Genomic DNA, 71,200 nt, shown 5'->3' on the forward strand with positions numbered 1-71,200 from the left:
TTAATTGTATTGGCTACATGAATCTACTAAAAATGTACCTGAAATTGTCAACTTCAGGGATTACTTGGATTACAACACCAGGACACCCAGTTGGATTACTACTCCTGGACACACAGCTATCTTACTCCTCAACATTTCTTTATGGCTTTCAAAAAAATGCAAACAACTATTGCAGTGAAATCTAAGGCTGTCCTCAAGACCCTGGGCTTATGGGAATGTATTGTTTTATTGTTCTATTTTGTAAATTTGTTATTGCTATTTTGTTAATATTTTGCTATTTTGTAATTTTTTTCTCAATATTTGCTATTGTTTTTTTATGTCCCATGCACCAACCTCACCAAGTCAATTTCCTGTATGTGCAAATATACTTGGCCAAATAAAAGAATTCTGATTCTGATTCTGATTACTATGGTGGAGAAAACGTACAAGAGGAATCAGAGCGGGACACCGCCAAGCCATAAAGTCTGAATCCTCCAGATATGCCATCCCTCTCCATGCTGAGGTGAGACACCCTGGGCGTACCCAGACTGTGTCCTGTCACTGCTGCTTCCTCTCAGCAGCATCATACCAATCAACATGTGCATCCTGCCTGTCTGAGATCCTTGGCCAAGTCTTAACCCATCAGAACGCAATCACATCTGAAGTTTGCACTGTTCAACACCCAATCCCTAAATAACAAGAGTCCCATCCACTGTCCTTCAATGAGGCAGAGACTCTCAGCCATGCATTTCTAACATCCAGACTGGATTACTGCAACAGTTTTCTCTTTGGCGCCTCCAAAACCTCCAAAGGTTCCCTGTCAGATTCAGAATCCAGTTCAAGATTCTCCTCAGCACCTACAAGGCCCTCAACAACATGGCACCCTCTTACCTCTCTAACCTCCTCCATCAACACCTGCAGCCTACAATCAGCTGATGCCAACCTCCTTGTCCCCATCACCAGGACTAAGCACAGAACCTGGGGGGACCGGGCCTTCTCTACTGCAGCCCCCATCCTTTGGAACACTCTCCCAAAATACAATTCAACAAACTCCCCTTCAAACATTCCCTCAAAACCCATCTTTTTAAACTTCCTCCCACTCAAATTTCCTACTAGTCGAATCTTGCAAATAAGGCCTTAAAAGGGCAATCCCCACCACTTTTTTTTGCCACTACATTGAAAATGATAAACAATATAACTTTTACATACCTAATACCGGTAGTGTGGTACTAACAAAGCCACAGTAGGTCTACCACCTCAGCGCCCAATTTATTTAAGCTCTGGGGATCGCTCTAGTGTCTGTCTTCTGATTAGAAGAACCTCAGCCTAAGCTAAGTGATTACACTCACAAAGGATCATTGATTTAGAGCCGACTTTGTTCCTGCTGTTAAGAATCATGCCTACCTATTAACGCGCTAAATGAATTCCCCCACTATCAAAAGGCTTGGGAGATTCAGCCATTAAAATGGAAAGGAAAGAAAACGAAAATCAGGTCAGCTTAATGTCTTTCTCAGCTTAATAAAAAGTAAGATGTGGAAATAAGATACTAATGATGTTCTCTTCAGATTATAAAATAGTTTGAAAAGGGAGTGAACCTTCCAACTGAATGGAATAATTCCCTCATTATTTTTTTTACCAAGCCGAAAGCATTAGGCTTTCATTGCACAGGGATTGTCCATTCTTAATGGACAATGCAGGTAATTGCCAAAAAATGTCTAAATACTGATATGTTTAACTTTAGGAGGATAGTAAATGATGTGGGTGACTGTAAAGTTCCTTTATCAGATCATTTTAGGGAGAATTTTCTAGCCATATGAAAATGTGATATATTTTGAGGTGCATGCTTAGAACTTCGATCTCAATTAAATAGAATATGCATTTGCATTTACTAGGATACATTTTATTGAAGAGGCTCTGGTCCTCAGAATCAGAGGGCTCCTGCAGCCTCCAGTAGTTGCCTGTGACCCTGTACAGTAGGCAACTGCAGCATACTGCGATTGTACCAAAAGTTCAGCTTGACTTGCTTCGACCCTTATTTAAATACACCGGCCTTACCGGCCTCAAGAATGACCCCCGACTTACATACTCGCCAAAGAACTGTTGAATTTATCGAGCATCAGTTGTGTCCTCTAGTTTAATGGAGTGGTGTAAGAAAAACTGTACGGATTGTTGTACTTTCCACCACCAACTTAGTTGGAAGGACTCTAGCACCCCCCTCTGGTAACATATTGCAGTCATAAAGATAACTACAAATAAATTAGACGTACAATAAAAAGTCAGTTTAATTGCAGAATATATTGATAGTACATTACAGCAATAAAAACACTGCCATATTGCTCCTATTTTACAAGACTTACATTTCTCAGAGGTGACTTACACAGTTGTGGTGTTCAGCGTATGATACAAATGATTATAATAATACACAATAATACACAACATACAGACAGGCTCACAGAGCAGTTGACCCCATCACTTTCAACAGACAGGAGGCTGTGTAGATAAACACAGACTAATTAGACACAGAGCATTCAACCCCTACATGAGTGACCTCCTGATCACTGAGCATAAGAGGGAGAGTCTGAGCTGAAGCAGGAGACAGAGGGAACAGATGATCATCACAGCCACAAAGCCCACACACACAGACAAAAGGAAGAATACAACAACAAAAATAAGTGTTTGTACGCAATACATACATGACATTGTCCATGGTCAATCATTTACTTCTTTACACATTAACACTCATTTTCCCTTTCATTTTCATACAGTCTTCACATGTTGTCAAGATGTATGTGTGTGACGGAGCATGGGTTCGAACACAGTCCGACACCTGTGTTTATTTCACTACAGAGTTTGAGAGCTTGTTAGTAAGGGCACCACTGTTGAGTTCCTTCTCCCAGCGGTTACTACCGCAGCCTGGGGGCCGATCTGTCATTGGAGGCAGCCGCCTTGCGGAGCCTCACTCCCCTCCGTATGGACACCAGCATGTCCACGCCCTCCTGGGCAACGGGGGCAGGGTGCTGCTGCTGCAAACAGTTGATCCTGGCTGGGTCCCCGGGCAGAGAGGGGAAGGGGAACTGGCCCTCACCCAGGGCCTGGGCATTGGCGGCCAGCTCTCCGATCTGCTGCACCAGGCTGTGCCGGTTGGCAGCCAGCTGAGGGTCCTCCTCTGCACTGTGGCCCATGTCGGGGGGTAGCTGGGCATACACACTCCTGTCCAGACCTCCTCCGGACCCCCAAGCTGTGTCAGGCAGGCTCAGGCGCTTGGGAGAGGCCCTCATGTACTCCAGTGCACTGGCAGAGGGGTCATCCCCATACAGGAACTCCTCACTACCTGTGCGCTGGGTGGGGCTGGGGTAACCTTGTTTGGGGCTGGGGTAACCTTGGGTGGGGCTGGGGTAAGCTTGGGTGGGGCTGGGATAGCCTTGGCTGGGGCTGGGGTAAACTTGACTGGGGCTGGGGTAACCTTGGCTGGGGCTAGGGTAACCTTGGGTGGGGCTGGGGTAGCCTTGGCCGGGGCTGGTGTAGCCTTGGTTGGGGCTGGGGTAGCCTGGAGAGTCTGGCACTGTGGGTGTCTTTACGGGTACGATGGGAGGGCGGATGGGGATGGGGCCAGCATTGGATGGGGTGCGTCTCACCCCAGCCTTGGAGGAAGGAGTCCGGCGGATGGTGGCTGTCCCAGAGGTAATAGCTCCACTACCTGCTCCACCCGGACCATGCGTGCCCCTCGGAGGGCTCACTCCAGCGGGCAGACCCGCAGTGCTGGCCGGCCTCTTGGTTTGGATCATGCGCCGGTAGTTCTGGGCGATGTTGCTGTGGCGTGGGATGGTGGATGATTTGTCAAAGTCTGCCTGCCCATCATTGTCAGCGTCCCCATTCAGAGAGTAGCACTCATAGTCAGACCCTAGAGATGAGGAGAGATGTGTCAAATTGGCTGTGAGATTATGTGCCATACCATAGTAAAAGTGAGTAAAAGTGACTGGCTCAATGTTAGCTAATGAGGGAATAATGTGTGTGTGTTCGAAGGATGATGATATGGGTGCTTTGGTTGAATTTATATACTTTGAGTCAATATACTGTCTCTCAGACTGTGTGTTACCCTGCGAGGGGATGGTGTCCTCTGAGCAGGAGGGTGTGTTGGTCTGGGTGCTGTAACCACTGGAGTACTGGAGAGAGTCTCTGCTGCTCTTCTGCTGCTGCTCCATACTGAGCCCACGGGTCAGAACCATGGCCAGGGTACTGGCTGCTGGGGATAATGGCTCTCCATGCTGACACACACAGAGACACAGACACACACACACACACACACACACACACATACACACACACACATACACACACACACAGACACAGATACAGACACACACACACACACACACACACACACACACACACACACACACACACAGAGACACACACACAGACTCCCATTACTATGTGGTAGTGGCATACTTTAACACCCACATTTTGCAATTTGATAAAGGGGGGTAAAGTACTGATTTTTTTTTTTATATTCACAGGAGTGCTCATTACCTTGGCTGCAATCCTGGCCCTGTGGGGGTCGTCCGGATGCACCCCAGCATACCCCTGAGGACTGGATGGGACTTCCTGTTCCCTCATCCTATCAAGAGACTCTCTCCGCCGCTGCAGAGTGGTGGCCAATGACGGCTCATAGGAACTGGCTTTGGCCCAATCCTGTAGTGGTCGGCATATTTATGGAGACAATGTAAAAGATGTACCAAACAATGCATCTAGGGTGTGGACTTGTCTACCATCCAGCAGTTCATCCAGGCTCATGAACAGGTTAAATGCTTTGACAATGTCATTTCTATGAGTTAATCAAAGCCAGCTCAGTTTGGCAAATCTTGTCCCTGAGAGATTTGAACTGAGTTTGAAGCACAACAGAATAGATGGAGATGATAAGGTTAATAAACACATTGTGAGTCACGCAGGAGAGTTTAGAAGCAAAGGATAAATTAAAACAAGAATAAAAAAAAGAGACAAACCAAAAAGAAAAGTGCAAATGAAAACAAACCTTCCAGCTAGTAGGAACCTTTGATGTGGGAGAGGGGGTGTTGGATCCAGGGGAGTGGTTAAATGTGGGGGACGCAGGAAGTATGACAGAGAGAGGCCTGATGGAGCCAGTGTGAGAGAGAGCAGGGCGGAAGGTACCGAAGGATGAGCATGAGCCAAACTGCGGAATGGACAGACAAGTCTGAGTCAGGGTGTTCATCAACCATAGGAAGCTCCCTGAGGCCCACTGAGAGAAAATGGTTGTAGAGACAGCGTGTGTGTCTGTGTGTGTGTGTGTGTGTGTGTGTGTGTGTGTGCGTGCGTGTGTGTCTGTGTGTGTGTGTGTGTGTGTGTGTGTGTGTGTGTGTGTGTGTGTGTGTGTGTGTGTGTGTGTGGGTAGTACTAACCGCTGTGGGAGAGTTGCACTCACTAACAGATTGGCAGGTCTCTGATGCCTCTGAGGAGGCAGAGCTGGTTGACTTCTGTAGGAAAGTGAGAGAGATATAGAGAGGAAAAAAGAGTGGAGTGAGGAATAGAGAGGGATGAGAGTTATTTCAAGAAACTACAAACACGATGAGAAACTTGCACTTTAGATTGCTCTATTGGCATGGGATGTTGCATCAGTTTGTAGCCTTAATGTGTGCTATAGTTACAAAGTAAACCCCACCGGGCAGAGGCCAGAATAATTTATCATCAGTATCAAATGCAGGCTGAATTGCAGTATCAGTAACAAAACAAGTGAATCTCCATGTGTCTGACCCACAGCAGAGACGGTAGGCTTACCTGGCTGGTGATGTCTGAGGGCATGGGCGAGGGGGGCTTGGAGTGGGCATTGGCATCCTGGGAGATGAACCCAGAGTCGTGGGAGGAGACACTGCTGAGACGGTGGGCACCTCCAGAAGGCATCTGGAGAATGCTGGCGGGAGGGATGGAGGGAGAAGAGACGGAGCAGTGAATACACAGAAAGCAGTCAAAATACGCTTGCAATATCCCTGCAATGTTTGAAACAATCTTTTCATGCTTGTCCTCTCCCCCCTTTCATCCCTGTTATATCACCCTCTCTGCCTCTCCCTTCCTCTCTCCTCAACCCTCACTTTCTCACCTTCCTCTCATCTTTTTCTCTCCTGCTCCAACCTTGTCCCCAGGCTATTGCACACAGTGCATATAAGCCTGGAATAACAACGACTCAAACCTGGCCTTAGTGGGAGTGAATTTACTGTAAAGTATTTGTTATTATTTGATTTCAGCAAATCACACGGCTGCAAAGTGTAGCTCCAAATCAGAAGCGTGTGTTGTGCAAGCACTAGGGGGGAAGTGCTGCGGGAGATGATCGATGCGTAAAGCCACTGGCTATGCACAATCCATTTTTGATGTGCTTTCTATTGGCTTAATGAAGGCCAAGTTTGACACGTTGGTCCACCAGACCTTTCGCGCATTTGGGGGAAGGTCTGGGAAGGAGACTACTCTATCTCTGATAGTGTAGTAGTACCTGCACATGCTGCTCTTCCTGGACCCAGCACTGCTGGGGGAGGAGGGTGGAGTCTGGTATGACCAGCTGTAGTCTGAGCCCTTCAGGTCCCTGATCACCTGAGGGAAGGAGAACACAGTACAGCACACAGTTACCAAAATGCAACATACACATCTCCACAGTAGCTATATTGTTGTTTGTATCCTGCAGGTAGCTTGTGTGATTGCAGACTGAAACAGTGTTATGGAGGTTGTTGCTGTTATTGTTGTTATTGTTGTTGTTTAAATATTAAATAATATATGAGGCTACCTGCTCGCTGGCCGGGGGAAGTTTGTGAGGATCTTCAGTTAACACAGTGAGGTCGTCAACAATGGCCTGCAGGTGTGTGACCTCTCCCAGCATGGCGATCTCTCCATTCTGAGGAGCAACAATAATAATACAGAATTATTCAATGCACACACAACACCACAGTTGAGAGGAAACAGCATAAACAATGACACAAACCAAGGCCAACATATCTTATATAAAACAAACTGAAATACTGTGACTGTATGAACATCCCAATGGGCTTTTAAGATATATAGCCTATTAATTATTGAACTTATGAATGCCTCATGAGCTTAGTTTAACTGTCTTACCCCATCAGAATCCAAAATATAAGCTTGTTTACTCCATTGTTTGTAAACAATGTAATATTCAACACTGTATAGCTTCAAAACAGGAACATTTCTCCAGACCCATCCGCAGCTGTTTACGAAAAAACGTGGCAGGGCGACCGTTGTTGTTGTTTGAATTCCAGATTGCCCCTTTAATGTACTATCTACGTAGGTGTGTCTTAAAGGACCTTCTTGACCAGCATCCCACTGACAGCCAGACTAGTTCAAAACCTAAAACTGACCCTAACGTTAACCTTAAGCACATTTTAACCAATCTGGAAATGTAACATTGGTTTGCTGGTCAGATGTGCCCCCTTAGTTTTTCCCCTATCCATGGGTCCTTTCCATTCCAAATTTCTACACCCCCTTCCCTTACTTCCTCCTAACGAGAGAGCCCTTCAGTGACGTTTTGATGACATCTCTGCGAGTGAACCCGAGGGATAGCCCAAACTGCCGTTGGTGATTTCTGGGTCATACCTGTTTGGGTACGTTAAAAGACAGGTATGAAACAGCGACCACTAACCACTGTTCGGGCGTGTTGAATGAATTGCAATGAATTGTGGGATACCCTTCATTCCGAAGGGATGTTTTTTGTTGACTTGGTGAGGGGACAGAATTCCCCCTTCCCATGCTTACAACGGAATGGAATCGCCCTGATGTGCGCCGCCATCTTACATCCAGGCAAAACAGGGAGGGGAATGCACTGAAGTAAACATTTATTTCGGAATGGAAAGGAGCCTGTGTTAAGCCTTCCTGTGTATCCCATTATTCCTTCTCTCTCACCACCACAGGCTGCAGTAGGTTGATAAAGGCGCAGTAGCGCCCCCTCTCCTCCAAGAGGGCTCGGCGCACCGCCTGCCTCTCTGTCTCCTCCATCATCAGGTACATGTCACTAACGTCCTGCATGGCATTGTCCAGCTGGGGGCGCAAGTTACCTCTGCCTGGGGAGGGATGGGGGGTCAAGGTGGGAGGAGTGGGCAAGAGGGGGTAGGAGGCAAGAAGATAGGAAGGGAAGGGAAAGAGGGAGTAAGATAAGGATGAGGATGAAGTGAGGTGAGGAGAGGAGAGAAAAAAAAGCCAGCAAAGGAGAGAGGAGGAGAGAGGAGGAGAGAGGAGAGAGAGGAGGAGAGAGGAGAGAACGGAGGTTGAACATTGTGGTAAGTTTGGTCCATAGGCCAAACACAGATAAACAACCATCAATGACACAATGTGTAAACGAGGATGAGGAGAGACCACTAGATCTGCCAGGATGTTGCTAAATAACAATGGAAGTAAACAGGATGTCCAGATTGAGATGCTCAACAAACTCATGACATGAATGTCCTCAAACGAACATAGTTAAGTGCAGTACGGGGCTACACTATAGGGCCGACCCGAACCATACTGTGCCGGCACATATATTTTACTTTCACACTGTCCTTTCCAGCACTAATCAGACCAGCCCAGTACAGCTCAGCTTGGCTCGGCTCGGCTCTGTAGTTTGAATTTGAATTTGGGTGCAGACACAACACATACTGTAGTCAGGTGCCATGCAAGAGACAGCCTGGTGAAACATGACGTCACAGTTAGATCAATAGGCAGATCAGGTGAATGGGATGAAGAGTTATTCATGATGAACAGTCTTTCACACAAACACAAAACTCTGGATTAGATGATGGGATACAGACAAAATGATGCAGAACACACATCTGAGCTATTCAACATGAGAGAGAGAGAGAGAGAGAGAGAGAGAGCACAGCACACATACCTAGAAGCTCTAAAGCGAGGAAATAGGCCAGAGAGGAAGGAGTAGCAGGGGTGAGAGGAGAAGGGGAGGGGTGGAAAGCATAAACAAAGATCCCAATGTTAGAGTTATCACATAAACTGCATCACAGGTAAGCATACAAATAGCTGGAATAGGAGCTGTTTGAATTCAGAGGAGGAAGATAAGATATAAGTCCACGCAACCATGGCAAATCAATGAAAGACCTTTTGAATGCTTGCAGCAAATGATGTTCTCTAAACAACTCACTGATCACCAGTGGAAACCCATGACAGTGCATTTATCATTCTGGCCACTAGATGGCACCATCTGTCACATCCTCCATCTCTATCCAATGTTAGCGGCAAAGCAATTATAGCTTGTCTTTTTCTCTTGTAGATCCATCCACCAGCACCACCAGCACCGTTATCCTTTTTTTTTGTCCTGCTCCTGTAACTACTACTCGGATGTGCGTAAAAACCTTTCTTGTCATCTTACCTTTCCTGGCCTTCTTCTGGAGCTTCACAGTGTCGGAGGATTTCCTTTTGATCTCCTGGCGAGACCGCTTGTATTCTGAGGAGCAGAGAGGGCAGAGTTACAATCACGGTGCTTCTATGACACAGACATGTTCGCTACCTGCGTCATAGCGACCAGAGGTTTCAGTGAGATATGCCGTAGTGTTGAACATTGGTCAACGATGTGTGTGTGCTGTCCCTCACCTTTGGCATGGTCTTTGTCCAGCTGGTTAGTAGTCTTCTTCCACTCTTCTATCCTGTCCTGTAGGGGAGTGACTAGGCCTTCCATAAGAGCACTGCAGAGAAGAGGAAGGGAGAGAGGGAGAGTTAGGAGAAGAATAACCTATATAAGAGCACGGTGCACAGGGAAGTACGGAGAAGAATCAGGCAGTGTTGAGGTGAACCACTTACTTGGTGAAGTGGCGTAGTTTCGTTTCGATGCTGCGGTGTCGCATGCACATCCTCGTCAAAGCCGAGCCGATGTCCCTGGTGGCACCTGGAGAGAGAGAGAGAGTCTGAGTTGTATGACAGATCCACTAGGGGGCGACATTGTAGACTATAAAAGGGAGCCCAGGCCAGAACGCTCAGTTCACTTGTTATTCACACCAAGGGTCTTGAAGGGAAATGTAACTCTATATCTATTACATTGCATCTATACCCCTTCATCAACACATGACCTTACTCTACACTGGTTTTCACAGCAACAGATTGAATTGCATTCAGTGATTTAGCTTTTACACAGTGAATAACAGCTTGGCTGAGTTCTTACTGTACTTTTCCTCTCTGGTCAAGTCAAGTGTAATTAAAATGGGGTCTTAAGCCCTAAAGCCCAGGCTGCCCCGCTCCCCCCCTAGACTACATCTGACCCCTGGTTCTCACAGTCCTGTAATATCTGACAGGATTGATCCTGTAGTAATCTGGGACACAGAGAGCTAATCTGGTAAAGGGTCTCACCACACACACACACATACACACACACACAACACACACACACACACACACACACACACACACACACACACACAACACACACACACACACACACACACACACACACACACACACTGAGAATTTAGGAAGGGGGTGGGGCAGTATGTAAATCTGTAAATCACACCACCTGTCTGCCCTCACACACACAAACACACACACGCACACACACCTCAACAACCAGACAGACCATACAGGGATGAGGTGTTTCTTTGTTTTGTGTTTCTCTGTTTTGTGTGTATGTGTGTGTGTGTGTGTGTGTGTGTGTGTGTGTGTGTGTGTGTGTGTGTGTGTGTGTGTGTGTGTGTGTGTGCGTGTGTGTGTGTGAGGGCAGACAGGTGGTGTGATTTAGATACCCCACCACCCCCTTCCTAAATTCTCACCCACTCTATCCTGAAGGAAAAAGGAGGGAACCCTGTAAGGGGATATCCCTCCATTCTTCCCCGCCTGCTCTGCCTTTCCTGTTCGCTCTGTGATTCCTAAACACCATTCATCCAGGGGAACTGGGAGAGACCAGCTCTAACCTGCCCTACTCACAGAAGACTGAGTCTACCAGCCCTGCACAGTAACTCCACAGACAGGGGAAGAGTAGCACACTGCCAATCTAACTGGGTTGAAAAGCACTGTCTGAGGAACGCTGTGGATGTCTGTTTACTGACAAGTGATCTATTCCAGAGAGCATGGGTCACCGAATCGAGTTCATGCTACATCACATCACTGTGTTAGACTTGAGAACCTTTCACTACATGGTATTCCCCGGAGTATTGACTTCAATGCCCCCAGAGGATTAGTTCAAAAGCATTCAAGTGCAGTACCTGGACTACATCTCACAGAGGCATCAGTATTGTCCTGACAGATGCAGAATGGCTTTGGGGGAGGCGGTGGGTGGTGGTGGGGGGAGGGGGGGTGGAGTGGGGGGGTGGAGGATGCTGTCATAGGGCTGCATTGCTTTTCCAGGTGACTGAAAAGGGGAGGGGGAGTTGAAGGTGAGAGGTCAACTAGTTGAATCCCACATACTGGGGCTCTACACAGGAAGGAAGTGACACAGAGAACATGTGGACCCCACCAACCGCCCTCCCTCCTCTCTCCTTCTATGTCTACTGAGCAAAGTGTTCTCTCATGACAGAAGGTGTTTGTATAACAGGCCATACACACAAATGCAACCTATCCCTCTCTCTCTCTCTCTCTCTCTCTCTCTCTCTCTCTCCCTCTCTCTCTCTCTCTCCTTCTCTCTCTCTCTCTCTCTCTCTCTCCTTCTCTCTCTCTCTCTCTCTCTCTCTCTCTCTCTCTCTCTCTCTCTCTCTCTCTCTCTCTCTCTGTGATTTGCAAACATGAGTACAGTATAATGGACTTCACTAACACAATAAGTAGTCCCTCCCACTATCTCTCTCTCTCTCTGTTCTCTAAACAACTCATGATCAATTCTTTAACCCTAGCTGTATAGAGGACATAGACACAATGGGGTAAACGCACGGACGCACAAATGTGCTCATACAATGATGATGCTCTTGAATGGACATGGATGCACACAAACACTACACAAACGCACGCATGCATGCACACTCTCACACACACACGTTATGTTATGTGTTTCCCTGACTCAGTCTTCACAACGTTACAGGAGGCCTCCACAGCTGCAGATCAGCTCTGAGAGGGTGAGTTGGCAGGATGAGGGAGGCAGAGGGGGAGGGACGGAGAGGGGGGGTTGTGGGCCTTTTATCTCTATAACAGACCTTCCCAATGTCACTGTCAGGCAAGCCAGCCTCCCTGCTATCCCCCACCCCACCCCATCCTCTCTTTCTCTTTCTCTCTCTCTCCTACTACACCTGCCAGTTTCCCCTTCCCCTTCCCCTCCCTTCCCAGGATGGATCAGCTGACAGCTACATCCTGGAGGGGTCTTCTTCCTACATCTAGGACAGGAGTCCTGGCTTCTGGCCCTGACCGGACACACCACAGGGCAGGCCAGGCCAGGTCGTGCTCCACTTCCACTAACACAGCCATGGACGGAACAGGCGGTCTAAACGCCCTGAACGCTCCACTCGCTGCCTGGGAGGGATCCAGCACCTGACTGCAGCCTGGAGCTGAGGCTGGGGCTGGGAAAGCCATTCACCAGAACTGGACACCCAGGGGCACAGGGAGTTCAGGGAAAGCCCCCTTAAACACACACACACACACACACACACACACACACACACACACACACAATGTGGCACAAATCAATATCTCAGTGTGTGAAAGCATGGGCACATTGTGATATTTTAGAGGCACATAAACCTATACAACCAGGTCTCCCTCATTTAGAACAGTGTTGGTATGGTAATGGTGAGCAGCACTATAGGACCGGCTCAGTCTGATGAGACTGGTTCCATATTATCTGGTTCTGATTATCCACACTGAGCCTCTGGGGAGGAGCAGTACTTTAATAGGGGGCTCTCCCCCCCCACCCCACCCCTCACACACACATCCCCCGCCAGCCAGGAGCTGCAGTCATACTGCCAGAGGCTTCAGCCTCACTGATGTGTTAAACATGGGAGCAGACCATCCCTCGACAATTGCCCTGTACTCTGAGACTACGAAGTTGGAATCATAACTGTTAAAAATTCCATTGGAATCAGAAGTGTCTTAGGTTCCATTAGAATCAGAACTATTTAAGGTTCCATTGGAATCTGAACTGTTTTAGTTTTCATTGGAATCAGAACTGGTTCTTGAGTGCGCTATGTACTTCCTGTGTCAATATGTTTATGTAGGCTGTTCAGAGAGGGAGGTCCAGAACATCCTCAGTGTTACAAAATTCCAAGAATATCAATCCCTTGATGTAGAACTGTTGTGCAGCTGTTTAAGTTATAAGGAAGTCTCTCAACCCTAAATATAACAGTTATTGCTCACGTTGGCACTTTCACCATTGAGCAACACTTAACCCTCTCTCACCCCTTTTAATAGCTTCAGAAAATGCACTGGCAAGAACACAGCAGAGGCCAATGATAGATGAAATAAGAGGGGGATGGGGAGAAGAGGATGAAAGAGGTTACTCACTGGGCGGGGATGACTGAGGGTTACGAGTGAAGGGACAGCGGAAGTGCTGGACAACCAGCTGTGTCTGCCAGGGTATCCTCTCTGTGTGTGTGTGTGTGTGTGTGTGTGTGTGTGTGTGTGTGTGTGTGTTTTTAAACTGTTTGATGTCTCCTGGCTGGCATAGTGACAGCCTCTGAGTAAGTAAGGGCTACAGTATGAGACTCACCAGAATAACATGTCTTCCAGCCACTTTAAAATGGTGAGGTGTCCCTTTAACACCATCTAGAGTACAACACTGAAGAGACAATGAGAGACTGGGCGAATCACCTAGGGATCTGTTACAGACACAGACAATACAGTGAGTCACTTCACCCATCAGAGGAATTGTCTTTGTGAGTCATAGTGGACTAGCAGTAAACACGTTCTGGAGTACATTAGGGTAGACAGGATATAATTTAGAAAAGGAGGAGGAGGAAGAGGTAGATATTTACTGCTGAAGGAACTTCCTGCCGAAGGACAGGACTGTTGCTAAAAATATACCCCAGAACCCCTGTCCCTCTCCAGATGTGCTTTTCATTAGGGAGAAAAACACAACTTTACAAGAAAGAGAGAGATGGAGAGAGAGAGAGAGAGAGAGAGAGAGAGAGAGAGAGAGAGAGAGAGAGAGGAGAGTTATATTCCCCAGACAGTTGTTATTGTTATGGAGCAGGCTACTTGCGAGGGCTTTTCTCTCTCTGTGTCTGGGAGGGTTGCCATAGCGCTGACAGGGCCATTTTGACCTAAAGGATGGATGCTGTAGGGAACACAGCCACTCAACATGATCCCAACAGTACACACTACCACCACTAACAATAACAGTAGGTTTAGAGTAGACAGCCAGACACACGCATGCGCACACACACACACACACACACACACAGACACACACATATTTTCTGTCTAATGAGGAACAGATGAGATGTCTGTCCTGTGAGACAGCGTCCTACTGTCGTTGAACCATTCTTCATTCTAGAGCCACAGGTTCTCTAACTGTCTGTGCTCCACCTCTAACCCCTGCCTCCTCTAACCTGTGTTTTATTTTACGGCACATTTCTACTCTATAGGGAGATGAGCCAAGCTCTCTTCACTTCCTCTCAATCGACTTCTTCCCATGACACCATCCATGTCTGTATTCGGTCACTCCCTGCATTCATAGCCCTTGCATTACATTCCTTTATCTCAGTCCCCCACTCCTCCCTCTGTTTTCCCCCTCCTCCCATCCTTGGTCCCCTCCACCCTCCACCGTGTTCAGAACATAGGCTGAACACAGTGTTCTACTCCAGTCTCGTGTTTGTCTTCTTAGTTTGGTATTTGCCTGCAGAGTGTACCTTACACACAGCCAAGAGACTTGTTTTTCTCTCCTTCTTCTTTTTATTCTCTTTTCCTACGTTCCTCTCGCTCACTCGCCCGCTCACCGCCTACAGTAATAATAAGTATTGGAAACATTAATTTGCAGGGCGACCACATCGGTCCCTGAGGTGAATGGTTATGAAACCCAGAGAAAGCTTTCAGAGGCCACAGCTCTGACTGACAGGGAGGCAGGGAGGCAGACAGGTAGGCAGACAGACAGACAGACAGGCAGGCAGACAGGCAGGCAGTCAGGAAAGCAGACAGATGGTTAAGGTGACCTTAAAGCTGGAGGTCATTCAAGACTTAAGAACACACAATACAACACCAAACAATCAGTGGTAAAGTCATGCCGTGGTTAAAAGAGCATTGTGCAACCATGAGTTCATCACCAAATACCCTGCACGACCATGTATGCAATACACATAATCCTGCTTCATTTTCTAAATCCATAAAAACACTATCTGTTGCACCATCTACCTTATAATCTTTAACTATAACCCCCATATACAATACATTCTACTGTACTTCAGATAAGACAGGCCCATGTCAAGACACTGCCAGTCACATGGGCACACTCTCATTATTTAATGTGTTCATATACGTAAATAGCTTCACTGCTGTGATTGTGGAGCTGACAGTAATATTCTGCCTGTGTGGTGCCATGGCTGCATCTCACTCATGCCAGGCTGTCCAGATGGCGGCCAGGGATATTCATGCCATCTGCCAACAGTAGAGAAGCACAGCACCCAAGTAGATTACTGCCTCACTGACACACTGATCTAATACAGCACAGGACCATGTGAGTGTGATGTGTGCGTGTGTGTGTGTGTGTGTGTGTGTGTGTGTGTGTGTGTGTGTGTGTGTGTGTGTGTGTGTGTGTGTGTGAGAGAGAGAGAGAGAGAGAGAGAGAGAGAGAGAGAGAGAGAGAGAGAGAGAGACACTGATCCACTAGAACACTGAGAACTGTGAGGGTGCTGTATACAGTATGTGTGTGCTAGATCGAGCACAAACAGTTCTGAAAAAAGTACCAGAGTGAGTGTGCTCAGAATCAGCACATACAGTATCTGTACACTCCTCACACAGTGACGAGCAGGACTTCTGTGTGAATGTGAGCTGAGAACTGCTGATCTGAGGAAACGCGGTCTGTGTGTTAGAGTGAGGCTAAGAGGATTAAACACACGCCTCTGCCTGGATACAGAGAGCTGTGGAAATCCCACTACCTCCCCCACTCTCATTCACCCTCACCCACTACCTCCCCTACCCTCACTCATTCACCCTCACCCACTACCTCCCCTACCCTCACTCATTCACCCTCCCCCTCACCCACCCCTACACTCACTCACCCTCACTCACTACTTCCTCCACCCTCACTCATTCAACCTCCTCAGCTACTTCCCCCAACCCCACACTCATTCACCCTCACCCACCCCAACGCTCACTCACCCTCCCCCACCCTCACTCATTCACCCTCCCCTGCTACCCCCCCCCCCCACCCCCACCCTCACTCACTACCTCCCCCACACTCATTCACCCTTGCCCACTCACTAACTTACACTCCCTCACACAAATATAGATCCCCATTTATCCTACCAAAATATGGGGCACATACTACACTCTTATTCACATTACCTCAACCCCACTCTAACTCACCCTCATCCAAATATAGAGCTAATTTACCCACTCCAAAAGCCTGTGTGCTTTACTTATCCGCATTCACCAAAGCACATCCAGGGAGAGAATTCTATACCCATCAACATATTAGTGTATGGGACTAACTCTCACTCTCAGCCCTGAACATAGAGGCCTAGCCTAGCCAACACCACTGGTAAAGGGCCTCCCGAACACGCGCCACTCACTGACTTAACCTCTTTACTGAACACACACACTGTAGGACCTCAAACATGAGGAACTGAGGTTTAACTATTGTAGGTTTTCAACTGAGGAAAAAGGGCTCAAAGAGTGAGGAAACATGTCTCATTTGCCTTTATAATGGAGAAGCTTTTGAATGTACTCATCCAATAGACTCTGTGGTTTGGGAGGGCCATATTAAACGCAGATGTTCAGCTCAGTCCACACAGACGTGGTGACTTAAAGAACATAGACCCATCAACATTGGGAGAACAGCTTTACACACCCCTGTCAGACACATGCCAAAGCGCTTGGCATGTGACCTCTTCCATCTGCTTCGTAAAACACACAGACGCTGATGCCATGGCCATAAAGTCTAAATGCACACCATGCCACAAGGCCGGGAGCCCAGACTTGAACCTCCACAAAGACCTTCAGAACATTGAGAGAGGGGGGAGGGGAGAGGGAGAGAGAGGGGGGGGGGGAGGGAGAGGAGAGAGAGAGAGAAAGAGGGAGAGAGAACAGATATTTGAACAGAGAGAGAGAGAGAGAGAAAGAGAGAAAGAGAGAAACAGATAGAGGGATCACTTCACTGACATGGTGTTCATGGGAATATATATATATAGAGAGAGAGAGAAAGAGAGAGAGAGAGGGGGAGAGAGAGGGGGGGAGAGGAGAGAGAGGGCAGAGAGAGAGAAAGAGAGAGAGAATGAGGGAAAGAGAACAGAAATGTGGACACAGAGATATAGAGGGGGGAGAGAGGGGGCAGAGAGAGAGAGAAAGAGAGAGAGAACGAGGGAGAGAGAAGAAAAATGTGAGAGAAACAGATAGAAGGATCACTTCCCTGACATGGTGATCATGAGAATATAAATAGACAGTTCTTGTTATGATGATGACAATGCAATATCCAGTTTCCATTGCCAGAGAGATACTTTCTTTACTCTCTATGAACTCCTTCTACCTCTCACGGGAGGGAGGACAGGTGGATGTTTGATTCGCCCCAGAGTAGGGAGGGATGACAGGGCGGATGAGTGTAAGGAGAGAGTGTGTGAGATGGGTGGTGAGTTAATGGGGTGATGGGGTGAGTGTGTCATGGGTAGATTAGAGGAGAAGAACGTGATGAAATATCCAGCTGTGCCAGCAGCTGTGGCCTGTCCCTGATGTGCAGTGGAATCAGGACAGATGATGGGCCAACACTACATACTAGAGACCAGACCCCTGTGGTGTAATAACCACTACATGGACACACACAGAGACACTGACACGCATGCACACACACACACACACACACACAGACACACACACACACACACACACACACACACACACACACACACACACACACACAGAGACAGACAGATACAGACTCTCTCTCAATATCTTGATTTCTCTCTCTCTGTCTCTCTCTCTCTCTCTCTCTCTCTCTCTTAACCACAGTCCATTAAATCCCACTCCTCCTCTATTCTCCTCATTAGAACCTTTTGGTCTCTCTGTGCACTTGTAGAGAACACCCAGCACCACCAGGGAAGCAGTGAAACAAGCCAAACCACTTCTATCCAGCCTGCGGCGAGAGTTCAAAGGTCATCTCGCTCCAGCACCAGTCGGCTCTAATAAATATCGACATTCCTTCTGCCAAATTAATTGCTGCGGTTTGGAGTCCACTGAGGACCGGAGGGCTCCCAGAGGACAAACGGAATGGAATTGGTTGCCTGACAATCGCTAACGATCCGGAACAGAACATTCAGTTTCTCTGCTTCTTCTACCACTGAAACAAGCATCAGCATCAGCGTTTACAGGTTCACCGCCTGGGAATGCTGTCTGTCTCCCATGTTCCACAGAACTCTTTAATCTGTTTTTTTTTAGAACTTCCTTGATAATGGTTTTTTCTGCGTCACTTGTACGTATGTTGCCCTGGATGTGATGTGCTGATGAGGACTTTAATCCTAAAGCGAACGTCACTGGACAAGAAATGGGAGCGCGAGTGGGCGTTCGAGTGACAGGGGCATGACACACTTACTTTGAGTGGTTTTAGGTCCCCATCAGCCATCATCTCTGATTTGAAAAAAAACAATTCTCCTCTTTTTCCTCCCTGCTTCTCTCTGTCGCTGTCTCTCTCTCTCTCTGTCGCTCTCTCTCTCTCTCTCTCTCTCTCTCTCTCTCTCTCTCTCTCCCTTCCCTCCCTTTTTCTTCCATCTCTTCCTCCTCTTCCCTCCTGCTCTCACTCATTTTAAGTGTTGCCTTGGCACACTGGTGAAACAGGTTGCCAGGTGTGGCCAGTGTCCAGCCCCTCTGTACCCTGGCCAGTCTCACAACATCTGAGACCATACCAATGATGCATACTCATCATTTAGACATATTTGGCTGTTCGGTGCTGCATCTCAAAAGAACTACTAAAGAACCACTAAAGAACTACTGCGGTATGGTCTACAGAACATACATGTAGGATGGCCCACAGTTAGACTCAGAAGTGGGAATGTTCATGGACTGGTTGTGTGTACAGTATACCTCAGTTATTCTTGGCTTCAGGCTGCTTCAGACAACGTCGGCATGGGATGTAAGGTCAGGTGGCAGAGCACCAGCTGTCAATAAGTGTGTGTGTGTGTGTGTGTGTGTGTGTGTGTGTGTGTGTGTGTGTGTGTGTGTGTGTGTATATAATAACATGCTGTTTGTTGCTTCTGTAAGACATTAAATATACAGTATAGAATGACATAATATTAGTCTGCACACAATCACACAGATAGATAGGGTTGGACAGACATACTGTACTGTACACATGTAGAGTAGTACTACACGTACAGTGTCATCAACTATACATGTCCTGATTATATTTCTGGATACTGCACTTTAATCAGAAGTATTAAGCCTCACTAGGTCTCCAAGATGAAATTAAAAACACATTTCTCTGTGAGAGTAGTGTAATGGAACAGTTCTGGCTATCTTCTTGCAGTGTACTGTGCTTATAACAGAGTGAATGCTTCAGAATCAGTTTTTTAGAGATATCCTTTAGAGATAGGTCTCACCCCTGATGCGCCTCCCATGGCTACACATGAAACAAACACCTTGATAACTGACATACCCCTTTAAGAAACCCAGTGACCCAGGTCAGTTCAGTGTTTGGGCATCGCTCTCATTCCACACATACTAACTCACCCCAGTGTGTGTGTGTGTGTGTGTGTGTGTGTGTGTGTGTGTGTGTGTGTGTGTGTGTGTGTGTGTGTGTGTGTGTGTGTGTGTGTGTGTGTGTGTGTGTGTGTGTGTGTGTGTGTGTGCCTGTGATGTCCGTGTACATGTGTGCGATTGTGTAGGTTTTTGACCAAAATACTGGTCTCGATGATCAACTCCACCAAAATCTGATTTAATCACAACCCCTAGAGCGGATCTGTCTGGTCCGTCACACAATGACAAAGCAGTTCAGCAGACCTCATCAGGGCCTACATACGAATAATCTCAGCTTCTCAGTATACTGAGCCATCGTCTCCCTTCAGATTCACCCATCTCTCCCAGTCTTAGACGATAAACTCCGTATACTGCAGAGGACATATAGTGTGAGCAAATCAATAGTCTAAAGTGGCTTCCTCTCTCCTTGTCTCCTTTCCTTCATCCTTCACCCTATTTCTGTATCCCTCTCCCTTCTTCCTTCTCCTTACCTCTGGAGTTGGTAGCTATGTCTGCTACCTTCTGAAAGGCATCTAGAAACGCCACTGCTGCCAGAATAGTGGTCCTGTAGGTGTGGAGAGGAAGGGAAATGCCGTCAATACTCAATACCACAAATGACAGATAATTTAGCACAAAGCTGAAACTCGGGATAGGACAATTATAGTAGTGCAAATTAAATTATAGTAGAGTGCCTAAGGGGAGTAGGCTGTATGTCAGTCAGTCTTACCTGAGTTGAGAGTGCAGTTTTGTGGCCTTGGCACTGAAATCTTCCCACACTGGATAGGAACTCTGCGACAGAAAAGAATGATGGGTTAGGTTTAAAGCTATATATCCACAACATACACACTTAAACACAACACACTCTCTCTCATACACACACACACACACACACACACACACACACACATACACACACACACATTTCAGCAAGTAGACCTAACCATGCTGAAGCAACATTAAAAAGTGTTCCTCAGGGTGAAAATCAAATATGTTCTTAAACGGAGTAAATAACTCTCAAAGGTAGCTTCTCCCCCCAGACTAAGTAAGGCTCATACACAGCAGGCCTATGAGCTGCTGCTTTAAAAGGGGTTTTAACACCATGTTGCTTCACCGCTCTCAGAAAAATCCAACCAATGATGCTGCAGGCGTGGGGTGTATGAGGTGTGAGATGTGTGTGTGTGTGTGTGTGTGTGTGTGTGTGTGTGTGTGTGTGACATTGGGGAAGGGGACAGGACAGGTAGCGTGCCTGGTCTTAAAGGAATCGCGAGGCTGGATCCGATTTCCCTGAGGATGATCGCTTGCTGCCTCCAGACGCGAGCAGCAGCCCAAACATGAAACACGTTTAGGATTGGAGCCCAGCTTGAGCCTATTAGTGAGGGAGAACAGCAGACCTAGAGAGAGGAGAGGAAGGACACAACCTTGCTCTGTATGTGCAATCACTATGTCCTACCGAAGAGGAAAGAGACACAGAGGACAAATTCAATTAATCTGCCAATCTGGTATGATAAATCAGTCAAACGCTTTCACCTCATCTCTCTCATGCTTATAAGTGGTCTTGCTATGAAAAAAATCATCAAAACTATCACTGCCAAATTTTCCCTAAACCTCCCTTCTCCCTGTCTTCACTAGACTGCAACAGGTGGCTAATTAGCTTTTCTACCCTGCGTCTCCCAAGGGCAGGAGGACACCGAGCCAAGACAGCTGAAGGAGGAGGGGGGAGAACTCGGATAGGCTGCTACAGACAGCAGAGAGTTAGGCTACACACAGCAAAGATAGGCTACACACAGCAGATAGATAGGCTACTCTGAGCAGAGATAGGCTACATGCCGCTCCCTACAATCACAGCTCTAAGGGAGGAGGGAGTTAACACACACACACACACACACACACACACACACACACACACACACAGCTCCTCAAATCCTGGCAGATCCTCAGCACTTCATTAATTCAACTGAAGGTAGTGAGTTGTTATATATCCTCCCCAGGTGCTGGCTAGTGTCAAGATGTCAGCTCTCAACAGGCTGCAGAAGTGCTTTCCCTTACCATAGTACAGTATAGGCAGGGCGGTGCCCCCCCTACCCACGCCGCCTAGATGTTGGGTTCTATTGGTTTCTATTGAGAATGTTGGCACAGGAAGGCCTGGATGTTGCTTTGGGAGCTTTTGGGCCCCACCTGAACAATAACCTAGGGGCGGTAGCACCGACAGCGTTCACGCAGCAGGGTCTGTTCACGGAGACACAGTGGTGCTGCTAATTCTCTCCCACGTTACACTGGGTTGACTGGCCAGGGCTGGGATGAGGTCAGACGTCTCCAACAGTAGACATGAGCTCTGTGCTGCTGACTATAGGGGTTTCTGGACCCATTCATTCGAGCTGATTATCGATAGGCTACACAGTAACTCTTAGGCTCAGAGCCCACAGACATGCTCTCATAGACATGACGACAACAACAGAGAAATGTATGACATTGCCGATATTTGGGGCCTGATTACATTGAGCTTCTCTTACAGTGCTTGACAAACGAGGGCCATAAATAGAGAGGTTATCGAGTGGCCATGCCCGGTTAGCCACTGTGAGGAGATGATCAATAAAACATCTGTTGGGTAAGGAGTCGGGTCCTGATGTCAGCTTATGATGGATATCATTATAGACTACATCGAATGCTCTGATGAAGGTCTTGCGAACGAAAGCTTTGCATTGATCCTAAGTGTATAAGGAGACTCCCTGGCCCTTTCTCAATGGTTAGAGAATCGATTCCTCGAGTCCTCGCCTCCCTCCTCTACACGCTTCCTTCTCAAAAAGCACTGGAGGAGAATATCTATGGGGAGGAAAACTACATCCTCTCCCCCATTGCGTTTTGAGTAGGAAGTGAGTGGAGGACGGAGGAGAGCAAGGAATCATGTTTCTAACAATTGAGAAAAGGCCCCTCTTTCCAGTGTAGTCTCTCATCCCCTGTTCCTTAGCTTTAGTCGGGTATCCAGATCCTTCAAGACCTATATAACAGAGTCATCCTAGCCATGACAGAACTGTCCTCCAACTCTACTAAGTAGCATCTTGCCAATTTCCATCTGTTGTAGAACTCAGAGATCATCCTGTCTCAACTTGTATGCACATTGTCTTCCTTGACCCCCCAACCCCCCTCACCCTAACATCTAAATATAAAGGGAGACATCATACTGCTCTTTATGGCATTCTCTTTTGGTGGGCTCTGTCTCTGGCCATACCATCTGACACATGATGTCAAAGAGGTGCTTCACTGAACGAGGAGGCAAACTGATCCACCAATACCTTCTCTCTATTCGCCTCATGTTCAGCACATACAGTAACAAAGTGGTGTTGTAAGAGTGTAAGAATGACAATAAAGTGTCATAACAGTGTCATAATGACCGCTCATTTTGCTTCAAGAAAGGAACTTCCATGTTTTTTTAATACAATGAAACATGTCTTTTTGTTTTTATGTGGACATATTATGTAGACATATGTCCATGCGCACACACACACATACATAACAATGGGTTCACTGCTGTAAGGGTTAATGTGATGAAGCAACATGCTTGGTCTGGTGCTGTCCCAGCTGTTGAGGCGATATAAAGGTTGTTAGTCATGTTGGTCTGATTAGGTTATAGGGAGACTCCACACATCCATCAAGTTGAATCTGGACAGCATCAGGCATCTTCAATAACACTGATTGTAACACTGACCATTTGAGGGTCAACTGGAAACCCTGGCTTTATTCCTAAGAGAAATGGTCTAAAATCATGAGTAGTCACCTTTGAATGTTTTCTTTTCATTGATGATAAATGATGTGGTCTTTTATTCTCTGTGCAATAACATATGGGCCAATCAATAAAAATACGAGATTTAAGCCTACACACTATATACCTACACAGGCTACTCTTATAAATCCTTATGTGCTTCCATTTTACAAATATAATAAATGTGAATTTTCCCAGCACAATTGATACATTATATACAAGGATAGACCAATATAAAATGTTTCATTCCCTGTTATTAGACTGGAGCAACTGCGTCCGGTTAAACATGCATGCTCTGTCGGCAAAATAACACAAAAGGAAACATAACATCACAATATATCCTATAGCACGACCCCAGTGGGGGAGGTTTCGGAGAGGAAACAAAGGCAGTAAAATGCGTCTGATCACCCATGCAATAAGATCGGAAAAACCTGTCTACCACAATATCGGTCTGTTTGGTACCTTCATGTCGTTGACGATCGCCTGGAATAATCCACCGAGCGCTCCGCACTCCTTCTCCACCGACTCCATTATCACAACCGTCTTTACCGATGACTAAATGTGAGAAATCAAATGTCCAACAGCTGAAAATATTCAAACATCAAAAATCACGATACTCATTCGCCCTACGTTGTCCTCTTCTCCCCGAGGCAAATAGGCTACGGAGGATGCGAAACCCTGGCTATAGGGCAGACAAAAAGAAATGGGCAATTCAATGGCACCGGGTCCGTCGGTCGGTGGCTCTCGACTCGGACGCGAGTGATGGAGAAGAGGCAAATATTCCCCGCTCCGTTTTCCGTTTTCCGCGGGTTCTAAAAACCTAACCCTAACCCTAACCGAAGTGGATTGATTTACTTTGTTATCTTCGATAATCGGCAAATGTTGGGCAAATCATAAGTCGAGGGACCACGAGAACCGAAGTCGGTCACAGATCTGGAAGCGGGGGTGCGCTCTGTTGTTAGTGGAGGAACAGATGTCTTGAAGCGGAGATTCTGAAATTCGATCCATGGGAATTGAAGGGGGGCGGTCAGTTTTTTTTGTCACATGTAGTGTGGAGGGAGGGACACCCCGACACAAACAAAAGTGAGTCCGTCTCCTCATTCAAGCGTACTCTGAGGAGCAAAACAAAAGGACATCCCCAGCTCCAAATGTGTATTCACGCACGCGCCTGTTCATTGTCATGTGTTTTTGCGCCTGTGGGTGCTTGCCGTCAATTGATATTGTTGTAGGCAACAGTAGGCCTATGTATGCAGTAGGCTGTCCATTCATTTGGAATCAATAACATCAGTTAGACCACACAATACACTAAATGCCTCAGGTCTCTGTTTGGTTTTATGTTATTTCAAGCAAAATGAACCAGATGTGACCTGTCCTGAAATAATAGTCTTCTTTGTGTCAATGACATTTTCACTATGTGATAGTTTGTGACAATGTAGCAGAAATCAGGACATCAAACACGGTTAGAATTTCATTACTCCGTCCTTAAAATTGTGAATGTCAAATGTCAAAAATGTAACAGAATTGAGCTAATATAATTTGAGATTTAAAAAAAACAACAACATTGATTTAGCTATGCAATTCTATTAAGCAAGTGTATCCTATTATTAATAAAATCATTAGACTTGCAGTTTTATAACATTTCCACTTTTCAACCACTTTCTAGATGGCAAGTGCAACAGTCGTTTATGGGTTGATGAATGCACACCCAATGTGCATAAGAGGACACCAGAGCATGAAGTAGATTTAACCACATCATTACAGGGTGTAATTGAGTATCTACGGGGGACCAGGGTCACATTGAATTTATTACCCTGCACATCTGCCACAAACATTCTTGTCCTCTCTTCTCCTCTCCTCTGCCCACAAGAGGACCCCTTATCATCCCCCTCCCATTCTGTCTGTCTGGAGAGAACTTTTACATGAAATCTGGGCTCTGCTGAAAACTGCACCTGAACAGAGATAATATAAACCAAGTAAGACAAATACGTACATTCCAAATCAGGTTTGAAATGGGTTCCATAAATATGTTCCCTTATTGATAGTCTCATTAAAGGGGCAATCTGGGATTCAAACAACAACAAAGTTCTTACCTAGCCACTTTTTTTAGTAAACAGCTGAGGGATGGGGCTGGAGAAATGTAACCACTCTCAAACTCATAGATAGAGCATCCATATTTTGAAGCTAGTATATACCGTTTGTTTACAATTACATTGTTTACAAACAATGGATTAAAACAGCCTTATATTGTGAGTTCTGATGGGGTAAGGCATTTATATTTACATTTACATTTACATTTATGGCATTTAGCAGACGCCTTTATCGAAAGCGACGTACAACAAATACATTTGTTTAAGGAAGTGAATCATCTATCCAACAGTCATCATAAGACAAAATAATCAATGCTCACACCAGGGGCCATTGGCAGTCGTAATGCCAGTAGGCTAGTTTATTTTATTTTATTTTTGTATATATTTTATTAGCAGGAGAGAACTTGTACAGGGGGGTAACAGGGGAGAAGAGGTCTCGGGGTTAGGGTTAGTATATGGGGGGGACAGTATAAGTTATATTCTTAACGAATCAATGGCTATTATATCATTAATTGAAAAGTAAAACAAGTCCAACATTGCCCAAATACACAGCAATGCACAAGGCTACCCTCAAGAGCAATACTTAGTAACTAACCAAAGGATTATAGTGAATCTAACACAGGTGTAGTGTTGTCATACTTTGTCGTTCTTTTTAGTTGTAGTTGTAAATGAAAACAGTGCCTGGTCTAGTCTTATTTCCCAACCATGTGGGCTGCCATGATGAGCAGGCCTGCAGCCAGTCAGTTCTCACCACAGAGCTCCCTGGCATCCCTGAGAAAACAGCCATAAAACAGAAAATATCCCAGACACTGACACCACCATTCCTCCCCACCAGCGCCACCCCCTGAGTTTAGCTCACTGTTCAGTTCAGTTCAGTTCTGCCCTCTACCACTGTGGCATGTGTGTCTGCACGAGTTTCCTTAATTCAGCAAGGACGGGTTTAGTGGAAAAAATGCAAACGTTTCTGTTTCTCCTGATTCTCGGTAACGCTGTACAACTGAAAGCAATCTTCCACTCTAAATGTGTCAAGCTGGAAGGGACTGAAGAGAGGGTCAAGGCTTATATAACTGACTGTAAGGGCTTCACTAAGGGCAACATTTTCATCTGCCGTTTAGTGATAAGACCTGTTTGTTTTTCACCCTCCAACAAGGCTATATGTTTCATTTAATTCATGAGAGGTCAAAAGAACAGTTTATCCTTTTTAAAAACACCATGTAAACCATGTGGTGTTTATTTAAAAAAAAAAAAAAAGATAGCGGTACGCAATCAGGTTAACATTTAAATTGGAGTGAAGGTGTTATGTTTGGAACATTCCATTACGTAAGGTAACCTGGAACAACTTTAAAGTGTTTACGTTTTTATCCACAAACTATCTTGCCGCCAGTTGAAGGTCTCTTTGACCAATAACAGTCCTACTCCCGTCCCAGCAGATTACATTGAAAACATGCAGTTCTCAAAATCTTGAGGAGGATGGGACACCTCTGATACAAAAGGATAAAGATGACCACCATGATATACTGTGACCTTTGATCCCAGAGCCAGCCCCCTACCGATTACTCAGTGGGCCCCTCGTTTCACCAGGGTTATCGTCCCGTAGTGAGGGATAACATGCGGCTGAGGCTGAGGTCTCCTCTGAGGTCACCGGGCCATATGTCCACTTGACCATAAAATCAATCAGGATTTCATCATCAGCCTTCAGAGTCTGCGAGGACTGTTACATAAGTGATCCCTGCCGTCCCAGCTATATAAACATGATGGAGAACACACACACACACACACACACACACACACACACACACACACACACACACACACACACACACACACATATAGTTACAGTGTTATCCAATTTTACACAATCAGATATTTGGACGTAGAGGTTCTTACAAAGGATGGGGAAGCATGTGGTCATCACTTTGCTTGATGGATAGGATATTTCTACTGTTGGGCTGCCGAGACATGCATTATTAGTCAGTGGGCCAACAAGGGCATAACAGCATTACTAATATGAACTACAATATAATAGATGCAATTTAGCAGATGATTTAAGTGAATTACAGTACAGTGAGTGCATACATTGTTAGTATATATATACATAAATATATATATATAATCCCAGCGGTAATCAAACCCTCAACCTTAGCAAGGCAACTGGCAACACATGATCATATCTCAGACGATTAGACTGATCTATGGTAAGAACTGAGTGAACAAAACCTCTGCCAGAAAGAGAAAGAATGCATGACAGAGAAAGGAAAAAGGGACTCCACAATAACCAGCCAAACCCCAAAACAAAAACTGACAGTTATGTTCCATACACTTAGAGAAGACCAGAGGACCAGGATGTTCAGAATCTTCACCTCAAAGCAAAACAAAGAGCAACAAGCACAACCTACAGCCTTCTCCATATTTAGTCAACTGCAATATGAGACATAGTTTAAAACCCTGACTCCAAATAGGAGCCATGGTTTAAACCTTGACACTTTCAGTCTTCAGTCCCACAGAAGACTGCTCTCTTGTGAGTCTTTGGGGTTTGTGTGCACCTCAACAGCAAATACCAGCATACAACCCCATACATCAACATACGGCAGATGCTATGTCGATTGAGACCCATCCTTTAGTAAGTGTTCCATGAATACAATCAGACACAGTGGCATGCACTTTGAGTGTGTTTGACAGAAGCCTTCAAACAGGGGGAGGAGAGCTAATGAATGAGTTGATGTAAATAAAATTCCCCTGTTACAGTGGAGATAGGCCATCCCTGGGGCCCATCTTCTCCCCCTCTTCTCTCTTCTCCCCTCTCACGCCCCTCTCTCCCCCCCCCTCCCCTCATCCCCCCTTTCTTCCCCCCTCTCCCCCTCTTCTCCCTAGCCTCAACACCCCCATTGAGGTCAGAGAGCTGGAGGATCCCCAGAGCCTATCTGGTGGGTTCACCAGCAACATGTGAGCTTGTGGAATTTCCTCCCCTGTTGCCTGGTTAGCCCAGGGATTCCTTCAAAGGAGCCACAGACACGTGCGTTTCCGTGTACATCTCAGAGAGAGAGCAGGAGAGAGATCGAACACAGGCACGTGCTGAGAGAGCGGGGGAGAGAGAGAGAGAGAGAGAGAGAGAGAGAGAGAGAGAGGAATAGAGACAGTGGAGTTTTGCCATGCCAGGCCACATTACAGCAGAGAATGTCATAGCAAGATCAACTTGACAAATAAACACACACACACACACACACACACACACACACACACACACACAATAATAATACTAAAACGGGAAAAAATTAAAAAATAAACACACACTCCCAATAAATACACAAACATTCTCTCTGAAACAAATATACAGAAAACAGCACATAAACACACCAAGCCTGGGAAATGATTAAACATTATTCTTCTTTTTGTGAATCTGGACTCATTGTTTGACGGGTCAAACTGGACTCATTGTAATTCAAAGCATTCAACAATTCCCGGAAAAACATCAGTTTGAGTACATTGCAGTGCTGCTAGTCACTATATTATCTCACGCAAAACCTCTCTTCACGAACCAAACATCAATCACCCTTGCTTTAGCGATGTTCATGACACAAGTGTTCATGTATGAGGAAATACAGACCACTGTTCACTAACCACTGAACAGTCTGTGCTCTCAAGATCTGGATGTATGATTGGCTTCACAACATCTGGAATCAAGCTGATACAGTAGTCACATGGAGGACATCAAGTACACAAATAACATGTTGTTTGTTGCTTCTGTAAGACATTAAATATACAGTATAGAATGACATAATATTAGTCTGCACACAATCACACAGATAGATAGGGTTGGACAGACATACTGTACTGTACACATGTAGAGTAGTACTACACGTTTTCAACCGACGTTTGACCACTCATCTCATTCAAGTCCTTGACTCAAAGATATTCATTAATTTCACATCAATGAGAGGACATACAGCACTATTTTTAAAGGAGCAGTGTCATCAACTATACATGTCCTGATTATATTTCTGGATACTGCACTTTAATCAGAAGTATTAAGCCTCACTAGGTCTCCAAGATGAAATTAAAAACACATTTCTCTGTGAGAGTAGTGTAATGGAACAGTTCTGGCTATCTTCTTGCAGTGTACTGTGCTTATAACAGAGTGAATGCTTCAGAATCAGTTTTTTAGAGATATCCTTTAGAGATAGGTCTCACCCCTGATGCGCCTCCCATGGCTACACATGAAACAAACACCCTGATAACTGACATACCCCTTTAAGAAACCCAGTGACCCAGGTCAGTTCAGTGTTTGGGCATCGCTCTCATTCCACACATACTAACTCACCCCAGTGTGTGTGTGTGTGTGTGTGTGTGTGTGTGTGTGTATGTGTGTGTGTCAGGGAGGCTGGTGGAGGTAGAAATTGGATGGCGGATCCATAGTAATGCATGGAATGGAATGAGGAATGGTATCAAACACGTGTGTGAGCAGCACATTGCTCCTCTATCTATCCTCGTTGGTGGATGCCGAGGTGAGCGCTCTCTCACTCTCTCTCTCTCACACACACACACACACACACACACACACACACACACACACACACACACACACACACACAAACCAGGGGAGACTGGTTTGGAATGCAATAAGAAATGGTATCAAACACCTCGGCATCCTGCAATGAGGGGAGAGAGGGGAGAAATGTGCTGCTCTAATCCAACAGTCTTTGAAAATAAACCAGGGGATCGACATGAGAGGGGAGTCCATGAGCTCCTGTGTGTTGGAGAGGTGGGGTGGCGGGTGAAAAATGTGCTTTCCTTACTGTTTTCCTGTCTGGAGAGGGAACAGAACTCTGTGACTTCTGATTGAACCACCCAGCACCTTGAGGGGAGGAGGACACAACACGCACCCAGGGGTTGAAGCTGGCCCAGGGAGGGAGGAAGCACATTCTCCAGTCAGCGTCGAGGGCCTGGACTGGAGGTCAATGTTGCTGTGCTAGGGGTCATTCAAGACAACCTTGCTACATTCTCCAAGCTTGGTTTGTATGAAATGTATGCAATAACAGGAGAATTTGAGAGAATTTCAAAACAATTCTCAAACAAAATCAAAGATTATGAGAGCCAGTTCATCTGTTGTGAGAAAGGTAAGGGTATAACAGCGTTACAAATACGACATGCACCGTGTACTTTATGTACTTTCAAGATAGTGATTGAGATGAAGAATACCACACGTAAAAACAATGTAAAAGAAATAATTGGTGAACAAGTGGTGAACTACTTGTGGAGTTTTCAAATAACGGGATTCCTGTATTGGAAAACACAACAAGGCCATTGCTTTTGTATGTGCTGCCCTCTAGTGGTATAAGGTATAGGTAAAACACAATGTCCTTTGATCGTATTTACTCTGAATGCAGCAAACAAGGCAATAATGAATTCCATATAGTGTTTCTCACTAGAATAACTGTTCCATAAATTAAGCAACTAGAACTCTATTATCCGGTATCAATGGATGTTAAACAAAAATGCAGACACTGTATTTAAATAAAGGATTTATTTAAAAAAACACATTTCCAGTGTAAGTTAAATCATTACAGTAAGCTAGTAGCAGGGGAAAAATGCAAAAAATATGCAGTGTGCAACTCTCTATTTACTTACAAATTATATGCATTGCTGTCATGATTTCAATCAGTAGAAAAGCAAACTGCTTTTGTGCGTACACTAATAATTGATATAGAGAGTTAAGCTTGGTTTGGCTTTGTGATTTTGTTTTCTCATTAAGGCAATAGGGAGGAATGACAATGTCAGGGGAACACGAGTAGGGGTCATAGAGACACATGTAGACTACACACACACACACACACACACACACACACACACACACACACACACACACACGCACACTTCCTATCAGACACAGGAGGAAAGGCAACAAGAGAGTGCTGTGAAAATGAATGAAAAAGTACACATGTGGAAAACTCACACACACACACACACACACACACACACACACACACACACACACACACACACACACACACACACACACACACACAAACAATCTCAGCACTTTACGGCGGAGGATGATATACAGTACTAGTTCAAATGGTGTTTTGTTTTTTTCATGTGTGCAGCTTCCCTTTATAGTGCGGTTTCCCTGGACTCCACCACGACAGGCTTGAACATCAAGATCTCTGTGAAGGTGTGACCTGGAGGACAAGAGAGGTGAGAGGAGAGGAAAAGAAAGAGAGAAAAGAAAGAAAACATCAGTGACCACATTGGTTATTCATTACAATCAATTGCAGAGAATATTCAGATTCCTGAAAATAGATAACGCAAAATCTCAGTATACAACACATTAATGATAGTGTAACCTTCTTGCATTCACTCTGCCTACTACCAAGCAATGTGAGTGCAAGACTAGAAATTGAGGCTAACAACACAACAACCCCTCTGTCTTATCAGAGTCCCCCACCATCCTCCCTCTTTACGTTTCCACTGCTCCAGGGGCAGGTCTGTGTTGTCCAGCGAGTGGTCGTACTGCTGAGCCTCCGTCTCGTCGTCTGGCTCTCTGAACTCCGAGAAATAGGGCAGGGAGAGGGCCTCTGCAGCAGTCACCCTGCACTCCGGGTCCAGCAGCAGCATTCGCTCCACCACTGTCACCGCTGGAGAGAGGGAACAGGGTGGGAAGGATGGTTAAGGTAGACTGGAAAGGAGTGTAATAATAACTTGGTGATTGGTACCAGCATAGCAAATCAACATGTAATTTGCACAAAAATATTTGGATAACTCAGTGAGATGGTGACTGTCTTACCCTGGGGGTTGAATTTGGAAAACAGCTCCTGAAGGTCTTTCTTATGCACTTTGGGAAGGCCTTTAACATAGTTTTTAGCCTACGAGAGGATAACAAAACAAGCTATTTGATCAATACCAGGTTAGTTTTATTAGTCCGATAAAGTATGAGTTTACTGCGTTCATGTACAGGTAGGTACATATGTGTGTGCATTCATGAGGAAATATGTGTGACTCACGTCCTGAGACTGCAGTTTAGTAATGAACTCCTGAGTGGGCGTTCCTGTGATCTTCATGATCTCAGTAAGCTGATCCAGGTCTGAGCTCCAGAAGTCAAGGATCAAAGGTCATACCGTACTGTATGTCATATCATGTATTTTCTCAAACATATTGTGACCCTGCTCAACAGTAAAACACTTGGATCATATCCTCACAGAGAGTATGAAGCATATTTAATCTGGAGTGAAATGCAACCTTCTGATATGATATGGATAAGGATAATGAAAACCAAGTTGGTGAAATGTAGTCGAGTCAATCATTAAAAAAAAACAGACATGTGGCCATGATTCAAATTGAAACAACATTCACCACAGGCAATTCAAAGGTGCATAACAGGTCGAAACTTCACACAAACTGAGTTCGATAGAACCATGCTGAGTCATTAAGTGTGTGTGACACCGGATGAGAGGGCTCAGTGTCAGAGAAGAGAACGATACGGTCGTTGCCTTTAAACAGTGGTTTCCCCAACAACATCTCGGCCATGATGCAACCCACTGACCAGATATCCACTGCAGGAAGAAAGAACAAACAAACAGCATGTTGTTGGCTGTACAGTAGAGGCCTTTCAAATGAGCTTTACTTAGAGTTCTTAGTTATGACATTGTCTCAGTTTCCAGCGTATATCATTACTAGGCTAACTGAAAGCAGAGCACCACCTAGTGATTATTCTAGCACTCTCCATGTGTCCATATACACAACAGCTGACATTGCTGATCTAGTATAAGCTGTCTGTATTCCAGTGTTACTGTAAACCATTGAGGTAAACATCACAACTATCCCTGGACCAGAGTGATGTCACTCACCAGTCTGAGTGTAGTGCATCCAGTTGAGGATGACCTCTGGGGGTCGGTACCAGCGTGTCACCACATACCCCGTCATCTCACTGTCCGCCTGACGAGCCAGCCCGAAGTCGAGGATCTGACAGGACACGATAGCAATGGTAATGAGCAGCAATGGTAATGAGCAGCAATGGAAATGAGCAGCAATGGTAATGAACAGCAATGGTAATGAACAGCAATGGGATAGTTCATAGGGAAATTACACCTATGCTTCTACTGTACCATGAATGCAATTCCATTACAAACTATCATTTATATCATCATTGCAGCAAATCTGCCCTACAGCTGCAAAACCCAACAGAGCGAATGACTGGCCCAATTAGAACCACAATGGAGCTGAACACCATGTTGGGGGTTATTTAGGTTATCTGGATGTGTGAATGTGGACAGTACCTTGAGCTCACATTCTTGGTTGATAGCCAGATTCCCTGGTTTGAGGTCCTACAGAAAAATATAAAGTAGCTTATTGGAACAACAAATGCATTCTCTCTCTCTCTCTCTCTCTCTCTCTCTCTCTCTCTCTCTCTCTCTCTCTCTCTCTCTCTCTCTCTCTCTCTCTCTCTCTCTCTCTCTCTCTCTCTCTCACACACACACACACACACACGTAACAGACTAAAACGACGTTCACTCACCCTATGAATGATCCCAGCAGAATGAATATACTGTAGCAACAGAAAATGGCAGGTATTTCCATCACCATCATAATGTCTAGTGTGGTAATGTACCATGTACCTGTAGTGTGTACTGTGTATCAGATTTTGTGTGTTTACAGTATGTGAGTCACACACCTTGAGTCCCTTCAACATCTGATAGACCAGGAACTGAACTTTGTCCTCTGAGAGCCTCTGTAGCTTCATCAGCTTCCCCAGATCTGTCCCCATGAAGGGCATCACCAGATAACTGGGAGAGAGAGATGGAGAGAGAACAAATGTGAATTATACACAGTAGCCTACTGTATATTTTAAAAAATCTGAAATTATATAGGTGCAACTTCGACATAATCTGTAAAGAGTTTTATGGAGGGTGGGTTGGGTGACTCAAACTGTGGGTTTTAGATTTTGTGCAGGTTTGTGACATACTGTACAGTATTGTGGCCAAATATGATACAACACAAGTGCACTCACAAGTCGTTGAATCTGTCCAAAGAGAGGTCAGCGGTGAACACATCCAGCAGACCAATGACCTTTGACCCCAGAGAGAAAATGACAGAATATAAACCACTCATATAGACAAACATTAGATATCTGACAATATGTCTCGATTAAATAATTTTGCACTAAATTGAAGATAACAAGAAAAATATTGCTTTGCATTGCTCATATAAACTAAACATATTGTTTAACAAGGGCGTACAACTCCAGTCTTCGAGGACCAGAGTGATTGTTGGCTTTCATCCTTGCCTTTTAATCAGAGATTGATTATGACCGGGGCGACCAGATGTCTGGACTAATCAATAGCATTGATCAGCTAAGTGTCTGTGGGGGGGGGGGCTGAAACAACAGGACTGTTGCCCTGGATGACAGAGAAAGTAAACCCAGCTGGACTGAAGATTGATTTAAATTTAGACTGTAGTGTTCAGGTCTCACATTTTCATGTTTCATGTGTTTGAGCAGCCTCAGCTCACGATAGGCCCTCTTAGCAAAGAGTTCAGACTGGAAGGGCCTGTGGAGCTTCTTGATGGCCACTTTGGTCCCTGTCTTGGTGTCCATTGCAGAGCTGGAGACAGAGGAAGAGATATAGAGATGAAGATACCAATAGAGATGGAGGTGTAGAAAAGGCATGTGTCAAGGTCTTCTTTCTTGTGGCTTCAGCGTTGCATGTAATATTTCCCTACAGTATGATGTATTCAGGGGAGCTGACAGCCTAATACTGTAAATAAAATAAAAAACTAACAAAAAGGAACAAGAGAGGGCTCCATTAATCTGTAACTTTTTGTGCTACAATCTGTTTCTCATTAGGATTAAGAGGGAAATTATACATTATGTAAACATAAATTTAAAGTACTCTTTAAATATCTTTATCTCATCTCAAAATAAACTGTAACCATGTGCCACTAGAAAACCATTTCCAGCTTCACATCTTTCTTCCCTGGCTGTAGGCTAGTCTTGTAGTAGCCTGTGGGCAGCTGAGCGGGACTACAGTACCTTGTATTCAATCACAACAAATACTACTCTGAAACGCGTCTAGTCGATCATGCAGAACAAATTGGCATTCAGCCAGTCAACACAGCTCTGAACACGCCCACAGGGTTAATCATTGATAACAACAATGTACCGACCTCATGCTGCGAGGCACACAAAGGTAATGCTTGCTCGGAGTGCAACGGCGACGCGCAAATGTTTTAAGCGCAGCTGTGCATTCTGAGCGTTAATGTGATTATGTAAACTTTTGGTAGAAGTGTATTGGCAACAATACATTCTATCCACAGTTTGGTTTTGTGCGGATTAATACGGAAACCACTGTTTTTCATGCATTCTTGGAATAAATGAGGAGATGGACACTGTCGAAAATCTTGGGGAAAGTTGAATAACCAAAATATATTGTTTTCATCATTGATTGAGGTGATAGGTAAGGTGAATTCTCTAGTGACATATTGTGCCCTCATACAAGGAAGTAAAACAGTGAACGTGGCTCCGCACAATATTTTTTCTTTTGTTTCACTATTCCACTGAGAACACGAATTTAATTTCATTAAAGACCGACATAATCAACCATTGATGTCTTTTATAACAGTATATGCTATCCTAATTTATTCCATATGTGGAATATGTCAAAGTGCACAAAGCATGTGCTGAAACATTGTGATAATACGAACCTGCCGGCACCAAAACTCACCATACTGTCCCGTACGCTCCCGTCCCCACCTGTTTCAGTTCGCGGTATCGCTCCGGTACTTCCCATGTGGTCTTGTTCACGTCCTGGCGGCAATAGCCAGTCCTGGTCCGGCTCGACATCTTCTTTGATCTGAGTAAGCTTTTCCCAGTGGTGATTTCACTGTTCTGTCTACACACCCATTGTCCCACCTATGCGTTCTTGCGTTCTCTCGACAAATGCGCAGCGCGTCTACAGCGCAGGGCGCACCCTCAGGTCAACCAGAGCCACTCCCGAGCCCCATAAAAGATAGTGTGACAGCAGTCAACAACAAGGTGATACAGCACAGCTCAAGGAAAATTTTGAGAATTATTGGTGTTGTATGTATTAGATAATAATCCAACTTTAGGCTACTGTACTGAAAAGCAGGACTGCTGATTTTACCTCATTAACTAAAGGCACTATGCATAGTTGTTTGTGAAGGCTCCTTTTATATCCTGGAACATCAGAATATCAACTGCAAAACGGATACTACTTCACTTGACCGTGTGTCAGATGAAAGCCTTGTTGGGCTACTGTTGGTTTACTCTGCTATACTATATTTCTTCATCCGGCGTGTTGTTGAGGTGTGTTCAGGGCTTGCTAGGACCTGTGCACTGAGGCCCAGAGGGGTATAGACATTCCACAAAATCCTCTGACTGACGTAAGGGAATAATTAATAAACTGTGTACATTTTACACTTACAATTCTACACTTAACAGCCTGAGGAACAACGTCATCGACTAATACACAAAATCCTTTGCACAAACTCGTCAAACATGTCTGGAGGTAAAATCATTCCTTGAAAGTTTAAACAGTAAGGAGAAGTCTTTATTATAGGCATGGTGAGCTTCAGTATTTACAGCTAATTAGCAACATTAGCAACAACGTTTAAGTAACGTTAAGGAGCCCAGACACGAAGAGACAAGCTGAAACGCAATCTGTCAAGAGAAGTAGATGTATGTGTGTGTGTGTGCATGAAACAGGTAAAAAACACACAATAATAACCAATGTAATTTGAATCATTATTAACTGCAACATTTATTTATAGAGGAAGCACTCAACAGATAATACATCCCATTTACCTGAATTAACCAACAAATAACAACTGTTAATCCCAAATCATTGGAAAACAGTATGTGCTCAAAGTAATGTTGTCACAGTGGTATAATCATCACCGATATGGATCCATAAAGCATTTACTGGTATCCAAGAGAAGCTGCTTGTGGAATCTCTGTGATACATTGTTTTGTTGTCTCTCTTAATCATTGACATCAACATCAATCTGTTAAAATTATGAATAGTCAACCATAGGGCCACAAAAGATTAGTATAAGTATAAAATAATCTCAAGTAAACAAGGAGACAGTGATGACAGTCCATACAAATCAATTCCCTCAGGATAATACAAAATGTCATATGTCTAATGATTATTTTCCAAATTAATTAAAAAATGAAATGCAAAACATGGCTTGGATGTAGTTAATGGTAGTTAAAAGAAGCTTCCTGGAAAATGTATATGATACATTGAATGACCTATATAATGCTGTGGTCTACTATTTCTGTGTTGAAGCTGTGTGGATAGTGGTCAGGCTAATAACTAACTATGATAGTCCTAAAACGTGTGACGTTGACTGACCATAATATTTGTGCGTATAAAATAATTTGCGGCTCAGCCAGTCACGTACAATCATTCACATTCTCTCGCACATAAACACATTATTTGGCATTTGTTGAGGTGATATCTCTAGTCTCTCAGACTCAGACGGGTCACTGTAGGACTGGACGTCTGGGCCTTCATTCATAACCAGTCAAACATACTGCAGAGAGGAAAGAAAGTACACTATGTATTACTGGAATCAGATACCATTTCCTAAATGGTCAAAATAAAGTCACTCCACCGCAAAGTGGTGATTTCAGATCAATGATAGTGTTTTTGTATTGTGAAATTTGTCATACCATTTATCACATTTCCTCTCCGCATTTCTAGTCTAGACTGATTGACACCAGAGTATCTTGCCTCATTTGACCTTCTTTGACACTGCCCACCCAAGTAAAAGAGAGAATACACTGATGATAGTGGGAAGGAGAGGGGAAGTAAAGAAAAAGGAAAAAGAAGTGATGAAAACAGGGTAAGACTCTCTTTTATCTATGGATGGGTAAGCTGTCAGGAAGGCATTACGAAGATCAGGTGACACAGATTTCATTGGCCCAAACTGGGGGCTTGCTGTCATAGGGAACATGTTTTTGGGAGGCTGCTGCTCCTGCCTCCTGCTGTTCCTCTTCTCCTCCCTCTCTCCCCTCGTCCCTCTCCCCCTGTTCCTTTCCCCCTCCTTGGCCCACCCAGTTGGGCTGTTCCAGACCTGGCTGGGCTGTGAAAGGCTTCTCCAGAACCTTCAGCACCCGCTGGACCTACAGCACAGAGAAAGAGAGATGGGAAAGAGTTCAAACCATTTGAAGGAATCCAAAAAAAAAAAATCTGAAGGGGAAGCATGTAATATTGGGGTGTGAAAATGCTAGTAGAGATATCATCACCTAAAACTAAGAAAACAACAGTTCAGACAACATGGAATGACAGAACATTTGAAAATGAAGAATTGGACCCTGACCTCTGAGAAGTCTCCATTCTCTGCAGCCTCTATGGCATTCTGGGCAATGTAGTTCCTGAGCACCACCCGTGGGTTAGTGCTGTCCATCACACGCACCCTCTCCTCCAGCACCGCCGTGACGTCATTCTGGCCCTCACACTCCCGAGCCAGACGCTTCCTGCACCATGCCAAACAAAGAGAAGTTTAGTCAACAAACAGCCAGTGCCAACACACCACCCAACAGAACCAAAGTTTCCATCTACCACTCCTCTCCCTCCATCCACCTCTCTACCTGTAGGAGGTGATCCAGCGGGCCCAGTCGTCAGCCTGCTTGGTCTTCAGCTCCTCCTTGCTGCTCTCCAGCAGATCCTTCAGCCTGTCCAGCTTCTCCAGCTGCCTGGCCACAGTCTTCCTGTCTGAGATCATCTGGAACAGGGCTGGGTTGCTCTGGGCCATGGACAGCAGCATTGCCAGCTCACTGGGAAGAGGGTGGGGGGGCAAGAGACAATGGGAAATAGAAATGAAGGACAATCAAACACTGGGGTCCATTCATAAGCGTATACAAGGACCCCAGAGACCGGGTTTCAATTCCCACATCCGCCCTCTCCCTCTGTGTCTCCTCCTCATCTGTACCCCCCCTCTCTTACTCCACTGTCTAAATAGCACATGAAAACTGTAAAAAAGGAGAGTTCACTCTCCTTTAAAAACAAACAGCGTGCAAACTCAAATGCATTCCCTCACCGTGGGGCCATGCTGGGCTTGTTGGCAGCCTTCAGTTCCTCCAGAGAGGCACATTGCTCCAGCAGGAGCTCTGTGGCCTGCTTAACCACCTCCATCTCTCCCTCCCCCTCAGTGGGGCAGGCGATCTGGCTCAGACAGCGGAAGGTGTTGGTGAAGTCTGCACCTACAGTGTGCGAAAGGGGAGAGAGCGAACAAAATACACTAGTATTTAATCTCACAGCCACACTTATGCAATACCTGCTTGGTCTTGTTGATCCGGTCTTCTGTCGGGCTACTGTACATGTGTTTGATCTGGATCGATTCCAAGCTCATTTTCCCTCTTTCATCTGAATAAGGTAAATGTATTGTGTATTGCATCATCTCCTCCCTCTCTCACTAGAACTAACCCTAACTCCATAAAATGTAATATAGTTCACTATGATAAACAGTGCACGGCAATATAATAAAGCAGTTTCAATAAAACTGATTAGAGTGCAACACCCTTCAATGTACAGTAGCTCCACGACGCAGGGATTAGAGGTGTTAATGGAGTTGGTCTGGTTCCAGGATTGCAGCCCACGTCTCTCTCTCTCTCCCTCTCTCCCCCTCTCCCTCTCCCTCTCTCCCCCTCTCTCCCTCCTTCACACACACACACACACCTATATTGTGCATGGTCTGCAGCAGCTCAGTGATCAGCATCTCATCCTCTGGCTCTTCCTTCTTCAGCAAGCCCAGCTTCCTCCTCATGTTGCCCAGGTAGAAGGTGTTGTAGAGGGGGAGGTACTCATCCAGGACAGCCTCTGCCCGGTCTGGGGGCAGCTCAGGGCCCAGGGCCTCAGCCAGACGAGCCAGGTTCCAGCGACAGACAGACGGCTGCGCCTGGTACGAGTAGCGGCCTGAGTTGTCAGAGGCATTGCAGATAAAGTCAGGATCAAACCTGCATCAGACAAATTAGGAGGATAGAGGATACAACAAATGTAAAGCCAGCTGAGTGCAACATTTGAGATCATAGCTAATTCAGAATTAAAATCCATCCCTGGAATTTATGTCATTGGTAGTGGATGAGGTAAGACCTCCTCCACACAATGTCAAGGGCGTTGGATGTCTGAGTGCTATATAAATCCAATCAATTAATTAATTATAAAAGTGGGTCAGTGGAGGAGGCAGAGTATGTACTAGGTACTATAGTTTAACTCACCTGTCCATGAAGCCGTAGGGGCCGTAGTCTAGAGTGAGCCCCAGAATGCTCATGTTGTCGGTGTTCAGGACCCCGTGACAGAAACCCACACACTGCCACTGGGCCACTAGCCGGGCTGTACGCAGCATCACCTACAACACAGAGGAGAGAACACACACACACACACACACACACACACACACACACACACACACACACACACACACACACACACACACACACACACACACACACACACACACACACACACACACACACACACACACACACACACACACACACACACACACACACACACACAATCTCTAACTAAAACACCTCTGCACAACTATGTTTAACAATTACATTTGAACATGCTACCATTTCTTCATTGTTGACAAGACACCGATTTTTTTAAAGGATGAGTAGCCTACATAAGACATACACGCCGGTAGCGTAGCCTGTCTCTCACTGTATTAGGCCTTGAATTCCTGTCACTGCTGATTAAGAGGATAAGAGGATCCTTGGCTCCAAACAAAAAGGTCAAGGTTGGAAACCACAGTCGCAGTCTGCTTTGACACAAAATGAACTTCATAATAAAATAAAAATCTGAAATCTTACAATTGTGTTCATATCATACAGTAAAAATAATAATATGTTCTGAGGCTTCACAAAATGTCTAGAGTAGTGTCTCATTGAACCATGTCCATAGTATACCTCTCTGAAGAATGCCACGTTCCTCTCCATCCGGTCTGTGTGGTTCTGCTGGATCTCAGGGTAGAACGTCTGGATGACGTAGTCCAGCATCTGAACTCTCATCTCATCGTGGCCATAGCTTGGGCCCTGGCGGCCTGTGTTCTCGTCAGCCCGCTTGAAGATCTCAAAGGAGCCAAACCTGTATACACATGTATAGACATGCAAACAAGCAGAGTGAGAATACATTGTTAATCTAATGATACAAAACAAGTATTCAAATATAACCCACAAAATGAAGGCCAAATCACATGCATTCAAACGTGAATGCGAATCGCTGAAAAACTGATAATAGATGGTTATATACATTTACCAGCCTGACACTAAATCACTGTAACAATGCAGGAATGACCAGATGATCAGAATGACTGGCGCCAGAATGACTGGGCATACTATGGACATTGTCCAGAATGACTGGGCATACTATGGACATTGTTCATGAAGGTCAGTTGTCATTCAAAACTGTGTATAGGCTACTAAAGCCACATTGCTATTCAGATACAACCATGACCGTGTCTATAGGGATAGAGTGCGGGTGACTAACTAACCTGATAAAGCTGGGGGCGATGCGGAGGACCAGAGAGCACCTCTCCTTGCATGGGTTCCCACTGTAGTACACATCCCGTATGACACGGCTGTCTGAGGTCACCAGTGACCCCGCCCTTGTGGTGGGCACCCCCAGAGCAAAGATGGCCTCACTGCACAGAAACTCCCTGATGCTGGAACGCAAGACCTTACGCCCATCTGCTTGCCTGAGCAAAGGAGAGCAATTATTCAAAATCATGAGCATATTTTCATAGTGCATAGCTGTGAGTGATATCATCACAGGACACACACATCAGTCTCTAAAAAGTTGATCAACCCAAAAGACTATAGGTATTCTTGTTCATGGGGTCATGTTATAACCGGTCCCACCTGGAGTAGGGTGTCAGTCCAGCTCCCTTGACCTGGATCTCCCACCGGCCACATGGGTTCTCTCGTAGCAACTCGGGGTTCTGGTCAGCTGGAGCTACAACCTCACCCAGGTAACAGGCCGCTCCGTCACCCAGCTGTCCTGCGAACTGTCCGAACTGGTGGCCGCAGTAGCAATGCGCGGCTGGCTCGGAACCTGGCATCACTTTGGAGCCGCTCAGATACTCCGGGCCGAGCGGGTCGTTCAGAACCTCCTCGGCATTGAGCCCGAGCAATGCCAGGGCATCACTGGAGACAACAACGAACCTAGGTTTGACTACTGGCTGGGGTTTAACTCTAGAGAAACACGCTCCTTTCACTGTTCGCACGCCTGCCTCATCCGATGGATCCAATGGAAGTTTCTTGAGAGCGACATTGTCGAACTCGAGGCTCTCCAGGGGTGAACGACTGGTCGCCAGCCCCATACCGGCCATCCTGGTACTAATATAACTGACTACGAAAACAGCAGGACGAAAAATACGACACCGTGTCAGACGAGAACCTAAAGCAGCCATTCAAACACGGCCATCTGGAGTACTGTTTAGTAAGTACGCAGCAGCAGAGACTTACTTACTCACGCTTTCATAACTATTACACTGCAAACCGGATGTTAGTAATATGGATGGTGGTGCATTATTATTGGTCCTGCCGGAAATCGAGCATGAGGCGGAACTGAATATAGTTGAGGTGCGTATCCAATAATGTGGCCTCGTATGATTCTCAGATAGGATGTCATGACGTAGCACCATTACCAAACATTATCTATCTACAACACGATTCTGTGTTGAGCTTTTAGAATTTCAAAATCTTATTATTCCTAGCTGTCAATGGAGTCTACATCACAGTTGCTTTTTCGTCTGAACTAAAGTGTGAACAAAAATGACAAGAGGAAGTTTGAGACATGTATATAGCATCTGTATTTAAAAAGTTGTATAGTTCAATACAGAACTCAGGCTTCAATATTTGGCTTGTTAACAATGACAATACTAGAGTGAGGGTCATTATAGTACAGAGACCATAGACAACAAATTAGGCATTCACACACCATTTTGATTTCAACATTCACACAGCACAAATACCAACAGGTTGGTGTGATACAGACATATCTGACTTCTGCATAATTAACACAATAAGAGAGAAGAGAAAAGACAGTATGCCCACATAGGACATCTTTCAACATTATTTGTTTGGGATGTGAGAGTTCAGTATTATCTTACACGTTCAGTATTCTTACATGTTCATTTACATTAGATAACAGTGGATACAGCAGGTTGTAATCACCACAGGTCAAATTATTGTGATGGTGATCCAGAAACTAATTGGCTGATAGTGGTTTCCTTGCAGGCTGAAAATAAGATCAAACTCGTGTGATAAATATCATTTTTGATATCTCAGCTCTGTGGCTCAGTCAACCAAGTTTATTCCCAATACAATTTTAATACCAATTTTCAATGAAAAGTTCATTTTAGGGGGTTATCATTGAGATATTACACTTCAAAATGGGACATATCTCCCCAGATTATTTCTATCAGATTAAAGTATTAACTTCAGTCCTTGCATCTATGAAACTGTTCATAACACAGAAATGTGCAAGGGGACATTTCCCAAATTGTACATCAGGTGGTCAAAGCTGGTCCTACCCTAGCAGACACATGAACAGATACAGATAGACACAGAGAGGTACACTGACAGGGAGACACAGATGAGAGAGATGAACAAGCCACAGCTGCAGCAGAGGCAATCTACAGGTCAAAGGCAGCAGTGAAAGCAGAATAAGGCTTTAACCTCCCAACCCTGACCCTTTCCAATGGAATCCTTATGACTCCCCTTTAAATACCTGCAAACTAATCAGGGATTGGGCTGTTCTAAGAACATGCACCTCATAAAAGCATGTAGTCTGAATGTCAGATGTTTCCTATACAGAGAGTTCATAGATGGCTTTTCTTTTACAAAGTGCATATATTTCTCATATCCAGTATGAACCGTCACTCAGGGAGCGTCATACATGTTTACAGCATACATTTGCGGGTGCCTCATTGCACTCAAATATACAAACGCTGATCCCCAAGTTAAATACAATGCTTGTATTGAGGCACATTGAAACCACCCTGTGCATCTCTTAAAAAAAACATATCCCACAGCTCCCTGTTAAAACATGTATTGAAGGTGTTGTATGAGGGGTCATAGTCAGGCCGGAACAAAACAGACAGCTGATCTGCCGACATAAGAGCATTCTTTCATTTCTTCTTCATACACATATGTAATGGAGATTCATTCAAAATACCCTTCCTGTCTACTCTGGGTGTCAGTGTGTTTACTGTACATGTAGTACCTATTCAGAAACACATATCTAACCAATGGATTGTAGCAACTAATTCATACAGTTTTGTATCATGTATTGTACGTGTACGTAATGGTTGGGTATATTGCACAGTGAAAAAGAACATATGTTTTTTTTGCCATGAGGAGCTGTATATGTGGAGCCCATGAGAGATGTTGTCACTCAGTCGTAAACAATAAACATTCCCTGGGTTTTCTCTCCTTAAACTCACCATGAGCCCTTTTAGCAGTAATAAGAGGCACTTGTCTGTCCTGTTGCCCTAGGCAGTGCCACTACAAGACTATGAGCTGGTCCAGAAACAAACCCTTGCCCCTACACCCTAGGCTCTCATCTAGATCTGGAAGGATTTGATAGATATAAGCAAGAGGGCAATGAAGGCCAGGTTGATCCACTATCATGTTGTTTATACATACTTTATGCTAGGGACTAGGGAGAGGACCACTAAAATTGGGTAATTTGGAAACTCCAATGTAGTCAATTCAGACTATGCTCAAATGTTTTGGGGTCATTACACTGATTGACTTCACTTGATATAAAGTTCTTCTATTATCTATTGAATTCCTTACACTGGTTGAGTGGAAGAACTCTGAAACCAAGTACTTATAAAGTGCTGGATTTGAGCATGGTAAATCTAAAAGCATGAATGGCCCCTAGTGGGCCCAGGATATGGGAGGGTTAAGTGACAATATGAGAAAAAGTGTGCCTCTTAATATAAATGGCTGAGGCATATCATGGGGGCGGCTATAATACTTAAACTAATGCTGTCCACTGGCTATATTATGGCATGGGGCAAGAACTCAAACAACAGCCTGTGACAAAGAAAAATTTGCACCACACTCAAGTTCCAATTTCTGGGCAAAGTCATTCGGAATGTGGGGAAGGAGCAGATGTCAATAGAAGCAACACTGGTGTTTGGAAACCTTACAAAATCCATCCTGGTTTTGCTCATAAAAAAAGGGTACTGTCCTGGTTTCTTTGGCAGTACTGCCCTGTTTCCACAGGGACATGAAGAGGGGGGGGGGGGGGGGTGAGGTCCAGGGTAGGGAGGGAGGGAGAGAGGGTGGGCCCAAGCCCTCAGACCCCCCCCCAGAAGTCCATGTCAGTTCATAGGGCTGGTAAACCATCTCCTCAAGCCCCCTCCTCCTGTAGTTAAGGCCATTGGTGGTAGATGGATACACTGTCTTCGTATTTGAGGGGATCGTGTCACAGATGTAGAGGGTAGGTGAATGTGAGCTGGGGGGGTCAGGGGTCAAGCAGGGGGCGGTCGTAGGTTCTCCAGTAGCGATTGGACGGCAGGTAGAGACATTAGGGCCTTCCCCGCACCGCCTCCTGCTCGGTAACACGCATATCCCAGCACTCCTAGCATCGCACCCTTCAGCACCGTCCGCAGCACCCAGCTCAAACGAGACGGTGGAGCAACACTGACACACAGACAAACAAATCAATCAATTGTCAATATTTGCCATCGTATGTTATAAGGTTGGGAAAATGCATTACAGAACCAATTGGCTCTAGACTCTAAATAGTGACTACCAGTCTACCATGCGTACACACACACACACACACCTCATGATCTCATGAATGTTGAGCTCCTTGTCCCAGTTTTTCTCGATGCCTGGGACATGGCCCATCCCCACTACTCCAACCACAACAGCAGGCACTTCTGAGAGGGGAGAGAGAGATGTGAGATTGTACAGATGAAATAGTATCCACTGTATATTCCCAAAATATGAAGGTCATTGTGAAAGATATTAATGAAACTCTATGAGGCTAACCTTTACTACCAAAAGAAAAAGTGAGCTAAACCTCAGCAGCAAAATAATCTTACAAAAACTATTCCACATACCCATTTCCACCAGGTGGAAGGAAAGACGAGCAGGGGAAACTGTGGTACTCACTCTGGGCATTAGGGGGCGCCTCCACGCAGCGAGCAGCCTGGCGGAGTGTGTGTGTGAGGTAGATGTCTCGCTCGGCCACGATGGTGCGATGAAGGGCAGGGAACTCTCCAATCATCTCTGACATGGTCTGCTCCAGCAGGTCCTTCTGTTTGCACTTCTCCACATCCTCTTTACTGGCACACACACCACAACAGAATAATAGTATTGATTTGAGTTGAACAATTAAACCCCACATTTTTTTTTTATTTTTTTTTTTTGTGAGGGAACCACTAAATTCAGTATTTAGTAAAATGCTAAATTCAATTACAAGTAGACATGCCACCATCGCTGCTTCTCATTCTTGTTCAGTTGCTAGCCATGGTCAGAAAAGAGAGGAGGGATGAAACCAGGGGAACAATCTTGCAGAGATTTTGAAGCGTGGCCATTGGGAGAACTGCAGGGCAATGCAGTGGCTGGTGCCAAAAAGCATGTTTCCCCCATTGAAACGCATGTTAAACTTTGAATTCCATGGAGCCAAATAAGACTGCTTTGGACTGCGATTTCAGTTTCTATTATTATTATTATTTATGTTTTCATAGCCCCCAAGCCACATCAGAAGCAGATGAGTTATATTTATACAAGCATACACGCATGTCCACATACAGCGTGTGTCTGTGAAGTCGATGCACATCATAAAAACACTGAACTGTCTGGCTGTACTTTACACTGGCTGTACTTTATCAAAAGTGCGTTGGTGCCACCGATATGAACACTATGGCACTATGGCAGCATGGCATACACTATGTACACTATGGCAGCGCCCATTAACGGCATTTCCTGGATTCACTGTGCTCTCATAGGAATCTATATCTATGTGTGTGTGTGTGTGTGTGTGTGTGTGTGTGTATATATATCAATGGATGAAACAAGACAGGCCTGAGGTGGACCCTGTGCAGTGTGGAGATTAGTAACTGGGAGAACTTAGTTCATACCTAATGGGGTCCGACAGGAAGCACAGTCCCCAGGCCAGACGGGCCTTCTGCCACAGACTCAGAGCAGCGATGGCTCTCTTAAACGTCACAGGGATCGGCCTGTCCCCCAGGTGGAACTTACAGAAAGGAACCCGGCCTGCCTGTGTGACGAGAGGAGAGAATGTAACACAACCTGATTTACGCTGTGTACACAAAGGACAAAACACAAGAGGGTGAGAGATAAAGAGATATGTGTGATTGACCGTAGCTGTGAGAACAACGTTTTCTTTGTGTGTTTTAAAGGGAGTCTCTCACCTCTTTGAAGGCCTCCCTGAACTCCCCCCCTGGAGCCATGCCCAGCTGCTCCGTGATGTGGGCAGACACCTTCAGCAGCAGGATCTGCATCAGGCCGGACATCACTCCATTCTGATAGACAGAGAGCACAATATAGATGAGAGGGATCAACAGAGCATAGGATAGGGGGGGGGGGACGGGACTAATTAAGCCTTAGTCCTGGACTAAATCACACCATGGAAAATCTCCATTGAATATGTTTCTTAGTCTAGGATTAGGCTTAATCTGTGTCTGGGCCAATTGGGCCATGAAGTTTAAGAGGGGAGGAAGAGACAGAGCCCGAGACAACCTCACTATGATAAACAGCATGGAAATACACTCACCAAATACTTTATTAGGAACACCTGTACACCTTCTCATGGTGGAGGTGGTAGAATGGTGTGGGGAATGTTTTCTTGGCACACATTGGGCCCGTTAATACCAATTAATCATCGCTTGAATGCCACGGCCTATTTGAGTATTGTTGCTGACCATGTGCATCCCTTCATGGCCACAATTTACCCATCTTCTAATGGCTACTTCCAGCATGATAATGCACCATGTCACAAAGCAAAAGTCGTCTCAAACTGGTTTCATGAACATGACAAAGAGTTCAGTGTTCTTTAGTGCCCTTCCCAGTCACCGGATCTGAATCGAATAGAACACCTTTGGGATATGGTAGAACGGGAGATTCACAGCTTGAAATTGCGTGATGCAATCATGTCATCAAGGACCAGAATCTCAAAGGAATGTTTCCAACATCTTGTGGAATCAATGCCACGAAGAATAGGGGCTGTTGAGAGCAAAGGGAGGTCCTACCCAGTATTAGTATAGTGTTCCTAATAAAGGGAGGTCCTACCCAGTATTAGTGTAGTGTTCTAATAAAGGGAGGTCCTACCCAGTATTAGTGTAGTGTTCTAATAAAGGGAGGTCCTACCCAGTATTAGTGTAGTGTTCTAATAAAGGGAGGTCCTACCCAGTATTAGTGTAGTGTTCTAATAAAGGGAGGTCCTACCCAGTATTAGTGTAGTGTTCTAATAAAGGGAGGTCCTACCCAGTATTAGTATAGTGTTCTAATAAAGGGAGGTCCTACCCAGTATTAGTGTAGTGTTCTAATAAAGGGAGGTCCTACCCAGTATTAGTATAGTGTTCTAATAAAGGGAGGTCCTACCCAGTATTAGTATAGTGTTCCTAATAAAGGGAGGTCCTACCCAGTATTAGTGTAGTGTTCTAATAAAGGGAGGTCCTACCCAGTATTAGCATAGTGTTCCTAATAAAGGGAGGTCCTACCCAGTATTAGTATAGTGTTCCTAATAAAGGGAGGTCCTACCCAGTATTAGTGTAGTGTTCTAATAAAGGGAGGTCCTACCCAGTATTAGTATAGTGTTCTAATAAAGGGAGGTCCTACCCAGTATTAGTGTAGTGTTCTAATAAAGGGAGGTCCTACCCAGTATTAGTGTAGTGTTCTAATAAAGTGCTCGGTGAGTGTATAATAAAGCAGTTTCAATAAAACTGATTAGAGTGCAACACGCTTTCAATTCCCCCAATGTACAGTAGCTCCACGACGCAGGGATTAGAGGTGTTAATGGAGTTGGTCTGGTTCCAGGATTGCAGCCCATGTCTCTCTCTCTCTCCTCCCCCTCTCTCTCTCCTCCCCCCTCTCTCTCCTCCCCCCCTCTCTCTCCTCCCCCCTCCCTCCCTCTCACCTCTCCCTCTCCCCTCCACTGGCACACAAATACACAGGTTAATTAATTAAATTAATTACCTTACCTCCCACATTCGTAACATACTGAATTAGTTTAACAAGGCATTAAGGCCTGTCTTGTGTGCCAACCCACTTGGAATAGCCATTATTCCACAAGCCATATTCATGCCTGTACTCACCTAATAGACTGTTTTTACTAGATAGTTGTGATCGTGTCGAAAGACTTGACTATGAACATTGCACATTACTTGATTCAATGCATTGCTCACTTCAATTACCACCAAAGATACAGGGGAAACCTCTTGGCTTACATATCAAATAACTTAATTAATCACTCCTGATCAAAAGGCTACAATCACTCTGGTCTGGATGTGTTATTCGCTGCTGATCAAACACCTGGAACATCAGTTTAGGCTACTACAGTATGCAATGAAATGGCTAAGTAACTTGCATGATTTATGAATTCTGAACAGATATCCAAATTATCCAGTCAGTTAAGCACATTTTCTGGTCTTGCCATCAATGCACAGCATGCAGCATGTGCTGCAGCATGGTAGATCTATAACCTCAAAACTCCACTTATCAGCGTAGCATAATGTTACGCTTCGGGGGCTAATGAATGCAATGTCTCCTCCGGTGAAAGAGAAATACTTTCGAATCAGCAGCGCAGGAGGCAGGACAGACAGCAGACAACATATTGAGTGCATTTGTACATGCATAAAATCTGAATCGTTTATGAAGTTGAAAAAGTAGCCGGCCCAAACTGATTTAGCAGTAGGCTATTTGACCGACAACCGGCTCTTGTGGAAAACACTGCATTACTGCTCCAGCCCATACCCCTCCATTTCCCTCTCCCAAGCCTCACCTGTTTGATGGCTTGTTGGACCTTGTCCAGGTTAATGTCCTTGGCCTCCCTCAGCAGTGTTGTTTCGTCCATCTTCAGCATCGACACCCTGTACTGGCACAGCTCCACCACCACCACGTCTGGCTGCACCGCACGGATCATCTGAGGAGGGGGGAGAGGGGGGTGTAGAGTGAGAGAGGGGAAAGAGGGGTGAGGGGAAGAGGGTGAGAGAGGATTAGAGGACAGAGAGGGAGAGAGTGGGCGGTCAGAGCCAGAGGCAGCAGGCCGATTACCAATTTCAATGGCACAAGCACAAGATGGATAAAACAATGGTCACTACAGCCAGGGCTGTTAAATCTACATTAACCTCGTTCCCAGAAACCTCCGCCCAATGCTCTTAAAGTTTGGTGGACCAACAAGTCAAACTCAGCCTTCGTTACCCAATACCCCCCCCCCCCTCCCCACCACCACCCCCTGATTCGCTAAGATTAAATAACGACAAATACTTTACTCAGTAGGTTCACTCCCACGAAGGCTAAGTTTGAGGCGTTGTTATTTCAGGCTTATATGCGCTTTGCACAAAAGCCTGGGGACCATGTTAAAACTCCAGTCATTGCAAGCATATCATTGGCTGGGCTCACCATGGCTACATCCTTCTTGCTGCTGTCACTGAAGTGGGCCGTGCCCACCAGGTAGAGCAGGCTGCCATCGGGGGCAGTCAGTCGGGTGACTGTCTCGGGAAGATCTGGGGAGGACTGGCGCCGCTGGGCACGCACTTGCCATAGCAGTTCCACCGCCTCTGAGTCCGCTATGGAGGAACATAACAAGAGAGGAGGGGAGGGAGGGTGAGACAATTACAAAAAAGAAAAGAGAAAAAAAAAGCAGCAGGTTTTACTGCATTCTTAGATATGCAAAATGTTTGTGTGACTATCAGACATGCGCACAGTATTTCAACACCAAAGAAAGGACAGGGACAAGAAATGACATGCCTAAAACCCAACATTACTGTGGCGACATTGTAAACATGTAAAGGGAACATACTGTATAGACAAGAACTTTAAAGTGACAAATAAGGATGGTTCCTCTTTTTCCTCTTGAAAGGGAATTATGAAACCAACAATATATGTTTATAGTGAGTAATACTCACTGGCACAGAGGACAGTACATACTGTATGTAAGGTCAGATACTTACAGAGCCCAGGGGGAAGACTAGGCAGATCCTCTTCAGAGGGATCCTCAGAGGGACCTACAGACTCATCCTGAGACTACGACAAGCAGAGAGACATAGGAACACAATGTTGACTCATTTAAGACCACAACTGCTTAAGGTGACTTACAGCTATTCTATAAGTAAATACATTCTATAGGTACTGTACTAAAATGCAATGACATCCATTTTAACTTAAACATGGCTAATACAAATCAAAAAGAATGCTGTATATGTTTATTGTATTTGGAACATGATAGAGCAGTGTCATCAAAGCAGCTGTATGATTGGACATAGAGGGCAGCTGCAAAGCTGCCCTGTATGCCATTTTCCTGTGTGAAAAGAACAGCTGTCAAAGCACTATGCACTTGAACTTCCCTACCCCATACACTCATTCCCCAACTCACCTCTGAGTTGTTGTCTTGGTCCATGATTCAACCTCTGAAAGCAAGTTAATCCAATATGTTCCCACTTCCTTGAAGTGATTATCAGCACTGGAGAGAAAAATACATACATTAAGCTATTAGGCAAGAGTTATTCACAGAGTTTGCTATCCACTTACAACACCCATCCGTCAACTGTGTTGATTAGCCAATTTTGTGAACTAGAAAATCTGATCTCGAAATTGCTGACGTTGCCTATAACTATCCTTTATCATAAATTAGCTACCAACTAGCCTATGTGAACAAGCCAACTAAAGTCACTCCTGCTAAAGAGTCAAATGTAGCTAGCCCAAAGTCTGGTATTTCATCAAGATGGTTGAAAAAGTACATCCTCATCCATCACATTAGGTTGTTATAACATATGACAATTTATCCAGCTAGCTAACTACATGTTGTTACAAAGATAACTGTTAGCAGGTAGCGAGCTGTCAAACTTGACACCTGATAAGTCCAAGCCACCGAGAAACATGATAGACACACAGAAAATGTTACGTACATTTGAATATATACTTAGCAATAGAGTATCCACAAGAGTTGCACAAGTTAGCTAGCTTTCACGCCTGTCCTCAGCGAATTGTTCGCGACATAGCTAGTTGGCCCTGCCTGCAGGCTAGTTTAGTTAGCTAGCTATCACTGGGCTAGCCAACCAGCTGGCTGTCAAATCTTTGGGTTAGCCCCATACTGTGTCGTGATTACGTGACAAGCTTTTTTTTGTTTATCATATTGTGCCTCTCTCGACTATAGTTTTACAATATTTTAGCGACATAAATCAGATAAATTCAAAGAAAACTTACAAGCAAACCAACCTGTGTGCTCATTTGCACTTCGCCACTCGTCCGTCAATGTTGATTTCTGGGATCTGTAGTCTTTGTGTAGGTGGGAACTGTAGTCATTTTTTGCTAGATTGTATTGGAGGTATACAGTATATGCATGCCATTTAGCGGACGCTTTTATCCAAAGCGATTTACATTGCAGTGAGTGTATACATTTTTCACTATATATGGTCCTAGCGGGAGTATGTGTGCTTCAATGCATAACAATGACAACAGAGAAAGGAGGAGGCTTGAATGACAGTCCGGAAACCTCTTTTTGCCTAAATGAATGTACTTCAATGAATGAAAAATATACAACAAACACTCTTCAACTTTTGTTAAAAAACATATTTATTATTCATTATGACTCTCTACATAGCCATAACCGTTGACTCCATCATCTCCATCCACCTCAATTCATTTAGCTACAATTCTCTATATAATCTGAGAGATCTACCCAGAAGAGGAGGCTGTGGAGGAACAGTGCTATCTACACAGAAATAACATGCTCACACAAACGCTTGTGCTACAAGTCATATTTAAAGTGCCATTGGATGCTTCAATGTGCTTGAGAGTGGGCCTACATTAAGGGGATAGTGAGCCAACCTGATGCGATAATCATGACATTAATGTTAAGTCTTATGCTACTACTTTACATAAACTCAAGGAAGTCCCATCCCATCCCATTAGGTTAAAAAGCAAAATGTTCTAGTCCTTGCTTGGATAAGCACCAACCTTATGGGATATTCAGATGTATTACATTTTTATTCTGAATCTAGGCCTCCTTGAGTTTGAGACTGGGATGCTGTAGCCATACAGTATGAACATCATATGGACCTTTTAAACAGATGAACAAAATCGATTCTCAGCATGGGGAATACTCACAGACAGTGTTTATTCATTCAGCAGAACTGTTTGTTGTATTGGTCTGTCATCACTGCTTAACAGTTGCTTATGTGACTGCAGATGTGGGACAAAGGTTGGACATTTGATGGAGGTTGTTGCTACACATATCCCCTTGTCCATTGCATCATCTCCTGGTGAAAGGTGCTATCATATAATGAATACTTTATTAAGAGTAACAATTCTACTAACTACTCTAGATTTTGATTCTTTCACTTCTTTGGTGGGTCATGAGCACACCGAGCATGATAAATAGAAGCAAGTGTGTGATTAATTGACATTAGAGACAGGGTTCTGTTGTCGACATATCTCTCAATGTAGTGAGTGTGACATTGCAAGGTACGGTGAGAAGATAGGAAATTTAAAAGCAAACACCTTCAAATGTTGAACATTTCATTGTGTACATAGTTCGAGTACTACAGAGCAATGTTTCTATACTGTATCTACTCATCACTTCACTACTGAACTACTACTTCTACAAAAAAGACCTACAGGGAGGACTACAACGTCCTGTGCTCTCCCCCAATGAGTTCATTACAGTAGCATACTGTACAGGTATGTGCCTGTTGAAGAGCAAAACTGGTGCAATGACCATTGCACCATGACAGCTCATTAGTTCAGAGTAACTATTCAAGTCTTCAAGTCAAACAGGGACAAAACATCCTTGGTTCAAATAAACTCACTTGTGCCTTCACTGAGAGATTTGGCAGAATGCATTTTATCTTGCTCCATACCATATACAGTGAGTACAGTGAAGGTGTTTTCTGGCATTGAGTATGAATTTCGGTCCTGTGAAAGACACAAGCAAATCCATCCTAGTTCCCTAGTGGAGATCAGCTAACCTTACCCATAAGTGCACTGATGGTGAGAGGAGCCCACTGGCGGGCCAAGCTTCTGTAAGGTAGGTGCGTTTGTAACAGGCAGGGATCGAACCTGCGACCATTTCGCTACGTGACCCACTTACCTAGTGAGCAACAGGCTAGCCTGACACTCAGTGAGTGACAGTGGGTCTTTAACTGGGAGGTGATGCTTACCGGCGTACACCTGTAAATCCACCACACATTCTAACTTCACCCCCTCTATGTAATGTGTACGTCAAATGGTGAACACATGGTGGAACATATATGTTTTTATATGTTAGGACACACTACAAACACTGAGATACAGTAGGTATATGATATACTGTACTGTATGTATGTAAAACATGTCATATGTTGCAAGCGAATAAATTATTGCCACAACTTTCTTGTGATCTTTTGCATATTTCAGTGCAGATTTTGAAAGGTATATTGCATGAGCTATCAGTCCACTTGGATAAGCGGACAATAAGCATGGACATATATCACATGTTTTTGACATACATTAAATGAAGTTTTATTTGACATTGTGTAGCTTTTCACTATGCAGTCCTTGTGGAATGCTTTTTTATGGTGTGCTTTTCTTAATTATGTGCAAATACCTCACTGTATCTCCCTAAATAAATGATCCACTATCACCTTAGGCTTTTTCTTGTTAAATCTTCATTGCACCCCAACCGTTCAATGTCATGTAATTCCAGCTCAGCACGATCAACATTCTTATCCAATCCCTTCAACAGAGGAGTATTGAGGTGTGAGGTCAGTGAAAGAGGGGGGTGTATTTGGGCAGAAAGAGATTAGCATCGGAGGAGTGGTGATGGTAGTGGTACTGTGTGTGCTGTGTTGAGGACAGATCTAGGGGGACGTCTCCTCAGCACTCTCCAGCGGTGATCAGTTCCCCAGATCTCTCAGCCAGCCTGTCCATACGGCCTGCTTCCCCTTCCTCCTCCTCAAAAAGAGTGTGATGCATACTGAGCAGCTGGTGTGCAGGGTTCAGGCTGAAGGGCATAGGCTGGGCCTCTGGCTTCTCTGGCTGGGTAAGGGGCTCCGTGGGGACTGGGTCGCCTGAGGAGGGTGGGTTGGGGCTGACGCCATTCAGATAGGTGCTAGTAGGGACGGTCACTGTTGAGAAGACTGTGTTGGTGGACTCTGGTGTGGGAACCTTCTTTTCTGAAGTTAAAGAGAAAAAGTAATCATCACTACTAGATTAAAATTAGAATTCAGTGACATTGGACATTTTCTCATTTCTTTTCAAATGTCAACAAGAATCTCATAGAGGGAACTTCAAGGCCTGGTTGCCTTGGTGACTAATCCATCCCTGGGTATGGCGAGCTCACCTGTGATGGAAGCAGAGACATGCACGATGGTGTGTGTGCCCTCGATGAAGACATTGTTCAGAGAGTGGTCTGGGGGAAGGGGCGCTGTGATGACAGTCTCCACCTTGGGTTTACGGATGGTCAGCATGTACGGATGTACATCCAGGGAAAAGTTGCGAGTGTGCTTTTTATCCATCCCACAGCCGCTCAAATCTGCAGTTCACAACATTCAACAGAGGAACAAAGAGAGAACTTCACAATCAGATGCTGTTTCAAATTATGTGGCATTTAAGCGGCAACACCATAGCTGAATGCATTATTACAAACAACTCTATATCCATTATCAGACAATTGCATAATAGTTTCTCTACTTTACCATAACTACTGACTGTCCCTCTGCTCTGTCTAGTGTACCTTTAGCGGTGGGAGGGTGCTGTGTGCTCTTGGTGTCCGATAGTGGAGCTATGTAGTTGTCTGCCACTGTTTTCCGCCGCATTGGTTTGATTTTGTCAGGCTTGGTGTTGTTGTCCAGACGCGTCAAGGTCAGGGGTTCCTTCATAATGGGTAGACATGACATAACAAGTAAGTGGAATACTCCCAAGACTATTCACTGTGATCTAACGTTGTTAGTTAGGACTAAACAGATTAGGTTATACAAGTGTTCTCTGGGTTTAGTGTTGTAATTGAGCAAACTCTCTGCCATTGCTCATTTCCCTAAAGGCTCGTTCAAATGGAAAGATGAAGCCAAGTTTTCTCAATAAACGTAGATATGAATCGCTCTGCACCACTGAACACACCCACAGTAAGTGATGCTTTGGTTTTTAAAGCACAGTAGGTGAGAACTATTTCCACTGCTTTCACTGTTATATTAGTTTAGATTTGTATACAAAGATATTAAGCAAGGGAGTATCCCCCGGCTTTCTCAATCACAAACAAATTAGTAAACGATAATGCTTGATTTATGTTGGAAATTTAGTATGTCTGTATTTCATAACAGGAAGACTTGCTATGTCATTTTGTTTAAATTTCACCTTAGACAGACAGAGAGCCAAAGTATTCAGCCCTGTGGTAGGCAGGCAGTATTGATGATGCCATACCTTAAATGGCTGGGGGAGGGGGTTAGAGGTGGGGATCCATTTCATCTTCTTACGGGGCCTTTTGATGACCCCTCCCAGCTCGCCCACCCCCAGGTCCATACCGTTGTCTAGAGTCTGTATACCCGAGTCCCTCACAGTGGGTGTGGCGTCCTGGTTGGCCGTGGCCAGCGCCGCCAGCAGCTGCCTCACCACGTTGTCGTACATAAGGTCGCTCTCGTTGGTGATAAAGTCCAGCCGGTTCAGCGACTTGATGTGGTCCCGGTTCTCGTTGCAGAACATGGCCAGGATGTTGATGTCACAGAACTGTGACTTCTGCCATCGCCGCCGCGTCTTGATGCCCACCTTGTGCAGCTTGTCGAACACGAAGTTGGACTTGCGTACCACGAACAGGTGCAGCAGGTTGACCAGGATGATGAGGTTCATGGTGCACAGCAGGCCGATGTCCACGGCCGCCATGATGCGCTGCAGCTGCACAGCCGGTAGTTTACAGTTGACACTGAGCCTCAGCTCTGGGATGCTGCTGGCGTCCGGCGGCTCCCCCAGGGCACAGGTGAACTCGTTCTGGCGCTGGCGGTGCCAGTAGGCGCTCAGGTAGGAGATGGGGATGGAGCTGAGGCAGATGATGGCCAGGTGGCGTGCCAGGTAGAGCTTGGCCAGGAAGTTGCTCTGGCCTCGTCTCTCCAGGTACTTCTCGAACAGGTTCTGCTCGGGGCTCTTCTCCTTCTCTGCGTTCTCGATGATCTCTCGCCGCTCGCGCTCCGTGATGCCAGGCCCCTTGGACTGGATCTGCTTCTCGATCTTCGGGGCCCGCCCCTCGGCTGCCCGGTGGTAGCAGTTGTCGATCTCGTGCAGCAGGAAGTTGAGCTCTGAGGTGAGGCGTGTGGAAGCCATGAACTCCCAGCCCAGCGCAGGGATGTACATGATGCCAGCGAAGGCCAGCAGGGCATAGGGCAGGAACTTATGTTCAAACAGTGAGGGTCGAAGGTCAGGTTCCACCCCGGGCACAGCATCACGTAGCTCTGTCCAGCAGTAGCCCCGCGCGTACAGGGCCTGGTCACGGGTGAAGTTGTGCGGTGTGTAGCAGTATATCGACTCCTCTGAGGAGAAAGAGAGAGAGAAGGAGAGTGAGAGAGAGAGAGAGAGAGAGCGAAAGAGAGAGAGAGTCATAATAAGACAACTTTACAATGTGACCAAGGATAATGGACATTTGTAATCTAGTTGAAGTGATTCAGATTCAATTCAATTTGATTGTAAAATTTTCCCCTAACATTCATTAATTCCGCCATTCTTGTTCCAAAATGTTTTGGTGTAATCTTTATTCTATCGATGTGTCCTAAGTGGATGAAAATACTATTGATCTATTTCCTTTTGTCATTGTGCCTGGGGATCTCTCTGGTTTGTATGTCTGGTAAAACAATCAGCTGCATCATCTGTGTGATAGTGATACTGCTGATTCACGGGATAACACTGCAGTCTGCAGAGGACGGGACAGCACACACTGTGGAGATAGACACAGGGTCTAAAACTGATAGATTAGGTTGGATTAGATTAGATTAATTTGGCAATTAAAAAGACATATAAAGCTGCTTCAGCTGAAGCAAATGTTGAACTGTTCTATCTCTATGGGACATCACTTCCATCCAAACTGGCGTTCCATCCATTCTTCTCCTATGTATAGCAGTAGCAGCAGCAGAGCCATTTAGCTGCAGAGGTCTGGGCAATTCAGGGGAAGAAGCTGGCCCTGCGGTGTACCTCTGACTTCCATTTAATGAGTGTTGGACAAAGCAGTGGAACGTTACATTGGTTGTAGAGCACTGAGCCAGGTGGCTGGGGCTGGGCCGGGCTGAGCCTGGATGTGTCAGAGAAAATGGTGTTTGACGTTCAACAACTTTTATGTTCAACTCTGTTATGTTTAACAACCGTTATTAAATTATCATGAATTGGGCCTAGATTTTGCAATGAAAGACTTAACCCACTTCTTCCTTAGACTTGACCTCAGCATACCTCCCGCCTCCCCAGCATACAGTAAGTTTGTTCCATTTGAGGGCAGCAACTGATAACTGATATTTCAGACCCTTTTTACTTTTTGATACAAGCGGCGCAGAGAATGCAGTAAAGGGGCCTGTCTCACACATACCCTCTCCCCATCTGAAGTTAAGTTAAATGCTCAGTCACAGCTGGTTGGTGCTGCTATGCAGACAGCCTGACTCAGCACTGAGCTAACACCCCCCCTCCCCTCCCCGCCCCTCTCTGTTCACCAGGATAGCCCTGCCTAATCTCCACACTGATCTCCCTCACACAAAACACAGAAAGCACTGCATACTTAACCCTCTGTATACTACACTACTGGGAATATCATTCATATTAAAAATTAAATAATGTTTACTTTATAAAAGTCTAAAGGGTTGTGTCATATGTAAGAATTTCTGCACTCTATGTCAGTGTGTCGTTGTTGCATAATCTGCAAGAAAAAGTTTGTTTTATAAAGAGATACAATACAGTCTCATAGTGAAGTAGTGTTGATGATACCGTATATTGTTACTATTACTGCAATGCTACAAATATATTAGTGTACAAACTCAATGAAAAGTGAGAGGCTGATGCTAATGGTTAAACATCACATTGGGACAGAAAGTTCCACCAGCCTGTGTGTACATAACTGTGTTTGTCTTCAGTGGCACAGCAAGTGCCCCATCTAGTGGCTGATAGACGCACTGACCTGCAAAGTTGCGCGTGAAGACCAGCGTGACCAGCAGAATGGGGATGATGACGGTTCCTATAGTTACGACACGGTCAAAGGGTAGCTCCAGTTTGAGCTGCACCATGAGTCCAGCCAGCATCCCGCCCTTCTCGTCCTGCGAGGACCCGGGCATGATCAGCTCCTTCAGCTTCTCCCCGGCGAGCAGAGCTGTGGCCATGTCTAAGTTCTGCTCGAGAATGTTCTGCATCCGGGATGATGCCCTCCGGGCCGGGGAGAGACCAGCCGCCCCCTCCTAACTACCTCCACACACACACACACACACACACACACACACACACACACACACACACACACACACACACACACACACACACACACTCAACCACACAGACACGTACACGTGTGTGTGTGTGCGGCTGGCTCTCTCTGGTCCAGCCCGACTCCTCACAGCAGGAATGGCTGGGTCATGCAGTCCTTCTCAGGTGCCTTGGTATCTCTATGGGCTCTGACTGTCCCTCGCGCTGCGAAAGGACATTGTGTTCAGTGATTAACTGCCGGTGCGGTACGCATGCTGCGCTTTCGGCCCCTCTCTCCTCGAACTGGCCTTGATTCACACACAGAGTTTTGGGGTGTAGGGAGAGCTCAATTTAGGAGGTCTCCTTTTGGTTTTCTGAGAGTGTCGTTGCCGGTTCATGAGTTGTGTTGTTTTGTCAATGGTGCCACCTCCACCAATTCCATGTATCTACAAAAAAACAAAAAAACAGATTGACAATTAGCTTCATTTAAACATACTGTATGTGCAAATTGTTTTTATCTGAAAAGCAAAATAGAATACAGAAACCCTTGCTTACCAAACACTGATGAAAAATACACAAAAATAATAATAAGGATTAGGATTATTCCTGTTCACCCATATTCTGAACACAGTGTGTCACCTTATGCAGCTGTGTGGGCCTTTAATACCCACTCAGTAGCCAGTGGAGTGTGTCATTGTGGTCACGTCTGTGGGAGAAATTTGCCTTTGATCAGGCAAGGACTCAGGCAAGGGCAATGCATTAATGATGAGAAAGACAACCTTAGAGTGCTATTCTGCACCACAGAGGTTGTGCCTCTACTAGTCCATTCTACATGGGTTTTAGGCCATTCTGAATAGGCAAAGTCATTCTAACTAGACACATTTTGATTTATGGCTAAATCATTAATCATAGGCTAACATGTTCTGGACATTGTTACTGTGAAACCACACCCACTGGTACTGTAATACCATCATTATCTTTAATGAACACCATGTTCACACTGGGACCGATGTCAGGTGTCGAACTCCATGACACCTGGCTGTCAGCCTGTCAATGGGTTATATTCTGTAGTTATACCATCAGTGGATCACAGATCTATATTTGTGTGTGTGTGTGTGTGTGTGTGTGTGTGTGTGTGTGTGTGTGTGTGTGTGTGTGTGTGTGTGTGTGTGTGTGTGTGTCACTGCTGTGCTCAGCTCTCTCTCTCTCTCTCTCTCTCTCTCACACACACACACACACACACACACACAAGACCACTTGTGATTACATTATGTACTTTGGGACTGGGAATCTGCCTGCTCAGCACTATTTGCATCCTGTATCATTAGCATTAGTCAATAGAATGACTTAACAAACCTTCACCTGACCTCCCTGCTCTTACAGCTCCAATCATTCAACAACAGTATGGGACACTCTCTATGCAGGCTTTACTGTATTCTGGGAGAAGGCTCTCAGTAACTACATTATTCAACATGCTTTAGCTTGGGCATGAAAACATCCTTGTCATCATACTGAATGAGTCCTACAATATCCTCTCTACCAGTTTGAAGTCGATTTTTGATTTGATGACACTAGATCTCCGTCCAGCAGGTCATCTGTTTCCAAACAGAGATGTAAATGTTCAATCTCATCTCATTTTGTAAGGCAGTATCACGTTTCAAACACTTAGCATTTGGCAGTGGTGAGTGTTTGGACCCTTGGCGCTGTGCCAATCTGACAGATTATGCCCCACAGTTGGAGAGAGCTACAAGTGTTTAAGGGGGGATGCCCACATACAATTCCACTTGACCGTGTGTCATCCATTTGGTTATGACAGTTACTTCACAGACAAACACTGTTTGAGAGGACAGACTGAGAAGAGAAGATCATTCCCCTGAATAAGCGCCTAAGAGACAAAGAGCAGTGATTTTCTTTCAGCTCAACATCGAAAATCAGCAATGTATACAGTACAACAAAGTGCACAAATTATAGTATTTTCAAAGTTGAGGGGGCAGTTACTACTCTTATAAACAATACTGACCTACTCCCATGAACTATACATGCAACTAAAACAAAACAAAAATGGTACCTACAATTATACAGGTATCAGATGACAGGTGTCTTCCTCTACTATTTGAAAATCTCCTCCAAAACATTTTGCACTGTTCGTTACTGTATACGCTGTACCAATCATCCATAGTCTAGTAGGCTACACCAAAGGAGCGGTGCACAAAACCGCTTCACCAAATGTGTATGCCGTGTCAGCACCTGGAGCACTGGACAGCTCCCCAAAATGTAGATGGGATGCTGAAGAACTCAGCGTGTGTGAAAGAGGGAAACCTCTTATCGGACTCTGTGATACAATACCTGTATCAGCTGCGGTCTACTGTGGGCTACCTACGATGAGCACAGGAAATCGAGCGGCACGAAATTCTATCCTCCTGATAGTCCGTCAAGGATGTACTTTGAAAAATAAACCAAATTTGTAGAGAGGATATATAATGTACTCACCACTGTTGCGCATCCTTGGCGCTGAAGGAGTTAATCTGCAGTGCGGGCGAGCCGTTACAGCGTGTATCCGGGCACACCGGTTTGTTCCGCCTTTACCCCTCCTTACCCTCCCCTCCCGGTTTTGTCTCTCTCTCCTCAGAACCATGCAGAGATGAGATAATACATTAGGATTCAAGAGTTCCTCACATCCTACCAAATTGAAACGAGACGATATCCTGATTTACATGTTCATCTGTCTGTCTTAAAAAAAAAACATAGGCTACAGAACATTAGACATGAGGTGAGCTATGATATGAGCACCTCCTTGCTTTTCAGAGTCTCACTTTACATAATTCTGAAATGCAATTCAATCAGACTATCAGCAGGGATGCAGGATTTCCTCTAGATTGGCAGGGAGCCTGTCCAGCGTTTCAGCCGCTGTTGGTGGTCATACTACGCCTTAAACATGTATTAGGGGTGTGTTTAAGATGCCTAGACTCATCATTAAGTCAGATCTGAGAGGAGACACTTCAAGGGCGTCATGAAGTCGGTGGTAGTACAGACGGTAGACAGGGAACATTCTCTATCATTCCACCCCTCCTCGTGCCAGTGCCACCCACGTCACCAGATGTGCGTGTTCCTACGTGGGGGTGTGGCGCTCATCTTGTTATTTATTTACAATTAGAAATGACTGGCTGTTATAGCTGCTGTTTTTGATGAAGGACCCCTCTCATGGACTGTGAGAGGACAGAGAGGGTCTGTGAGTGGATGTGTATCATAGGGTGCGTGTAGCCTACAGTACAAACCAAATCCACCGAAGTAAATTCTACAGTTACTTTGCAACATGCATGGTATAGGCTACGATGACGGCATTTACCGACTTGTCGACTTCCACACTCCAATAACTGTTTAATAAACGCTATTGTCAGATCAATTGTAAGTCAGCATGCAAGCGACACGATGAACGCGCAGCCCAGCAGAGGCGCGCTCCAGACACCGGTTAGCCTTCAATTTCCTCGAGCCGGTTTTCTCCGGTTAGGGTGCCGCTCCTTACGACTGCTTCCAAATATAGGGTCTGCTCTCCGCCGCGGCGTTGTCGCAATGATGCTCCAGGAGACAGTTTTATTGGCAGGAGGCAGACGTTCCAGCCAGAGGTGTTTTAATGCAGTAATGTATGGGTTACCAAAAACACTTGTCTGTAACATATATTGATCATGTCAATGCATGCCGAGAGCGAAATCTTTTAGCATCGACCTTTTGATTGCGCATCCCTGTCCTTGGTGCTGAAACATGCTGTAAAGCGGAACAACTTGATACGCTTGCATTGAAAGAATTATCAGATGTTTCGGACAGTAGACCTACACTGAGTTTGCAGGCATTGGGGGGAAACGTCGCGTATAGAGGATGTTTGCACCTAACCCTAACCCTAACCCATATTAGGCAGCTAATCATTCAATCAACGTCAAAACTCTTTAGACTGTGACTCCAGCCATCTTCACACACTGACCACAAGAGTATAGTCAATAGCACAGTGATTTGATGCTTCAACAGGGGAGGTGATGAATAGATATGACCATCCATAAAATTTTGAAATCACACATGATGACGTATACACAGTTTTATTTGTCTATGTGAGACAGAAATACAATCCATAACTTTAGCTAATATACACAGTCATTGATAGTAGAAAATTGAATGTCTGTTCTTATATATATACACAGCTTGATATCGATATCAGATATGCCTACATAGCTCTATGTGCTGTATAGACCACTATAGAGAGAAATGTAAGAAATACTGAGCTGGGAATAAAATATATAGGGGTATGAAAGTATCCAGTGTTGTTTAAAAGCTCGGGTCTACAGATTTTACACAGTAAGCAGATTGTTATAGCAAGTATAAAAACTCAGACCTCAGAGGAAGGCACATATGCTTTCTATAGTCACATCATGCAGTATACTTCCTATACCTCCTCTCCTTTCCCTCTCTCTTTTGTCCTCCTCATGTGTGTTTGTCTATTCACTCCCCCTATAACTCCTGTTTTTATCTTGCATGCTCTCTTATTCTTTAACTTCTCTCAAAGTGAAACAGAGTCTTTTTTTTCTCTCTCTTCTGTCACACTTTTCGGTTTTGTCTTCCACACATCTACTCTCACACATGTTTTTCCTCCCATATCCTCCCCCTCCTCCCCCTCCTCCTCCTCCTGCTACTCCTGTGTTCAATGTGCCATTTGGACCACGACCGCCTTCCAGGCCTTGTCTTTGTCAAAGTCCCGCAGTGTTCCGTTGGATGCTTGTTGCTGAGAGAGCAGGATGGGAGCCAGGAGGGGAGATGGTAGTGGTGGTGGTGGTGGTGGTGGTGGTGGTGGTGGTGGTGGGGGGGGGGGGGGGGGGGGTAGGAAATAGAGAAGGAGGAGAGATGGTTTGGAGGAGAGGAAGTTTATCACTGTACATGTTTGTTTGTCCATGTATCACCAGTGCAGTCGTCAGCTTTACTCCTCCTCACACGTCAGTGATATTGACTCATCTGGTGTCATCTGGTGTATCTATCATCTCAGTCTGTCAATGCATCACAGACTCTTAGTCATTCATCCTAACATCTGTACAAAAGACAGGTCTCAGACACCGAAGTGTGTGTATGCGTGTGTGTGTGTGTGCGTGCGTGCGTGCGTGCGTGCGTGCATGGTTGGGTGTGCGTGTTCATGTGTGGGAGAGAGAGGGAGAGTAAGAAAGAGAGAAACAGAGAGAGAGAGAGAAAGAATATAACTGTTTTTGTGTTTACGTTGAGGTTTATATCCATGTGTGTGTACGCATTGTGAGAGTACAGTATGTTTCTCTACTCTCCATATCTGCTGAGTACCTGCATGAATCTGTGTGAAAACATGCATGTACCTCTGAGTGGAGGGGTGGGAGCTGCAGGCTCTCATCCCACTCTGGAGCCCCCATGCGGAGCTGGGTCTTGTAGGAGGCACAGTGCACCACGGTGGCCAGAGTCAGAACTGCCTGCACCAGCAGTAGCACCATCAGAATCAGCAGCAGGATGTCATAGGATTGCTGGGGACAAGGACAAAGACACACACACACACACACACACACAGCTCGTTTTTCTATATGTTTTTCCTTTTAGTTACTTGTATCTTGTGTAAATAAATGTTATGTTTCTCAGAACTTCCAACTGCTGACCAGAGGCACTCCATGTAACTTCAGTAGTTCAAATATAGTGTGTGACCCTACAGTCAGTTTCACAGGTTCTCACCTTGGCTGTAGGGACTTCATGCAGGAAGATATCAATGAAACTGAGCACACTGCAGGAGAGGAAGCCTGAGGCTGAAAAGAGCAGAGGGGACGTCACACTGCAGATGGCAATCAACACCTCTACCTGAGAAAAGAAAAGGAATGGAGAGAAAGAGAGAGGATGAGGATCGAGAGAGAGGGGGAGGGGAGAGGAAAGACAGAGCCGAGAGGTAGGACAGTGAGAGAGGGGGAAAAAGAGAGACTTTGAGAAATATGATAATGGAACTAATCCTCCCTGGGCCCAGAGATGTATCATGTGATCAAACAATATGTATAACAACCACAGTATACAGAGAAGGACTTCTGAGACTCACCAGACACTTGTTAGGGTACTCTGCCACAACATGGCTGGCGATGGCACTGGGGAAACACTGCCAGGGAAATGGAGGACCAGATAAAGACCGGCAGTGAATACATCAATACAGCCATGAGCTACAGTACAGTCATAGTGGTAGACAGCCATTGAATTGAGTCACAAGATGAGCGAATGCAAGGTTACTGGCTCTTTCCCAGACATCCTGAATTGCATAAGCAGGTAAACTCACAGCCACTAGGATCCAGAAGAAGGTGACAGACAGGTAGGGCCCAGGGAGCAAGGCGTCCATGTTGAGAGCGATGATACCTCCGAATACAGCAGAGATTCCTACTATCACTTCAATCACCTGTCAGTCACACAAACAGCAGTGACTGATAGAGTTGGTTGTGAGCCATTAAGAATGTGTCACACATCTCACCCATACACACAGAGGCTCAGTGTTTCCTAATCCTTACTCACAGAGTAGGCCTTTAGGAGTCGAGTGGGGAAAACGGCAGGGGTCAAAACTACTGGACCATCATACGTCACTGGCTGAGGGAGAGAGAGAGGAGGGGGGGGGGGGAAAGAAAGGGTGAGGGGGAAGAGAGAGAGAAAGGGGGATAGAGAGGGGGAGAAAAGTAGTGGGTAATATGTCAAATTGGGAATTCATGGGAGAGAGAGAGAGACCTCTAACAATGAGATAGAGGGAAACAATCTTATACAGGTGTCTCATTACACATGCACACACACACACGCACACACACACACACACATACACACACGAACACACCTTCCTGTGGCTGCAGCAGTCCTCTGCGGAGCGTGCTGACAGGATGACGGTGCTGGCCATCAGCACCTCCAGCAGAATCAGTAGGATAAGGTTAAAGTTGATCTATGCAGGAGAGGTCCGTGGGGGAGAGACAGGGAAGAGAGAGAGAGAGGAGGGGGGAGAGGGAAAAAGGGGCGAGAGAAGTGGAGGGGGGGGGGGATCAGTGATATGGTGGGAGAATTGGTATGTACTGTATGTTAATGTGCAGTATAAAAGAATATAAGACTTGCATGGTAAGGTGTTACTAACGAAATATCATATCACGAAATCAACCGATTAGACAAGTTAATCAAGATCCATGGTAGGCTCACATTGACAGCAGAGGGGCTCAACATTAGTTTACAACCAAACCACACCAGGCAGGTGGTCGTCACAGCAAACGTAGACACGTATACCACCTGGAAATCTGACACCTGGGAATTACAGCAGTGGTACAGCATATTAGCACCTAGGGTCAGGTACTTAGTACAAGATCGCAGATCCCAGAGTAACATTCATGCTACCAATCCACATACAGTAAATATATGCACTTCCTTTGAGGTGTATGTTTGTTGTATACTTACTGCGACATGTCTGTTCTTGGCGATGGCAAAGCTAACAATGGCAGCTGGGATACTCTGTGACAAAGACATACAATTACTTACATAGACACACTATACACCGAAGGCCCATGATAAAAACATTAGCTACGCCAATAGATTGCAGTAACAAAAGAGGTTAACCAGGCTTGCCTACAGACAAGTGTACATTGTTGTATTGTATGCAATGTATACATTGAAATGCAGATAATGATGTATCTCTTTGGCTCAGTTGCTAAAGATGAGCCAGTGTTTCTGTTCTGACACTACTGAGAGGTGAAGGTCGCTCACCGAGCCTGCAGCACAGCGCAGGTAGTCCATGGCAGCAGAGAAGACGTTTCCCAGGTATAGAGAGAAGCCCGCCGTGATCAACAGACTGCCCTGAGGACCACACATATGCACACACACACACACACACACACACAAACACACACACACAGAAACACAATGAATAACCCTTCGCCTCTTTACAAGAATGTTGTCGAGCCCGCTAACTTCTGTGGCTGACATTTCAATAAATGATTTTTCAAAAAATCCACATACTGCAGCAGACTTTTCTTTGAGCCTGCTAACCTCTCACCCCTATGAGGACGCTGTAGAGCCAGGCCCTGTAGCTGAGGCAAGGGTGCATGGGCTCAGCATGGGCCAGCTGCAGGTCACTGGCCCTCACGTCCACCGTGTAGCTGTCCCTCTCCGGCCTGTCCTGCTCCTCGCCCCTCTCTGGACCCCTGTCGCCCCGCCGGCCCACCGTCCCACCACCCCTCTCCAGCGTGAGCATCCGGTCATAGGTGTACTCTTCCCTGTTAGACAGCTCCTCCCGCTGCATCATAGTGGCCTGTGACGGCGCCCCTCTGATGGTCCTAACGGGAGTCACAAGGATCTGAGAAACCTCTGTGTCTGAGAGAGGGAACGCTCAGTCATCTCAAACTATCAAATACTCATTTGACATAATTAATCCTCTTGGTCACTTTTCGGACATAACAAGGACCATGTGAATGCAATTGAAATATCATTTTGGTTAATTATCTTTCAGTTGATAAACAACTACATGTTCTAATGTATTTTTAACAGGTTTTCTAGGCCATTAATGTTGATTGTGTTAATTAATCTCACAATGTAACCTCTTTCCATCGTTAAGTTGAACTCATCTTCCAATGGACTGTCATAATCAACATAAAAGCTCAACATAATGCATTATATCTTTGTTGATTGAGAAAATGGTGTAAAACACGAAAAACTGATTGTAAGACCAGTGTAAATCATTGACTCTAAATGAAGGTATACATGGAAGTAAACAATAAGAAAGTGAGGTGTCAAGAGACAGATTTTTAAAACAACCCCCCACCCCTTGCCCCCTCTCTCCCACAGGTTTTCTCTGGTTCCAACTTCCCCTTTGTTGTCCCTTCCTTTGTCAAGGCCCCATTCATTCCCTTCATTCCAAATCTCTTCTTCCCTTGTCCTCCTTGCTCACTCACCTGTTAAATTCTTGCAATGTCTCTCCAATGAGTTCAATTTGTCCACAAGTTATCCCTCTGATAGTGTCTGAGGTCTTATACAGTAACTGCATAGAGAACGCTTGGTTTTGTTAGAAGTTTCTTCCTCTCCTCCTCTCCCTCACTCCCTCTCTCTCACCCACTCTCTCTCTCTCCCGCTCTCTTCAGAGAAGTAGAAAAAAAGTTTTGTAGCTGTTCAAAGAGGGGAACAAAACACATGCCTCTGAAACTGCCAGCACGCTATGTGCCAGAGGGAGACGGCATGTGAATGACAAAAAAGGGAGAAAGGAGAAAAAGGGGCTTGCTCTGGGGGCCGAGCTGGATAGGGCAGACCCCCTTCCCTCCCATCTACTCACACTGAGAACATACACACACACACACACACACACACACACACACACACACACACACACACACACACACACACACACACACATACTTCAGCCTACTCGCAAAGATGTGCTAACACACACTCACGGCACAAAGACATGTGTACACACACACAAAAATGATGCACACAAATTCCAGCACACAGGATGGAAACAAATGCATACAGTTCACACACACCAACACAAAATACAAAACATCCCCCACAAACACTCATCATTACACACAATCAACATCGCTTCAGTCACATAAATAGGTTGTCCCCCCTCCGGAGCTCCCCTCTCGGATCCCCTCCCGGCCACTGCCAGTTAGAGCTTCACTTCACAGCCCAGTAAATCAAGATGTCCAACAGGGCTTTAGAAAAGCAGAAAGAGAGGCATTTGGTCCGTTCAGTGATGTGGTTTCCTGCCATGTCCAACACACTGTTAATCTGATGGTAGTTCATTTCACTGTTCCACATCAGTTTCCCCAAATTACTTTTTCACCGGATTACATCCTTTGGGATAGTGTGTGTGTGTGTGTGTGTGTGTGTGTGTGTGTGTGTGTGTGTGTGTGTGTGTGTGTGTGTGTGCACCAGGGATTCCATTCAGCAGTACACTCTGAGTTAAATATTGTTCCTGGGCAGCCGTATCCATGGATACTGTTCAACAACTCCCCCCCACCCCCACCCCCCCCCCCGCTCATTCCTCAGGCCCCCCGACACTCACTGCACTATGCAAATGACACAGACACTGATCAGCCATAGCTTGCAGCTCAGCCACAGTTCAAGAACACCACACACACACACAGCGCCATGCTGCTCCTATGATCATATGATGAAGAGCATTTCTAGTGTTATTGATCTGTCCTTGCTGAGCTTGAAGTTTTTCCTATTCGAAAACCAATTCATCATTGAAAACATATTTGTATACACACTTGTAATGACTAAAATCGAGGACAAGCAAAGCTACTGTGCTATCATAGGCCTGCCATCTTGCTCTTATGAGGAGTAATGGAGAAGGTAAGAGCTTGTTTGGCAAGACTTGGCAGACACTAAAACAGGTTGGCATCCGGCCTGGTACAATGTGGACTGTAATTGAGAATGAATAACATACAACTACACCATGAATCTTAAGAGGCTGTCACTGTGATAAACAACCAGACACTAGAGAGAATGAGAATGGCTGAGGAGCAGATCAGAGGGTGTTTTATGCAACTGTTCATTGATAGCGATGCAGTAGAACCACAACCTCGGCTTCCACAGATTCTTCACCGGAGAAGAGTAGAACTGAGAACAAGGACAAGCCTGTTCTCTCTGCACCGCTGTTACAATAGCTCTGATTCTCTCTAGACTTGTATACTCTCTCTCTCTCTCTGTCTCATTTACTGTCTCGCTCTCTCTCTCTCTCTCTCTCTCTTACACTCACCGAACACTTTGTTAGGAACACTATACTAATACTGGGTAGGGCCTCCCTTTGCTCTCAAAACAGCCTCAATTCTTCGCAGCATTGATTCCACAAGATGTTGGAAACATTCCTTTGAGATTCTGGTCCATGATGACATGATTGCATCACGTAATTCCTGCAGATTTTTCAGGTGCCCTTTCATGCTGTGAATCTCCCGTTCTACCACATCCCAAAGGTGTTTTATTGGA

The 71,200-nt window shown here is 45.3% G+C and overlaps 6 protein-coding genes across 8 annotated transcripts; all 6 read right to left on the bottom strand.

Moving 5' to 3' along the window:
- Nucleotides 1-2,351: 2,351 nt before the first annotated feature.
- Nucleotides 2,352-24,049, bottom strand: mtss1la (MTSS I-BAR domain containing 2a; the record flags this gene model as incomplete). Its single annotated transcript, XM_083666315.1, has 16 exons — nt 2,352-3,317; nt 3,504-3,880; nt 4,076-4,244; nt 4,510-4,671; nt 5,012-5,170; nt 5,397-5,471; nt 5,773-5,905; nt 6,479-6,576; nt 6,767-6,874; nt 7,897-8,054; nt 9,353-9,427; nt 9,574-9,665; nt 9,781-9,865; nt 20,253-20,326; nt 20,489-20,550; nt 23,981-24,049. 16 exons carry the CDS (start codon nt 24,047-24,049, stop codon nt 2,883-2,885), a joined length of 2,331 nt encoding a protein of 776 aa, XP_083522441.1. The 3' UTR covers nt 2,352-2,882.
- A 7,157-nt stretch (nt 24,050-31,206) lies between these two features.
- Nucleotides 31,207-36,622, bottom strand: mapk12a (mitogen-activated protein kinase 12a). The gene is made up of 12 exons (XM_083666332.1): nt 36,318-36,622; nt 35,069-35,198; nt 34,607-34,665; nt 34,271-34,382; nt 34,115-34,144; nt 33,876-33,923; nt 33,447-33,561; nt 33,081-33,152; nt 32,604-32,683; nt 32,387-32,465; nt 32,064-32,237; nt 31,207-31,781 (listed from the first exon to the last, which is right to left on the bottom strand). The coding sequence occupies exons 1-12, from the start codon at nt 36,434-36,436 to the stop codon at nt 31,714-31,716; spliced, it is 1,086 nt and encodes a 361-aa protein (XP_083522458.1). The 5' UTR covers nt 36,437-36,622; the 3' UTR covers nt 31,207-31,713.
- A 731-nt stretch (nt 36,623-37,353) lies between these two features.
- On the bottom strand, nt 37,354-43,111 carry selenoo1 (selenoprotein O1). The gene is made up of 9 exons (XM_083666314.1): nt 42,485-43,111; nt 42,118-42,321; nt 41,534-41,711; nt 40,838-40,968; nt 40,299-40,576; nt 39,661-39,823; nt 39,212-39,397; nt 38,941-39,097; nt 37,354-38,743 (listed from the first exon to the last, which is right to left on the bottom strand). Exons 1-9 carry the CDS (start codon nt 43,033-43,035, stop codon nt 38,519-38,521), a joined length of 2,073 nt encoding a protein of 690 aa, XP_083522440.1. The 5' UTR covers nt 43,036-43,111; the 3' UTR covers nt 37,354-38,518.
- Nucleotides 43,112-43,419: 308 nt separating this feature from the next.
- trabd (TraB domain containing) lies at nt 43,420-53,081 on the bottom strand. 3 transcript variants are annotated; one of them, XM_083666329.1, is made up of 10 exons: nt 53,036-53,081; nt 52,206-52,292; nt 51,784-51,856; nt 51,233-51,399; nt 50,613-50,753; nt 48,025-48,135; nt 47,731-47,870; nt 46,760-46,932; nt 46,428-46,524; nt 43,420-46,282 (listed from the first exon to the last, which is right to left on the bottom strand). In XM_083666329.1, the coding sequence occupies exons 2-10, from the start codon at nt 52,227-52,229 to the stop codon at nt 46,111-46,113; spliced, it is 1,098 nt and encodes a 365-aa protein (XP_083522455.1). In that variant the 5' UTR covers nt 52,230-52,292; nt 53,036-53,081; the 3' UTR covers nt 43,420-46,110. The 3 variants fall into 3 exon arrangements, with proteins under 3 accessions (XP_083522455.1, XP_083522456.1, XP_083522457.1); XM_083666330.1 differs by having other exon boundaries at nt 53,048-53,076; XM_083666331.1 differs by lacking the exon at nt 53,036-53,081 and adding an exon at nt 52,738-52,821.
- Nucleotides 53,082-55,684: 2,603 nt separating this feature from the next.
- On the bottom strand, nt 55,685-60,174 carry panx2 (pannexin 2; the record flags this gene model as incomplete). The annotated part of the gene is made up of 5 exons (XM_083666316.1): nt 55,685-55,983; nt 56,151-56,342; nt 56,544-56,682; nt 57,227-58,323; nt 59,946-60,174. The coding sequence occupies 5 exons, from the start codon at nt 60,172-60,174 to the stop codon at nt 55,685-55,687; spliced, it is 1,956 nt and encodes a 651-aa protein (XP_083522442.1).
- Nucleotides 60,175-64,910: 4,736 nt separating this feature from the next.
- Nucleotides 64,911-68,516, bottom strand: mlc1 (modulator of VRAC current 1; the record flags this gene model as incomplete). The annotated part of the gene is made up of 11 exons (XM_083666492.1): nt 64,911-64,991; nt 65,584-65,745; nt 65,948-66,070; nt 66,300-66,356; nt 66,531-66,647; nt 66,761-66,832; nt 67,071-67,172; nt 67,421-67,522; nt 67,673-67,726; nt 67,979-68,068; nt 68,268-68,516. 11 exons carry the CDS (start codon nt 68,514-68,516, stop codon nt 64,911-64,913), a joined length of 1,209 nt encoding a protein of 402 aa, XP_083522618.1.
- Between the last annotated feature and the right edge of the window lie 2,684 nt (nt 68,517-71,200).

Source organism: Argentina silus, assembly GCF_951799395.1.
Source record: "Argentina silus genome assembly, chromosome: 3".
NCBI classification, from domain to species: domain Eukaryota; kingdom Metazoa; phylum Chordata; class Actinopteri; order Argentiniformes; family Argentinidae; genus Argentina; species Argentina silus.

Coding starts and splice junctions, on each gene's coding strand:
- mapk12a (XM_083666332.1), bottom strand. CDS start 36,436: ATGTCGAGCCGGACCAGGACTGGCTATTGCCGCCAGGACGTGAACAAG. Junction 35,199..36,317: donor GGAGCGTACGGGACAGTATG/GTGAGTTTTGGT, acceptor CTCTGTCTCCAG/CTCTGCAATGGACACCAAGA. Junction 34,145..34,270: donor AGATGTTGAAGGGACTCAAG/GTGTGTGACTCA, acceptor CTGTTGCTACAG/TATATTCATTCTGCTGGGAT.
- trabd (XM_083666329.1), bottom strand. CDS start 52,229: ATGGACCAAGACAACAACTCAGAG. Junction 51,857..52,205: donor ACCAAGACAACAACTCAGAG/GTGAGTTGGGGA, acceptor TGCTTGTCGTAG/TCTCAGGATGAGTCTGTAGG. Junction 46,933..47,730: donor TTCCTGTCGGACCCCATTAG/GTATGAACTAAG, acceptor TGTGTGTGCCAG/TAAAGAGGATGTGGAGAAGT.
- selenoo1 (XM_083666314.1), bottom strand. CDS start 43,035: ATGGCTGCTTTAGGTTCTCGTCTGACACGGTGTCGTATTTTTCGTCCT. Junction 40,577..40,837: donor CCCTACGGCTTCATGGACAG/GTGAGTTAAACT, acceptor TGTCTGATGCAG/GTTTGATCCTGACTTTATCT. Junction 39,098..39,211: donor CGCTGGATCACCTCCTACAG/GTAGAGAGGTGG, acceptor GGCATGGTGCAG/GAAGCGTCTGGCTCGGGAGT.